Here is a 72,089-nt window from a genome sequence, read left to right as displayed (position 1 = left end):
GGCTAGGTCATTTTCATCTTAATAAAACTTAGCTTACTGTGATGTTGGTGTTTTTGTACATGACTATCTATACCAGAAATCTGTTATCACTTAAATATTCTGATTCCGCTGCAGATATTGTGGAAATATTAAATGCTTTAAAGTTAGTTCTCAACTTACGACCACAATTGAGCCCCAAATTTTTGTTGCTAAGTGAGACAGTTAAGTGAGTTTTGCCCCATGTTATGACTTTTCTTGCACAGTTGTTAAATGAATCAATGCAGTTGTTATGTTAATAACACCGTTGTAAATTGAATCTGGCATCCCTGTTGACTTTGCTTGTCAAAGGGTCACAACAGGTGATCACAAGACCCCGGGACATGACCATTATAAATATGAACCAATTTCGAAGCATCTGAATTTTGAACCTGTGACTGTGGGGATGCTACAATGATCACAGTAACTTTTTTCAGTGCCATTGTAACTTTGAATGATCACTAAACAAATGGTTGTAAGTTGAGGATTATCTGTAATAGCCTGTTGTAAGTTAGCCAAAAGTATTAACTTTGTGGTAGCATTCACATATACACACACACACACAATGTTTAGATCAGTATCATTAATCGTTGAATTCAGTAAAGGTTGAATTCTGAATAAAAATGCATAAGATATAGTTATATAACAAGTTCAACACACACACACACACACACACACACACACAAAAGTGAGCTCTTTTGAAAGGGATGAATCCAACTCCAGATTTTACAGTGATATATTGTAATATGCATGTTTTCTCAAAAGTGAGACCCATTAAGTTTTTTTTTAAAAAAACTTAAATTAAATTATACTAGCACAAAATATGATGTCCCCACTGACAGACCTTATCTTGATATAGACACAAAGCTGGAAAATGATTCTATCCAGATTATGTTAAGGGTTGGTAGACCCGCCAGCTTTGTTTCCCTCACCTCCTACTACATCTTCCACCATATCACCAATAGGCATAGTGGCCATCAGTTATTCTCCTTGCTGTACACTGGGATAGGAAAGAGCCTGAGGAGGCAGCAATGGCTGGATCGACATCTTTAGCAATCTGTCAAAACTCACTCTGGTTTTGCCTATTTGCTCTATAAGTGAATTCAAAATGAACCTGAGAATTGTCTGCTAGGCTCCTTTTGGACATGGGTTTAGCATTCTTATAGAATAGTACTATTCCAGAATATTTCTAAACCCATAATGGGCTGCCAGACTCCTAGACATGGTTTGGGAACTGCTCCAAAGAAAATTAAACCCATATTTAAAAGCAGCCTGAACTACAACTAACAGGTGTGGGGAAAGAAGCAGAGAGACAGCTCTCTCTTGCCACTATGCAGCTGCTCCACCACTACTGTCGGTCAGCTGTAATTCAAACTAATCCAGGACTGATCCGGGGAGACCCCAGTTTGGGAAAAAAATGGGTTAGCCTATTGCCTAGAACAAAATGGCCAGAGAAGACAGAATGCAAAGACTGAAGGGAGAATGGTGTGCCCGTACCAGCTTCAATTGCTGATACATGGTGAGTTTACTCCCTTTCTTGGGTCACCTTGGTCAGTAAAGTGCATCTGTCATAAGTCTTTTTAGGATATGAGGGAAAATAGTGCTTTAATTCCAGTACAGCTACAGATGAATTAAGGCCTCCTCAGGTATTTGTTGGGGATCAAACACAATGCAGTACTGTGAGGTCCCAGCACAATATACATACATACATACATACATACATACATACATACATACATACATACATACAGGTAAAGGTAAAGGTTCCCCCGCACATGCGTGCTAGTCGTTTCCAACTCTAGGGGCTGGTGCTCATCTCCGTTTCAAAGCCGAAGAGCCAGCGCTTGTCCGAGGACGTCTCCGTGGTCATGTGGCCGGCATGACTAGACGCCAAAGGCGCACGGAACGCTGTTACCTTCCCACCGTAGTGGTCCCTATTTTTCTACTTGCATTTTTACGTGCTTTACTTACATACATACATACATCTAAAAATCTTATTTTTGCTATTGCTTGATACAAGTCAGGAAACACTCTGTTCAGTAGGCTCACTAGCATGGAAATTTTTATTTATAATAATCTGGAATGAAAACTGATGAGTTTCAGTGCCTATTTCTAATGTACCAAAGAAAACTACCTTTGAAAAATCTGAAAAAAGCTGCAGATCCAGGGTTTCTCCCAAAAGTAACTTCAGAAGAACATTTTTCAATCTATTGTACCGCAAAGATGCCTGAACAACCTAATGAGAAGCTCCTTTTTAACCTTTTGACCTTGAAGAACATAAAAGGAGCTAGCCTTTTAGTATCATGACAATCTCTGCATGCTGGCGTTTCCAACAGATGGAAGTTTACTTTGGCCTTATAAAGCCATTTTACTCAGCTGGAAGCTCTTGTCGCATGACAGATGATCAAAAATAGACCCACTGCAGCTTGTGCTGTCAGTCATGTGAGATATGGCATAAAAGCGGGCGCCTGAACAGAGTGCATGCATATTGTAGGCTATGAAGTTCTAAAGGGGTAAAGTTTCATAATTCTCCCACCTGTTCACTTCTTGGCTTAATAGAAACAAATTACAAGAGCTTGAAGACATATATTCATCAAGATATTCTAGCAAGGAAGCAAGGTTAAAATCTATGATGATAATGCTTCTGTCAAAACAGAGCTATGACCTAACTATAATAAAGTGATTTGCATGTGTCTTTTAAAGATCATCTTTCTTAAGTCTGATAGAAATGAACCTTGGGAATTGATCTGTTTTTAAATGAGCATTATGATCAAATTACTATGTGTATAGTTTTATATCTATTTAAAACCATATAAAAACAAAGTTATTATTGACTTTAATACCACAGATTTCTTTACAGAACACTCAATATAAGAGACGAATAATTTTTGCTGTGTTTTTTAAAAAATTCTTAATGAATGATTGTCATTATTCTGTTCAATAATCTCTTATATGCATCCTAATGTGTCGCTGTTTCTCTATCCAGAACAGTAGGAAACCAATGGTGCATTTTGTTTAGTGTTAGAGTCTTGATGTTGAATTGTAGGCATTGAAGGGGGAGTGATTAGTTTCAAAGCAAAGTTGCATGGATTTTACTGTAAGTCCAAAAAAAATTACTTTCCAATGTAGTAGTATTATATAACTAAAAACATTTTTTTTTGCTTGGCAACTTCATACAAACATTGAAAATAATTTTTATTTTTATTTCAACGCAGCTGTATTTAATTTGGTTATAATAGGGTGATCAAGTGGATCTAATCTGTGCAATAGAGAGAAAGGAAACTTACAACATTGCATGAGAAACTGAAAGCTTTCATTCTGCATCTGAAGCTTTGTGTGTGTGCGTGTTCCCTGGATTTTATCAGAATTACATATTATGCAGGAGAAAAAGTTTGATTTCCTGATAAAGTTTTAGCTGCAAGTTAAATCTTTGGAGAAGATTCTGTTTATTCCAAAGGGAGTAATACACCGAATACATAAGATACAAAGGCTCCATCCATATGTGGTACATATAGGTGGAAAACTAAGCAACTTACAAAGCTGTAGCAACAAGGTTGTGAGCTGGGAAGCTCATCTTTCAGAGCTTATTTTAAGCCATGCGGACTTATTTAGAGATTTTTAGGCAAACCATTATTTTTCAGCTTCACCCTTCTATGCATAATAACCATGGTCTCCATCACCAGGCCTTTTGTAAGTAATCCTGAGATAATACATGAAGCTTTTGGGTGTTGAAAGCACCACAAAAGTATTGTTATCTATACATATGAGAGCTTTATTACAAATATCAACACTGGCTTGCTTGTGCTTCTAACAGTACCAAAAAAAAGGTAATGTTTAATGGTAAGGAGAATATTGAAATATGTATTTAATAACAGCAAGGTTGTTCCTCAAAATATGTTTCTCCTTTTTTTTATTAAATACTAGATCTACCTGAACATAATTCTACCCCAGCTCTCCCTATTTCCTTCCAAAGCTATGCCTTATATAGAAATAAGCAAGCTGGCACAGGATTCCGTGGCCTGATATGTCATAACAGGTTTGACTTTCATGGCCTTACAACTCTTCAGAAGTGTGATGCACATCTACCCAGAGGTCACTGTCATGTATTTTAATGGCATCTATGTAGCTTCCCCTCAATAGCCTTTTGTGACGGAGTGAATTGCACTATAGTTCGTTTGACAAGTGTGATTCTTGCTGTGTTTACCACACCTGTGAACTTCTATTTAAATTCCTTTGTCGCCTGTGTTTTTTTTTTAATAAGGATGACTGAAGTTGCAGAGGAATTAATGTGTGTATAGCAATTCAAGTAGGATTGCCACAATACAAAACATTTACTACCCTACATCAAATGCATTTGAATAATGTGGGTAATGCATTCAAATAAGCAGAGGTCCTGTGAAACCATCAGTACTGTGCCATGAGACTAAACATGTAGGTTACAAAAAAGTATATTCTAAGGAAAGAATTATATCAACTCTCAGTATATTACAATCCTTAGAGGGAAAAGTAGTCACTTCTCTGTGGCTATGCACCCAGACCCTAATCAGGATTCTTTAATCTTTCTTTTAACAAATGTACATTTTAAGATTATCAGTATTTTAAAATTAGTAGTGTGCCTTTTTAGCAATCCTGATCAGTGTTGTTAAGTCGGCACTAACTATACACTGCTATTTTTTTTTAAAAAACACACACAAACAAATATATTTTCATCAGTGTGTCTCCTTTTTAGCTTGTAACGTGATCACTGAAATTAGTTATTGTGGCAACCCTATGCATATAACAACAACTAAATTTGAGTTTGGTTTTTAGTTCTGAGCCGGGGAGTGAGGTTTCCCAGTGGTCTAACTTTATCTTCTGTTTTTCAACAGGATCCCTGCTCATTATGTATATCCACAGGCTTTTGTGCAACCTGGAGTGGTTATTCCACATGTCCAGCCTACAGCTGCTGCTTCCACTACACCTTACCTTGATTACACTGGAGCTGCATATGCTCAGTATTCTGCGGCCGCGGCGGCTGCAGCAGCTGCAGCCTATGACCAGTATCCCTATGCAGCTTCGCCAGCTGCTGCAGGATATGTCACTACTGGGGGATATGGCTATGCAGTCCAGCAACCAATCACTGCAGCGGCGCCTGGAACAGCTGCAGCTGCAGCAGCTGCTTTCGGCCAATACCAGCCACAGCAACTGCAAACAGATCGTATGCAATAGCAGATGGACCTGGCAAAAAAGCACTCTTTGTTATTATTCCTATCAATTTACCTTCAAGCCTTCCAGTAGAAATAATTAACTTTTAAGTAATCCAGCTTTAAAAACAAACGCTACAATGCAATAGAATAGTGTAAGAACAAATACCACTGTCTTTTTAAGCATTATGCCTCCCATAGAACGAATAATATTGTGGGATAGGTATTGTAAGAGTTTCTAAGTATCATCTTATCATGAATGCATAGCAGTAACCAAAAAAGGTGTTTTTTTTTAAAAAAAAATAAGGTGCATTTTACAGTATCCAGGGTAAAACGTTCAGGTGAGCAATATGTCACTATCAAGTGGAAGATTACTATTACTTAAATATTGAAAGTGCTGACTGTCATTACAACTTTTCAGTATGGCCTATTTTGTGTGAATGAGTAGAAAAATATTTTTTTTGACAATCTCATACTGGGCATCGAACAAACTAAGGAAGATGGCCCTTGGGAAGTGGGGGAAGGGTAGAGAGCATCAAAGCTATTTTCTGATCTGTCCTCTCTATGAATGGGACTATGGACCAAGTGGTGTGGAATTAAAGGGCGTAACAGCTGTACAGACAATCAATGACACAGCCGGTTCTGGAAAGAACACATCACTTGTTCTCATTTGATGGGGTTGTCACATTCTAATCCCTCTCCCCATCCTGTTTCACTTTTAGGAAATTTTGACTGCTGGAGTCAGCTATTCTGATTCTAAAACAGGATCAGCTCTCCTACAACAGCTTTCTCCTTTTATTTACTGTATCTATTCATGGCTTGTGAATAAAGGCAGGAAGAATATTTGCTGAATTTAAATATTTAAGAACTGTACTAGGGAATGTTTTTTGAAATGATTTGTACACAAATTAATTCCTATTTAAATATTTATTTGCAAAACATAGGTCTCTTTCCTGCGGCTACTTGTTGAGACTGCAATTCTTCAAAGGTTAATTCTATGTGAGCTATATTGTGCCTTAATTGTAATGCTATTTAAAGATATATTTATTTTGAAAGTTGTACGATGCTGCATTCTAAAGAAATCCACTTTAGATGTGAAACTGTAAAATATTGTATTCATCTCATAGTGTAAGTTATTTAGCAGGTTTAGCAGTAGAATATAAAATAATAATCTAAGCAATTAAAGATGCTGACATAGGTTTATTGTCTTCAATAAACATACCTTTGTAAGGGTATTTTAAAACTTTTGAAAAGGTTTTGATCTTTAAAATGCTAGTTTCATGATTTTCCCTGTGTTTCACTGACTGTATACCTGTTTTCATGGACGAAAGCCTTACTGTTTTTCAATAGCTTACTTATTCTGAAATATGTTAAAATACTACACATACCAATTGAGGAGTAAGACTAAGTTAAAAAAATTACTGCTGTGTATAATAGGAACTATATTTATATCATCGGTCATACACATCCATAATAACATCTGCCTATGGAAACCATGTAAATTGGCTGAACAATATGGGGGAAAAGCATGTAATTTGTCCAAGCCATGAGTTTCCTGTACAGAGACTTTGTGTTGCCCATATGACTGAGTTACAAATAGCTTCAGTACCATAACAGTAATCCAGAACTGAGTCTAAGTCTCACTGATCTTTATGGGGACTTTTTCTCAACCAGTTGTATTACCGGTAATGATTAAGTCTGAAGCCCCAATCTTAAAACTCAGTATGTGCAAATAACCTCCTATAAAGGAATACCTATCATGTCTTTAGAGTGGTTATTGGTATTTTCTGCTACGAAAAGGGGTCATTTTTCAGTTTCATCTCTATATAGATCAACTATTATTCCTTAGCTAGGAAATGCTGCTTTCATTTGTCCTGTGAAACTGCAATAACTTGTAATTTTTATTCTTGACCTAAAAAGAAATTTAATATTTTAGACTGTATTGGAATCTTTTTATACTTGAACAATTTCATAAAAGGGAAGACAGGATAGCATTTTTATGGATTTCTCCAATGTCACTGGATTTATTTTGAATACTAGCCAGTGTTATATAAGATATATAACATGACTACTGTGCATGTTATTTATTATGTATATTGCTTTATAATGTTTCAGATCTTTTAATCTATACACTTGTATTAAAATAATAAAAACGTCATTGAATCCAAACTTTTTACAGTTGTACACAAAATAAATTTCTTAATGCATCAAGACATCTTAAAATGCATTTCAGATTTCCCCTATTGAGTAAACAGCTGGTTCACGGTTTTAAAAAGGTTGATTGAGACAAATGAAATGTTACTTGCTTTGCCTTTATTTATGCAGTGCTGTCAAATTAAATTTTAAACAAGTGTTATTACATGCAGTGCATAATTAATTTGTGGAACATCAGCGTGCCATTCCTCTAAAAATTGGAATCAAGCCTATAAATCCATAAAAAACATTGTTCTCGTTCATAAAAAAATATAACTTTGTTTTGTTTTTTACATTTTCAAAAGGATCATCATTGAAACAATATGCACACTATTCTGAGTATCTTATTGGGGGCACATAAAAATGAGAAATTTTCTAAATCGGGGGTTCCCAACCACTGGTCTGTGACCCATTTGGAACCGGAAGTGGTGGGCAAGCACATGCGATGCTGCATTTGTGAAAGTGGCACGTGCCTGTGAAACCATCCCCTATCCCCCTGCATCCACCACATCCGCCAGTCCCCCAAACAGGAACAGTTAGAGACCACTGTTCTAAATAAATGGCCACAGATCTGTGTGAATCCATATGATCCCACATTCCAAGATTTTATTTATTTATTTATTTTTATTTATTATTGGGACTTATATGCCGCCCTATCTCCCGAAGGACTCAGGGCGGCTAACAACAATAACATACAATAAATACAGTACAGAAGTTAAGATAAAATTAAAATTAAAGGCCTCTGTACAATAAATTAAAATTAAAATAAATTAAAAATTAGAGTTAAAAATTAAAAACATAATTAAAATCCCTGTCAGTCCAGGTCAGCCTGGTGGAAAAGGAGTATTTTGAGGCCGCGGCGAAAGGACTGGAGATCTTGGGCCATCCGAAGCTCATGGGGGAGCTGGTTCCACAGGGCTGGCGCTCCCACAGAGAAGGCCCTCCCCCTGGGGGTCGCCAGCCGACATTGTCTAGCCGACGGTGCCCTGATGAGGCCTTCTCTGTGTGAGCGTACTGGGTGATGGGAATTCGTTCCCGGCAGCAGATTACCTCCCTTGTGCTACAGTATCAAAAGAGGTAAAATGAGGGGGTTGATGCTATGCATACCTAGGTGTAATTTTTTATTATGCAGAGTTTCATCACAAAATAAATCACCTCAGTGTAATTATGCATCATAGTTATTATCCATCCTTCACTGTTACTTGAAAGCTCTTGGTTTTTCAGAACTGAGACGGACCTTAGGAAACGGAAAGAGAAAACACTAAAAGTATTCTTAGAGTTGTTTGAAATATGTTTCATTTTTCTTTAATTATTTATTTAGGAATTTAAAATAATGTGTCAGTTCACTGATTATTACTGTATAATTATGGTGTGTTGTTATTTTATTTTCGTACTGCAAGCATACTGTAGTTGCTGTTTCTCTCAGAAAAGCTAAAAGTGATTTACAACTGAATAATTAAAAAAAACACCCTAACTTAAATAAAACCAATAATCCTTAAAATCAACATATTCCAAAATTAAAAATGTTCATGGGGGGGAGAAACCCCAGAGAAGATTGGAATTTCAAGCCACACCCTCTGATGATTTCATAATGTCAATTACCCAATCATTGTAGCTTAAAGGTAAAGGTAAAGGTTCCCCCGCACATGCGTGCTAGTCGTTTCCGACTCTAGGGGCCGGTGCTCATCTCCGTTTCATAGCCGAAGAGCCAGCGCTTGTCCGAGGACGTCTCCGTGGTCATGTGGCCGGCATGACTAGACGCCAAAGGCGCACGGAACGCTGTTACCTTCCCACCGTAGTGGTCCCTATTTTTCTACTTGCATTTTTACGTGCTTTCGAACTGCTAGGTGGGCAGAAGCTGGGACGAGTAACAGGCGCTCACTCTGTTACGCGGCACTCGGGATTCGACCCGCCAAACTGCCGACCTTCCAATCGACAAGTTCAGCATCCTAACCCACTGAGCCACCGCGTCCCTCATTGTAGCTTACAACAACCCAAAAAAAGGAGGGCAGTCCAGAATCTAAAGCCTGACCATGGCAAGTTGCTTTACCTCTTTTCAGACCTTTTCTAATTGTACTTATACTCATTGACAGTTCCTTACAAAAATAGAAAACAATGATTAAATGACATGAATTTAATCTTACACTTAAAGGATTTGTTGGATCAAACCAAGTTTCCCCAAGGTGCCAGAGAGTATATTACTAGCCTTGAATGATCTTAAAGCTAAGCAGGGTCAAACCTTGATAGTACTTGGATGGGAGACCAGCAAAAAATACTAGAGTAGAAGTAGAAACTGGGAAGTAAAAAACAAATATCCTGGAGGAAGGAAATAGGATTTCCATATTGCTGCCAAGAAACTATATGGACATGTCCTTAAAACTACCTAAAATGAATTGAAATTTCCCTTTATAAATGAACATCAGGTTGACAATTGCTTTTTATGTATAATTGTTAATAAAAACAAAACAGCATACCTTCTACATGAACTTGCAGTGTTGTGTAACTGTCAAGTGCTACATGCAGGATTCTATTAATAAGAAATGTCATGTGGAAAGCTGTCAGTCAGCCATATTCTAAGAAACAAAATACTATGACATAGCATCTTGTATTTTCAAATGAGATCATCTAATATATTTGACACAGATAAATTATAATGCAATTAGCTATCTGATCGAAGTAGACAAGTGTATATACACTTCAGGAATGTATTTTTGTAGATTTGAGGACTCGTGGAAAGTTTGTATTATTTAAATGCTATAAAATGTGTATTCTATCTGTAGGAAATGCAGGAAAACTCCTGCCTAGAAAGAATGCAGGGGTGACAAAAGTACACAGATTAGCACCTGACTATCTGAAAGACTCCCTACGTTAATAGGAACATGTTTGGGATCTAAGGTCAATAGAAGATACCTTCTTAAGTGATCAGCCAATTCCAGAAACTTATTTGTCAGGCATGTGGGGGACAGTAAATTCCTACATTGATCCCAAGCTTACAGATTCTACCCTTGAGAACACATGTTCTTTAAATATACCCAAACCATCCACTGAGCTATGGAAGCCTTATAGCAATGCAATGATATCACTAAGAGAGTGGTCCACAACTTCTAGACCATTTGGGGTGGATGTAGGAGTACTAGGATGAGCCTTAAGGGTGAGAACAGTAGCATTTCACATCCCAGAGGCCTATGCTCATCTTTGTTTTACCATTTTTACCTGAATCGAAAAACATCCCCAAAAAAGGCAATGACAAATTATTTCCTTATCATTGCCAAGCAAATTGCATGGTTTCAGGAATGGAATTCAGAAGTAGAAAAAGTCTTGGACATTATTTTGCAGGGCAATCTTTGGAAGGTCAAAAGACCACTTTTAATTTTTGTGATGGTTGTTACAGTGACTGGAGTGGTGATGCAAATTGGTTGAGCCAATCATCTCATACACACAGGTAGGAATACAGGTAGACCTTGACTTACAAGCAATCGCATAGTGACCGTTTGAAGAAAATGGTACAGAAAAAAGTTACTTACGACCACTTATGACTCTTGCAGCATCCCCATGGTCACATGAGCATAATTCAGGTACTTGACAACTGGAATGTATTTATGACAGCTGCAATGTCCCAGGATCATGTGATCACCATCTGTAACCTTGCCAAGGCAAGCAAAGTCAATGGGGGAAGCCAGAGTCGCTTAATGACTGCATAATACACCTAATAACTGCACTGGTTCACTTAACAACTGTGGCAAAAAGGTTGTAAAATGGGATGCAACTCATTTAACAATTGCCTTGCTTAGCAACAGAAATTTTGGGCTCAATTGTAGTCATAAGCTGAGGACCATCTGTATTACCTTTTTAGAAGAATAGAATAGAATAGAATAGTATAGAATAGAATAGAATAGAATAGAATAGAATAGAATAGAATAGAATAGAATAGAATAGAATAGAATAGAATAGAATAGAATAGAATAGAATAGAATAGAATAGAATTCTTTATTGGCCAAGTGTGATTGGACACCCAAGGAATTTGTCTCCAGTGCATAAGCTCTCAGTGCACATAGAAGCAACAAGTGATAATTCATGATCATAATCATCATATTACCTTTTATATATTTTTTTCCATGGAGAATATGCAGGTTTATTTATTTTTAAGTTTATTTAAAATTTTGTTTTGTTCATTTCCTGTAACTACATTTTATGGTTTTAATTAATTTGAAGTAAAGATGGGAATGAATTAGAATTAGAGGAAATTCTTTTGATTGAAAGGAAGAAAAGAGCATCTAATATTTTAAAGCAGTTTGACAATTTGGCACCCTCCAGATACTATTGGGGGCACACCCTCGATGTAGGAGATGACCAGTCTGAGTCTGAGAAAGGGGTCAAAAGCATCATCAGTCATGAGTCCCTTTGAGTTCACAAGAGATCTAAATCTAGCCCATCTTGAATTCCTTCTACTCTTATCTCCTGCTAATTTCCCTTAGCCTGTTAGTAGTTCATATTTTTGTACAGAGCTTAAACTTGCAATAAATCTTTATACCCATTTGAGCTGTCTGGCTCTCCTGATTTTCCTGGTGCTTGACACTTACCAATGAATACAGTGAGAAACTGCATTTCATTTTGAAGTTTCAGGGATTCCAGTGCTTATTGGATTTCTAGTTCCTTGGAAGGAAATTATTGAAATTATGCCTCTATAACATAATTCCTGTTCTCACCAATATTCTTGGTCAGCCTAAGCACCACAGAGTTTCTTCTACAGCCTGAGCCAACCTTTCTGCCTCCCCTTTCCAGTACCAGCTCCGACTGCTTAAAGAAGAGCAGATATTGGCCCTATCACTATCCCGGATATAATATTGCAAAAAAAATGAGTAATGTTCCATTCATTTGATTCTTTGGAGTTGTTTAGCCAATATTTCCTCAAGTCATTTTTTTTCCTGGGGCTCATATAAATTAGGACTATCAATTCTCCCTCTGTAAGTGTTCAAAGGGCATTGCTCAGATTGTCTATTCCAGGAGTCAGCAAATTACAACCCATGGACCAAATCCAGCCAAGCTAAATGGACAGATTGCCAGGTTGGAGCCTCAGCTGAGCTCCCAAGACAGGATTGGGCCAGGGCTGGGGATCCTGGGCCCAGCAGCAGTCTATCTACAACCTCCTTGCTGGAGAGTTGATGCTATCTAATGCCTGCCTTGCTGTTTGGCCTGCAGTCCTGCCAGCTGCACACCAAGAGGGCAGGATCTGGCCCCTTGCAAAAAGAGTTTTCCAACTTTTATTCTAAAGTACCGGTAATAGTGGAACCCATGAAAATCTTGAATTCTTAAAAAATAAATAAATACAGTAATTAAAATGAACTTTCGGATATGGTTCAGACTAGCTCCCCAAACCACAACGTCTTGCATTATAAGATATATTAAGATCAGAAAATTTACACCATGAACCCTCCCTCTCAGTGTTCCCCCCCCCACCTTTGCTCTCTAAGTCATCCATACCATGGTGAAGTGTTAATGCTTCACTCAGATTCGTTGCCAGTTTCCAATTCAGGTAGTTTCAAATTCCACCCTTCAACTCAATTAAGTGATTGCATTAAGATTTGGAGATATTTGGGAAGGGGGGGATTGGCGAGGAAAGGGCAGGAATATACTTTGCTCACACTTCAGCAAGTGTGTGATGCTGCAGAAATAACAAGTCAACCTACTTGTAAATATACATGAAGAAACAACTAGAAATACGCACACAAGATGTAGACTCCTAACTTGTCATCAAACAAGACATTTTTGAACATGCGCATATGTAGGAATGTATTTGCATCACAGTAGGGATATTCCTTAGGCTTTCAACTTTACTGTCTTTATTTGGGGGAAAGTACGGATCCTAGTCTAGCAGATCCTAGTCTAGCAGAGTAAGAGAGTTGGACGGGACCTTGGAGATCTTATAATCTAAACCCCTGCTCAAGCAGGAAACTCTATACCAGTTCACACAAATAGTTGTACAATCTCTTCTTTAAAATATCCATTTTTGGAGCACCCACAACTTCTGGAGGCAAGTTGTTCCACTGTTTAATTGTTCTAACTGTCTATGTTACTATTAGTAGACTATCATTCCTCTTTAGGATGAATTAGTACCAGTACAGTGGTGACAATACGGTCACCATCTGCAGCAATCTAACAGAATAGAATAGAATAAAAACTTTATTGTCACAATCCTGCATTTAGTGCCATTTCACAGTTGTTTGGAACGAAGACATTTTGTGCTCTGGTATTCCAGATTTAGATTCATCCTGTAACTCTCCCTCCCACAGTGGGAACTACTTTTATAGATGCAGCCTAGCTGTCAAATGCTCTTTTCTAAGGGAAGAAAAATTCCACCTGAGCTATAAACAGTGTTTGAAGCAAGGAAATTTTTTATTTATTTATTGAAAAACACTAACTACCGTAAGTATCTCTTCTGAGAAAGCAAGTGAAGGATATAATTATCCTAAATAATTAAGCAAGAGTAAAGTAGATGTGACACTGTGTGAACACAATTAACACTCAATGTTTTCTATTTTTAAGTCTCTCTTAGGGCATCCTCCCATTGCACATATTTATAAATATACATTATGTATCCTCTAGCAGACCTACCGGAGGTTTTATGCTGCTAATCTTAAATTATTTTAAAATGTGCTTTCATTAAAAAACATTAGCAAGTATTATATTCATTATTTTTTAACTTACTTCTAAGTTCCGGTCAATACGTGCTTCTAATCTGTCATTATAGTATGTGATTTTAACCCTTCCCTTTAAATCAGTGGTTCCCAACCTTTTCTATACCCCACACCCCTAGAACGCTTCTGATATATTCTTGCACCCCTTACAAAAGTTCAAAATAACAGCAATGGATTATGGATATACACTATAATTTTGAAAACCCAAGTTTTCGTACCCCCTGAAATATCGTCTCACACCCCCAGTTGGGAACCCCTGCTTTAAATGTTGGTGTTGACCTGTCATTCTTAAGAGTGCTGGATTCAGGAAAAAGGAACTGATTGGCGGAAAACACTGTGCAAGTTTCAAGGAAACGGTGAAGCACATCCCTTAGGGCAGGGGTCAGCAACCTGAAACAGTGAAAGAGCCACTCGGAACTGGTTCCCTCACAAAAGGAAAAACTGGGAGCCGCAAAAAATGTGTGCGCATGTGTGCACATGCATGCATGCGCACCCAGAACAGGATTTGACCGAAGAGTGGAACCAAGGCGAGATATGCACCTACCCTGCATATTTGAATTGATTGGTTGAACTTTTTAGTCCCACTTTTTTTTTTTTTTGGACTGCACATGGCAAAGGACTGGGAGCCGCAGGAGACAGCCGCATGCGGCTCTGGAGCCGCAGGTTGCGGACCTGTGCCTTAGGGTCACGGATAGCACTACAGAGCCTTCCCAATGCTGGCACCCTCCAGATGTGAAGGAAAATGCCCCCCAGTTTCTGTCCAGCATAGTTTCAACCTCACCCCCACATTCTTATTTATAACTTCACTTGGAAAGCCTGCTCCAAGGCCGTCTCCCAAAGAAAGCTTGGGCATAGCAGCTTAATTGCACAAGGCAGCAGATTTCTGCACGGCTGCCTCTTCTGCCGTGCCACTTTTAAATCTGGCACTGCCCGGGAATGAGGATGCGGCCAGCGGGTCCTCCGGGGGACCTCACGGAGCAGAAGCCGAGATTGGCAGGAAGGGCGGAAAACGTCTTCATGAAGCCGCAATAATTTTCCCCGGCACCTGCTCCGCCTTAACCAGTTCAGACACTCCGAACGAGGCCTTTCCCCGAGGCCTGGGCTTGGCCAAAGGGCTTCCTCGCCTCCCGTTCCTTTCAGCAAAGCCGGCGGGGCCGCTGGGAAACCTGTCACGCACGCCTACCCGGCTCGGTGCATTTCCACACCCCACCTCCCCGTGCTTCTTTTTTTTTTCCCGCCGCCGCCACCTTCTCTCTCTTCCCGCTCTCCCGCTGGACTTGTCTTTATTTGGCGCTGTCGGAAACTCCCCGGGCTGCAACCTTCTCTCCCCCTCCCCCACGCTTTGGGCTTCTGTTTTTTTGTGAGCGACACCGATTCCTACTGAGGAGCGGGAAGAGCCTACGGATTTTCGCGGTGTTAAGAGAGGAGAAAAGACGCGCCGCGGCTCCTCAGAACAGGTAACCCCAGAGCAGGCGGCGGCGGCGGCGGCGCCGAAGTGCGGGAATAGGCGACAAAGACCGACCCTTTTGGCCCCTAAAGCGATGGGCAGGGCAGGGAGTGGGGTGGGGTGGAAGGATGCGTTTTGGCCTGGCGGCAGATATAAGGAGAGGGGGGACGACACTTGGCCATGGGCCACAACTGTGTAGAGCAGGGGGTCTTCAAACTTGGCCCTTTTATGACTTGTGGACTTCAACTCCCAGAATTCCTCAGCCAGCTTTGCTGGCTGAGGAATTCTGGGAGTTGAAGTCCACAAGTCATAAAAGGGCCAAGTTTGAAGACCCCTGGTGTAGCGGGTTTCCTGACGAGGCGAGCGGGGCTGTGCGTTTGTGTGTGTGTGCGCGTGCGCGTGCGCCTGTGTCTGCGCGCGCCTCTCCATAGGATGCTGGAGACCGCGCTCCGTTTGGCCAGGACCGAGGCGGCTGTGTTAGCGGGCGCTTCTCTGGCTTCTGCGGTCTTAAGAAAAAGCAATCTGGGTCGCTCTATCCGCTGCCTTCCCTGCCTGTCTGCCTGCCCCCGCCCATTTGAGGCAGTGGCCTGCGCCAAGAGTGGGCAGGTCTTGGAGGTGTGTGGGCGGAGGTCCCCCTTCCCGGAATGGGATTTTTTTTGGGGGGGTGGGGGGGGTGGTATTGGGTGCCGACTCCGCCCTGGCCCGAATGCGGCGGAGTGTGGACATGCTGAACTCGCAGCCTCTACCTGCAGGGAAGGTACTTTTCACCTGGTGGGATTTCGTCTCCTTTGAATTGGCGGCGTTGCGAGAAGCCACCCCCCACCCCGGTTTAGGGAAGTAACCGTGTGTGGAAACAGACCACCCCCTTCTCTGGGCCGTCAGGAAAAGAAAAGAGGCCTAATTATTTTGTTACGATTAGTGCTTTCATGAACAATTTTTTTAAAAAATGCGTGTTTCCAGATGAGGCAGCCTGAGCTACATGTGTGTCGCTATATATATACATTTTGTATGACCACCATCTGCCTATTCCTGCTTCTGTAATATCTCTCTTCTTAAGAACATCATCATCCCAAAAGGATATATATATACATATATGAGCTAATATCTATATCTATATCTATATATGTGTGTGTGTGTGTATGTGTCAGATACTTGTTAACTATTTAGATTACCTTGCTAGGCCCCAAACATGGGGCAAATCTTTATTTCCTGTTTCAGCCTATCTTGAAGGCCATCGAACAGGCAGTAGTCACACCGGACAGCTCATATATTTATGTAAATTACTAACAAAGTCTCCCTTAATTCTTTGTTAGTAATTTACATATCTATATATATCTATATCTATCTATATAGATATATAGATATATATAGAGATATATATATCTATATAATAATGTGTATATACAATGTGTATATATATATATACAGTATATATATGGATCTTTGGTCATTCGGGTTTTTTCCCACGTAGAATTGAAGGTGTAGGAGCAACGTTTCGACGGAATCCCATCCGTTCCGTCGAAACGTTGCTCCTACACCTTCAATTCTACGCGGGGAAAAACCCGAATGACCAAAGATCCACATACAAACACCCGCGAAAACCTCAGAAAACATATATATATATATATATATATATATATATATATATATATATATATATATATATATATATATGTGTGTGTGTGTGTGTGTGTGTGTGTGTGTGTGTGTGTGTGTGTGTGTGTTTAGGTATTTGTCAAGGCTTTTTGAATGGACCTTGCTAATTAACTCTTTCATTCCTGTTTTGGCCCGGCTCAGGGCTTATCCACAGGAACTAGTCAACTTATGACAGCTCATTATTTGTGAGATAAAGGGTATGACTAACTGATGAGAACATAAAAGAGTTCGAAATGATCATCTTAGCCTCCCAAATTCTTTATTAGCAATTTGAATAATTTGCATATATATATATATATATATATATATATATATATATATATATATATATATATGTTTTCTGAGGTTTTCGCGTGTGTTCGTATGTGCATCTTTGGTTATTCGGGTTTTTCCCCGCGTAGAACTAAAGGTGTAGGGGCGACGTTTCGACGGAATCCCATCCGTCATCATCAGGCTGGTGGCTTCTGCTTCCTTCTCCCAGAAGAAGGAAGCAGAAGCCACCAGCCTGATGATGACGGATGGGATTCCGTCGAAACGTCGCCCCTACACCTTTAGTTCTACGCGGGGAAAAACCCGAATAACCAAAGATGCATATATATATATATATGTAGCGCATTCCAGAATGAAAAAGCAGACCTTTTTGTCCTTTGAGTATACAATATGTTATGTAAATCTAGGCTTGCAACTTGCAATGACAAATTATTTCCAAATAAGGATAAACTAGTTTGCAACTGGACTGTGGACTGCATTTACGAGCTAATATAATAAAACATTACCATTTTGTGCTTCAATAAATTTAACAGTGTGTCCAGAATCATTTCATTCCCAAATATAAATGTGGGATTGTGGCTTTATTAAGAAAAGCGCATAGATGTATATGTGAGGTCACCAGGAGTTGCATTTGCCTCAAGCACTGCTTCACCTCTCTTACTAGTACTTAGAATAGATTATTTTTCAATGAAATTATCTCTGTGGAGTTCTTAATGATCTCTGAGTTTGGTGGTTTGCTTGCAGATATTTCATTACCTAGTTAGTAACATCATAATCTGCATGGTTTTATTAAAAACCTAATTCTCTGTATATGAAAATCAAAGCCTTGGTGGAGCAGTGGGCTAATGCCTCCTTAAGTAACACCAGCTGCCTGCAATTAGTGCAGGTTCGCATCCCACCAGGCTCAAGGTTGACTCAGCCTTCCATCCTTCCGAGGTAGGTAAAATGAGGACCCAGATTGTTGGGGGCAGTTAAGCTGACTTTGTAATAATGCCGCTTGGGTGTGTGTGTGAAAGCCCTAATAAGCAGGCATATACATAGAATGAAGGCTATTGCTAAGCTTGTAAGCCGCCCTGAGTCTTTGGAGAAGGGCGGGATATAAATGGAATTAAAATAAATAAATAAATAAAGCCAAAAATCACCCATGTTTTGGAGACTACAAGGGTTGTTTCTTTTAATATTTCATATATTACACATACATATTAACATAGTCTTTGCCAATAAACTTGCCATTATTTTTATTTAAACTTATTAAGTATACTGTTGTTTTTAATATCTTTAGAATAAACATCAGCAAATAAAATAGTTCATAAAAATTCAGGAGACTAGAAAACAAAAAAAAAATTCTCATTACATAAAGAGTAGCGTGTTCCTATGTCTACTGAAAAATGAGCCAAAGTCATCACTGCATTTTGTGTTTCAGTCACTTCTTTCAAACCCACTTCAGGTCATCTATTCTGGGATAGGAATAAAACAAGCTTTCTTAAATAAAGAAATCTAATAAAATAAGCATTATGAATAATTGGGCATCGAACACAAGCACTAGAATCTAAAAAGCCAGGTGGAGAATGAAAGTTTATTTTGTTAAAATGAAATTATTTTAATAAGGACAACTAAAAACTGAAACTGGGATGATTCCTAGGGATTGAAAATGTTGTGGAAACATTTGTTCATAATTGGTAGTAGAAGGGATGTGCTAGTTCAAAATGGTAAAAGGTTAAGTTGTGAGATCATTTGAATCATTTTAATTTCTCCTTCACTAGACTGTTTTCTGTTTTTATTCAGCACAGTAACAATATAAGGAATGAGTCATTGTTCCCCATGACTCTAGAGTTGCCATTTCTGGACTAAGTGACCACTAGATGGCAGGAAATAGATATTGAAATATGTAACTCTTTGCTGACACCTACTGAGCAACTATATTTGTACAGACTGGATATGCCAACCATGACATGATTTCCCATTTGATGGATACTAAGTTCAGAATCCTAACTGAAATCATAAAAGTTTGGAAAAGAGAATGAAACTACATGAAAACTGGGTACAGATAGTGCTTGGTTAATGATCATTCATTCAGTTTGGTCACTCAGCAGTGAGACACAGATGAAGTGGGCACAGCAGCGCCTGCATTTTCTGCATTGCATGAGAAAAGTACATCTTCTTTCACTTGCCCTTACCACCATAGAGGGGCAATCCAGAGCATCCTGTCTTATTGCATTACTGTCTGGTTTGGAAGCATCATTGCATCAGACAGGAAGATGGTGCAGAGAGTGGTGAGGATGGCAGAAAAGATTATTGGTAATTCACTTCCTTCTATCCAGGACATAGCATATAAGCGATGCTTGAGCAAGGTCTGCAGGATTATCTGAGACACTACACATCCTCTTCACAAACTGTTTTCCTTGTTACCTTCTGGGAGGTGGCTTCGTGGTATCCGAAACAGAACATCCAGATTCAATCACAGTTTTGTTCCATATAGCATCAACCTTGTGAACTCTCAAGTTTCCACTTTCTGCTATGTGTTCAAAATGGACAGTGATTAATATTTATATGTATATATATATGTATGGGCATAAAGATCTCTCTCTCTCTCTCTCTCTCTCTCTCTCTCTCTCTGTGTGTGTGTGTGTGTATGCGTGTATGTGTATAGCATGAGTATATGTGTGTTATGTATGTGTATGGATAGATATATACCTTCTTTTGAGAGTAGGCCACAGAATTTCATTTTTAATGTGGGCCAGTGTGCTCACAGTAAAAAAATGACAATAAAGATTATCTTATCTTATCCTATTCTGTCCTGTCTTATCTTATCGTGTTATCTTCAGTGACCGTTCAAAGTTATGACAATGCTGAATGAGGAGACTTATACCTGATCCTTGAAATTGTGGCCATTGGAATGATCATGTGGTCAACCACATGACCACTCCAATGGCCACAACCAACATGCAACCAACATGCGATTAAAATGGTTAGAGTGTCCTGCAGTCACAGGCTCGCTATTTATGAACATCACAGCCGGCTTCTCACATGCATAGACAATGAAAATGGCAATCGTGTGACATGCTTCATGACCCATGCAGGATTTCCTTGTTGACTGGAAGGGCCAGAACTGCTGTCTTAAGTTTGTGCAGTCATGTGACATCACACTTTTCGACCACCTTGGCTAGTAATATTGTACCATGCTTTGCTAAGTACCCCTGGTATACTGTGAAACATAGAAAATGGTTTTTCTTTTTTTAATTTAAAATTCTGGCCATTGGCAAGTGGCTTACATAACTACATTTCTATATATACTAATACATTATTCTGTGCATAGAAGTAAGACTGAAACATTGTTTTGATTTTCATCATTATTTACTTCAAGCCAAGCAAGCTATAGCCAAACCAGATTTCCTGAAAATATTGAGAAAGTGTGAAGTGGGTAGCATTTAAATAAAATATTTTAATCTGCTTGTATGCAGGATGAAAAGGGCTATACTATGAATTGCAGAATTATTTGAAGCTAATTATCTTTAGATGTTTTAAATATACTTGTAGTTTTCATCAAGAAATTTGCCTCGTTGAAGTAACACAGAAATGTGAACAATGCATATTTTTAAACAATGTTTATCCTGGCTTTTTTCTGTTCATGATTTGAAATAATTATGTTAATTATGAGTTGGGATAAGTACTGGTAAAAAGTTTTTCTATTAACTTTCAAAATAGTCTTGCACATACATTTTTACGTTTATTTGAATTCTGAATGGAATAGAAGACATTATGGACTTGCCATTCATTCATTCATTCTTCTTTGACTCATTAAATTCTATTATCTATATATAGACCTCCCAGAGTTGTCGAGAGTCAGGTGGCATACAAATTTCATGAATGAATGAATGATATACTGAAATACATGCTGTTACTGGATATTAACAGCATTTGCTTCCTTCCAGTAATTGGATTTGTGGCACTAATTAACTGGATTGCAAGCACTTCAGAATATTTGATTAGTGCATGGCCAAAGAGATACTCTGTACTTTACATAACTATTGATAGAGGAGATACTTAAAATGTTACATTTTATTGGCTGCAAAAAGAAAATACCGTAAAACAAAAAAATAAGCATCTGTGTATGGTGATTCAAAAAAGTAGCACTAAATGTTATATGGATAATTAGAAACAATGTTGCCTTGGTAACTTTAAATCAGCCATTTTTTTCAAAATATTCTGGTTGTTATGGCATCAAAAGTTATTACATCCATATGTGAAAAAAACCTTTCCTCCTTCCTTCCTCCCTCATATGAATATGTGTATCCAACATTTGGTATTCTAAAGCAGGAATGTCCAAATCTTAATCTTAAGGCTTTTTAACAGGAAGAAACTCCTGTCCCACCAAAATTGTGAGATATATTACAAGCCTACCCCTATTTTGTTTCTTGTTACTGTTGATGATTAAATCAGTCTCAAGGAAAAATACTTTCTTAGTGAGTTGAATTTGCAGATGTCTTACGGACTTGAAAAGGTCTTATGGACTTTAGGCATTATTTTAAAAATATCCTTGGGTTTCTAGCGTTTGATGGAATTATAAGAGAAGGTTAAAGATGCTTATTGAGGAAAATGGATTTGCATAACAACTGCTGCATCCACTTAATGACCATTGTAAAGAATGGTGATTACTTACCTCGACTTACGACTGCAACAATTCATTACCATAATTCTAGTCTCAATTCCTGTTGTCAAGTCAGGATCTACCTATAATGTAAATAACATCTAATACATTTTATAGCTAAAAAGAACATTTTTGAGATGTTTCCAGCTTTCAGAGCATATTTGGGGACACTTCCTTCTAATTTCCATTGAAAACAAATTGTAAAAAGTGAAGTCACAAGAAAAGGAAATGCAGAAATTACAGATAGCGATAATTACCTTATTTACAGTAGTTATTAGCTAAATTGTTGGAAGATCACACAGACCTTCTCGCATTCATGAGGTGGTTAACACATTTAATGTGATTTTTAAAACAGTTTAATCGAGGTGAAAACTTAAGTTGTGGAGTTTAGCCAAGGCTGGATATTTTCTCCATATGTTCTACTTCTAAGATGCTAACAGACGTGCAATGTTAACTTAAAAAGAAAAAAGATGCAATTTGGCAACATTTATTCATTTCCATGTGCAGGGCTGTCTGTGGTGATGGTCATTGGTTTCAGAATAGTGGGCATGGCTTGGCGATTTAGCCCCACCCCTTTTTACATGTGTACAATGCATGAATACTCTTTTAAAAGAGACATTTTGATTGCCTCTTCATGCATGGCTTTTTGAAGCCAGTGATTGACACTGCAGATAGCCCTGAGTTTGGAAGAGGTATTCACAACCAAAAAATTAACTGAGTTTGGTTAAGGAACCAGACTAGAAAGCAAGAGACTGTGAGTTCAAGCCCTACCTTGGGCCCATCACTCACTCAACTTGCCTCGCAGGATTGTTTTCGTGGGGAAAATACGAGGAAGGTCTGTTTAATGTGTTCACCACCTTGAGTTATCCATAAAAATAATAAAATGGTGTGTGTGTATGTAAAAATATAATTTCGTGGTTCTCTAAAATCTACACTTCTCATGCCACAGCTAGTATTATGTGTATCTCTTAATTTTTTTCCAGAATGGCAGAGGTGGCTTTGATAGAAAGGTTGGAAAAAGCTGTAATTAGGCTTGAATCATTATCAGAATCACACAGAGCTGCTGGAACTGTCAATGGAATTAATGGAGGTATGATTTTATTGTTTCAGAAACTATTTTTTATTTGGTTGAAAAGTGAACACCTAAATGTCCTGTGGTGGTAACATTTGTTACGAAAGAAAGCTAAAAGATAATCACTTCCATCATGTTTTTAAATTATCTGTATGGAATATTAATCTTTCATTTTAATCAAAGTTTTATGTTCTGCAGAAAAGATGTGTAATTCATCTATTATCCACATTATTGATGTTTTAAATTTCTCTCCATATTTCAACATTACTGTTTTGATTGTTACAAATAATTTACTGTCCAGTAAAACAAAAATTAGCAGAAAAGTTCTGTGTTGCCAAATGAAAATACCTATTTTCCACTTTTTGACATTGGATTAAAAATGTACTTCGGTCACTAAAAGTAGTTTAAGGGTTATTTTTATTTTGGGGTTTGTTTGTTTTTTTGCATACTGTTTTCCATTGGGGTTTTTTCCATTGTATTTCTATAATCCATCTCAAGAAGCACGTCATATTGTCTGATAACTTAGAAAAAAACACAGTTAACAAACTACTGATCCAGTGAACATAATAATAATAATAATAATAATAATAATAATAATAATAATAATAATAATAAAAAGTTGGAAGGGAACTTGGAGGTCATCTAGTCCAACCCCTTGCTCAGGCAGGAAACCCAATACCATTTCAGACAAATAGCTGTCCAGTCTGTTCTTAAAAACTTCCCCATAGATTACAGTACAATACAATCAGCTCTTTTAGCTTTACAGTACTGTAATACTTTATAACAATTATACATGCTTTGGTGCCTCGATTTGTGGATCATAGACATTCAGAGTAAAGCTTTTCATAATGTCAGCAGTAAGGTGCTTTCCTCCCATCTCTGAGTTAGGTGAAAAGAATATCAGTGGAGAAAGTGCTGTCTGTGCTGATTACCTTGCCTTAGACTCAGAACCAGGGCTTTTTTTCTCATAGAACACTCAGAACGGAGTTCCGGCACCTTTTTTGGATGGAACCTTGTAGGGTAAGCAAGGCGGGTTGTATGATATGTGTGAGTTCCGGCACCTTTTTCTTTTACAAAAAAGCACTGCTCAGAACCAATTACTGTTGTTGTCCACGCTCAGTTCAGTGTGGGATAATTTCAGGGTATCAGTTGCTAGGTGACTTTTTTATAAAAAATCCCATTTATATCCCGCCCTTCTCCGAAGACTCAGGGCGGCTTACAATCTAAGAAGCACAAATCAATGTGCTTAGCATCCCTTTCCCTCTAATCTAGTGTCCTCAGTCTATAGGCATGAAAACCAAGCACCGATCACGTGTTGGGGCATTGTTGAGTGTTCAGGTGGTGTTGTTTTTTTTGTCACTTAGTGTGTATTAGATTTTTCATTGTGGATACTTTCTTCGACTTTGTTTTTGCTGAAAATAGAGGCTTCTGCTTCAAGGCCTTATAGCTTCCATACACAAGGCCAATTTGTGACATCGTTTTCTGCTAAGGTTAAGGAAGCAGGACTGTGCGTGGAGAATTTCCTCCACCTACTGCAATTCCTAACTGAGATTCCCTGCTGCTGAAATGGCCAATTCTCTTTATCAAGAGCTGGCAATCGCATTTTTTTAAAAAAAAATAATTAAAAAAAATATTTTTTTAAAAAAAATGTATGGTTTCAAGCTGTTATCCAAATCCTCCAGAAATTTTCTATTGTATTATTTCCACACTGGGGCTTTCAGTGGTTAGAAGGACAATGGAGGAAGAGGCCCTGAAAAATGCAGAAAGGGAATCTCACTGCTAGTGATGATCTGCAGGGCCTCCTCTTTGCTCTCATGATTACCGGTAATTCAGAGCAGCCTGAAAGGTCCGTGTTTTGCTTGCATTAGGAATCAGCACAGTCCTTCCAATTCCATTTCTCCCTAATGGTCAAAGGTTCTAGCCCAGGGGTGTCAAACTCAATTTCATTGAGGGCCGCATCAGCATTGCGGTTGCCCTCAGGGGGGTCGGGTGGGCGTGGCCAGGGTGGGCATGGCCTAATGGGTGGGCGTGGCTAGAGTGCGTATGGCCTACTGGGTGGGCATGGCCAGCTCTACATTGTTCGCATCAAGGGTGCCTATGGGGGCCTGGGCAGGAGTGGGACAGATCTGAGGGTCTCTGGCAGAAGGAGGGTCTCTGGGCCAGGGCCAAGGCAGTGGGGGCCGTTCCCTCATGTTTCCAGGATGGCTTCGGGGGCCACATGAAACCACTTCACAGGCCGGATCTGGCCCCCGGGCCTTGTGTTTGACATGTCTGTTCTAGCCTGACAATAGGAGACCTTAAGAAGCAATAGTTCATATTCCTGACACTTGCTTCTGGATCTCCATAATGTCCCAGCTTTGCTTTCTCTTCATCTCTGGGATGGGAACCTTCACAGCTTGAGGCTTATAGAGTTCACTTGAAGGAAGTCCTCCTTTGGTCCTTTGCTTCAAGATAGCAGTGCATTTTGTTGACAATTAGTCAGCTAAATCTAAAATGTTTTATTACTTTGCTTTAATTACTCTATTATTTAAAAAAATAGATAGGGATTAAATATATGGGCTCCAAAAAAGGAACCTTGTTTTAGGATTTAAAGATTGGAAGTAGCTCATCTTAAATCTATTTCAGAACAAGTAAAGTAAATGTTTACATTTTACAAAATTTCGTACAAAATTTTATTATTACTCTGTGTGGAGAAAGATGGCACAGGCCAGGGCCAAAATGTAAGAATAATTTAAATCTGGACATTGCTTCTGCAGCAATTGAGTTTACAAGATGCTTTCCTAGTTATATGAGGTTTTCATTTTAGATTATGAAATGAAGAGAACGTTTTAGCCAGTTCTTTCAGTTCAGCTTTCTTCCACAGAACTAGCACCATATGTTGAAGCTTTCGACAGACTCATGAATGAAAGTGTAGCTGAGTTTATAAAGAATAGCAAGATCCTTGATGGTGATATAAAGACTCATGTAAGTATTTATTTGTTTTAGTTTCTAATTATGAAGATTTAATTTTCACAAAAAGGTGGGTCTTCCATTGATTCCCTCTAGACTGCCAAAGGTCCAGTACTTGCTGAAATTTCAAAGGGTGAAGAAATAGCTTTCAAACCAAGTTCAAAAAGGAGATGAATCCAGAACTTCCTTATTCTAGCCAAAAATTGAGTTAAATGTATAGAAGTTAAATCCACTTTTCCCAACAGACAACTATAATATACTTTATGTAAATACCAAACAAAAGCTGGCCTGAGAATGTTATTCAATTATAAATGTTTTGAAAGAATATAAATGCGAAGACCACTTACAATATCCTCAGACTTAAGTTTGGTTTAGCTAAACTGATATTTATTCTCAATATTCAGTTCTAGATCATCTGCCTGGCTCTTCTTTCAATTATATTAAATTTGCTAATTGAAAACATTTCCTAAAATCAATGTTAACTCCTAATCATATTAAAATTATTACCAATATCTGGTAGAATCTAGTCTGATTTTGTAACATAACTAGACGCAGGGCTTTTTTTCTCATAGAACGCTCAGAACGGCGTTCCGGCACCTTTTTTTTTTGCAAAAAAAAAAAAAACTCCCTCTGAAAGCCTATTGCTAGGCAATCTTGGCCCTATTTATGACTCGTGGACTTCCAGAAATCTTGAGCCAGCCATGCTGAGGGGAAAGGGAGAGGTTTCCAAGCTGAGCCATGCTGGCTTAGGAATTCTGGGAGTTGAAGTCCTTGAGTCATAAAAGAGCCTGCACTAGAAGAGGACATTTAAATTATTTACAGGATTACTTCTTTAGGAACTAAACTTTTAGAATGTAAAACAGCTAATTCAAAAAAGCCAACAGGAAAGAACCTCACATTTTTCATCTGCTTCTGTCTTTCGGAAGGTAAAATTAGATAAAATAATCTATTTCCTATGTTAACATCTCTGCAATAGTATAACAAAGTTTTGGATGATGGAATTATTTTTTTTATCTAAGGATAACTAATGATAACAGCTCTTAAATCTGTTATTTTGTTTTATTTTTGCACAAAAAATTGTATAATTTGCATTTGCATTCATTTACAAATAGAATATGTTGTTAAAATGTATTGGTGTTGAAATAATTAGTGCACACATATACCTAAAACTAGATTATTGCATTTGGCAATTGTACTAAAAAAATAATCTCATTGTAACCAATATAATTCATTTAATTTGAAATCAAGTGAAAAATTGATTTAAAAAGAAATTAATGGCAATTCTTTTATAAGAAGTTGCCTCAAAGAAAATGAGTTTGACATGCCTGCTGTAGATAGTTGAATGCTCCAAAATAAATTCTAGACCAGGCTTGTACATGCAGCCTACCAAGCACCCTTGGACAGAGCACAGACTTTTTTAAAAAAAGTAATAAAATCACCACCACTGCCCTGAAAGTCATGTTGCCTAGTGCCTCCATGGCTTACCATGACCACGAACTCCAACACTGTAGATGCTCCTCTAGTCACCAAATTATTGATTAGCCCAGCAGCATTCCTTTGCAGACCACAAAGATTTTTAATTTATCAGTGTGGGCCTTTCCCTTCTACAAGTTGCACAGACCTCTTCTAAATTTTCCTCTTGTCTTTCTGAGTTAACTCCTTGGTCTGTCATTGAACAAGAATTGACTTTGTAGGGAAGCATATTATCATTTGATGTATATTTAACATATGTTCTACCTTTATTTACTGATTATATAATATTTGTAGCAAATCCACATGGCGAGGTTTGGGGCAACTTACAATATTTTTAAAATCATAAGATTAAAACATAAAAGCAGGGCTTTTTTTCTGCATCGCCTGGCCCGCACCGCCTTTGCTGCTCACACCATGCAGCCCCGCTGTATAGAGCGGGCCTCGCTGCTCCCACAGCACCAGCTGTGCTGGCTCTGGCCCCAGGGGGCAGCCCGCCACCAACACCCCTAGCACCCGTGACCGCAGCAGTGCCGCCCCCAGCCTCCTGCGCCCGCCAAGATGAGAGTTGTGGCACCTTTTTTTAGGAAAAAAAGAAGCACTGACTAGACCACGGGTCGGCAACCTGCAGCTCCAGAGCTGCATGCGGCTCTTTAAGCCATCTCCTGCGGCTCCCAGTCCCCCTCCACCATTCTGGAAAAAAAAGTGGGAGTAAAAAAGTCCCATTGAGAGAATGAGGAGGCAGAGGTTTGGAGAGCTGGTGCCTTTCAGGGCCGAAAGAAACGTGAACGAAGGCAGCAGCTCTCCAAATGGGGGGCAGAGATTTGGAGAGCACGCAGCTTTCCAAACCGCCACCGTCCCGTTTGCAGAGCTTCCGCCTTTGTCCATGTTTGACGGTGGCGGCCGATCTCCAAACAGGCGGTGTCGGTTTGGAGAGCTGCGCGTGCAGCTCTCCAAACCGCCAACGTCCCATTTGCAGAGCTTCTGCCTTCGTCCGTGTTTGATGTAGGTGGCAGATCTCCAAACGGGTGGCGATGGTTTGGAGAGCTGCGCACGCAGCTCTCCAAACCTCCACTGTCCCGTTTGCAGAGCTTCCGCCTTCATCAAACATGATCTCCAAACAGGTGGCGGCAATTTGGAGGCCCCGGGGGGAGGGGCAGGGTGCTCGGGTGGCTCTGGCGGCGCCCAGGCTGAAGACGGCACCGCAACCCACCGCTCGTCGCCAGGGAGACCCGCCGCCACTGCCACGCATGTGCCTCCCGAGGCTGCAAGCTTCGCACAGGAAACTCGGTGTCCGGGGAAGCGGCAGCAAAAGAGCCGCCTCCCTTTCCCCCCAGCAGACTTCAGTTGGGGTTTTGTGCTCTTGACGTTGGCGAGGACTTTTCAGGCTAGCTAGCAGAAGAGAAGCCGGGCCCTTCCTCCTCGGGCGCCATGAGCGGGTGCGGGAAGTGCTGCAAACACAGCCTCGTGAAATTTGCCCGCACCCTCTTCAAACTCGTCATGGGCAGGCTTAGCAAAGGTAAAGGCGAGGAGTAAAGGCGATGCGGGAACGGCAGGCGGCGGCAGCAGAGGGAGGGAGGGAGGGAAAGGAGCAAGAAGACCAGCTGACGCCGTTCGCCAGTTGTTGGGTTTAGGGAGTGGAAGGGCGTTTGCTGCGCTTGTGGTGTTTGTTGGGTCACTTCTGGGCGATCACGGGGGCCCTGGACGATGTGGGGTTTTGCAGCAAAGCCTGGTAGGAAAAGGCTTCATCGGGGCACCCTTTCCTGCTTGGGGGGCTTCCGAAGCTACGAATCGCCCTTTCCAGTTTGCAGCAGTAGTGGCAGCAGCTGGAAGGCGGTGTGAAAACCAGTCCGCGAACCTCTTGTTTCCTGGGGGGGGGGAAGAGTTGGAGCCTGTTGTTTTGCGCATGCACGCGCATACACACCCTTCTTTGCGGCTCCCAGTTTTTTCTTTTGTGAGGGAACCAGTTCCAAGTGGCTCTTTCACTGTTTCAGGTTGCCGGCCCTTGGACTACTAGACGATATCATATATTAGTGCGATAACATTAGGAATTGTCCTGCATAGTCTATTTATGTCATTACCTTTCTTTAGCTCTGCAATACATTTTCTTAAAAGTTTTCTGACTTAGGCTGCACTGCGAAAAAGAGACCATGGTGGATCTCAGTGGACTTGATCCAACACCTGTGCTTTGCCTTAGCAGGTCAAAGAAGGAATGCTTTTCTTCTACATATCTTGTAGGCCACATGTCCCGTGCATTATGTGTACAGCTGCTTCTTCTTTCATACCAGGAGTTGAAAAGCAAGTTGTATTTGGTTTCAGAAAACACCTGTTGTCCAGAAAACTGTCCGATACACAGGAAACAGTATATTATATCTTGGAATATGTTTAGGGTATTTTTAAACATAATCTTATGCATAATTACTAGAGGAGAAACCCAAAGAATTAAATGGAACTTTCAAAGTTAAACATATGTAAGGTCACATTAACATGGACATAAATATCTACGTCCAACCTTGTGAATTTAATTTATCCCATGTGATCTATTTAATTATACTCTGTTCTCAGTTGAACTCGGAATTTAAGTGATATTGATATTTAACTGATATAATATATTTTGGTTGTTTATTTATATGTAGTTTTTAAAATTCTGTCTAGAAATAGTAAATGTTGAGAGTCAATTTGTAAACTTCAAGCATAGGAGAGCAAGACATAAAGTGTTTTAATTAACTCTATGCTGAACTCTATGCTGAAAGGAAAACCAACTTTTTGGAATAAAAAAATCATACTATTTCACATGGAACTCTTTTGGGACCAAAGGAATTGACAGGGCTAGTGACAACCCACAGATACTGTATATATGCTTAAGCATATGCTCACTTTCAACCTACATGTAAAATACTCATTAGCTGGGGGAGCAAGTTTTTTTTATTCTTAAATGATTCCCTCCACCGTGAATAAGTTTTTTTTTAAATTTTGATTTAACTGGTTGAATTCAGCCATTGAGCTCTGGCTTAGCACAGACATGAAAAACTACAGCCTATGGTTGCATATAGCACATGCTAGCAATTTTATTTCAGCCATAGATCTCTCAACAAGGGTAGTCGCCCAAAATTTGGCTATGGGGATATTTGGGATTTTCTTTAAGAGGTGAAATGGGTGCCAACCATCTCATCTTTTACAAATTTCCAAGACATCTCAAAATTTCCAAGGCTCCCTCAAAAATCAAGGTTACTTGAGGTTTGGTCCGTGTCTGTTTTTGAAGCATAGTACAGTTTTCATTATGCATGGAAAACCTGTTGCAGCTGTTAGGTTACCAAAAGGTTGTTTCTTCATTTCCTTGTCAAACAAAACCAGAAGGATATAATGCTTCTTTTATTTAAATATTTTGTTCGTATCTGACCTCAAAGCTGTAATAAATAAATTTGAATTTTGATCGTTTCCCTACTTACTCAGTCTTCTTAAAGGTTTTATGTGCCGTGCAAAAAGCAGCCAAGGTCTGCATAAATTTGTACCTCACTTTATATATTGAAAAGGAAAAAAACCCCAAATGGGTGATTGTTTTTTAATCATATTTGCTGATAGCAAAAAATATTATTCTATATTACTTGATTAGAAGGTAATTGTTCTGAAAGACCTCAGTTCAGTTAATAATTTTGGGAGTTAGTTTTATAATAAACGCTACAAAGCTGAAAGCATTATTTATTATAGCTGGCTTAGGTGAATAACTTGCAGCCATTAGCTAAATGTATACAGTAGCTCCCAAAAGGTCAAGGCTTCATTCTGAACCACTTCTTGAACTGGTGATCTGATAGATCGGTATCAAGTTTGGCTAAAGGAGGAATGATAGCCACAGTTGTCAAGGGAACACTTGCAATAATAAGTGCAAGCGGAACAAGCGACAATTTCTCTGTTCGACGTGCTCACGTGTGAAAACAAATGAAAGGTTGGCTATTGCAGTGCAGGTAGTGCTCGATTTACAACAATTCGTTTGCAAGTCGGTTGGTGACTTAACAACGGCACTGAAAAAAAGGGATTTATGGCCATTTTTCACACTTAGGACTATCGCAGCATCCCCATGATCATGTGATTTACATTCGGATGCTTGACAACTGCTTCATATTTGTGACGGTTGCGGGGTCCTGGGATCATGTGATCCTCTTTTGCAACCTTCTAACAAGCAAAGTCAAAGGGAAAGCCAGGTTCAGTTAACAACCGGGTTACTAACTTAACAACTGCAGGGGTTCACTTAACAAATGTGGCAAGGAAACTCATAAAAAGGGGGCAAAACTCACTTAACAAATTTCTCACTTAGCAAGATAAATTTTGGGCTCAATTGAATAACAGGTCTGACATTATTATTAGAGACAATGAGAGGCTACTCTAGGTAGCAGATTCTGAAAAGGAGAGAGAGCTCCAGGGCTCTATATGGTGCTGACACAGGACTCACACCTCATGTTATCATGGATTGTTCAGCAAGGGATAGATAGAATAGGCTGAGCCCAAACCAACAAACTGTGTTAGGGTTTAGCATGATATATAAAGCAAATTATATATAGGAAGCTAGTCATGTCTCGTATCCCCAAGCCATGAAGCTGCAATGGAGAAGGCTGTCCTGTCACTGTTGAGTAATGAAAAATTCAGCCATCTGTTCAGCTCAGAAAACAAGGAGGCTGAGCAGGTGTACACACGTGCAGGCATCATATTGCCTCTCCTCTCAGGCAACAACATGTCTTGGGGTGATGATTTCTTTTTGTTTTGCTTTATCCCATCCCTCTGATTCTTTAGAGAGATGCGAGTCAGTCTAGATTGGGATGAATAGGCATGCTCAGTATGCTGTCGTTCTAACCAAGAACAATTTTGTCTTGTCTGGGTTTCGTTTCAGTTGATTACCCTTCATTCAGTGAATCGGGATGTATGCTGGTTCAGTCCCCTTTGACACAGAGTTGCCCAGTGTTTTTCTAAAGCCAATGCAGAGCCATTTATACAGAGGTTCATTGAAAGGATTTACACTTTGAGCTTTTTTCACAATGCTATTGTGATACAATTGTTCGTGTTTATTTTGGAATGAAGAGATTCTATAGCTCCTTTTAATGTGCTTGTCAACAATTTGAATTGGTACTGAATGATATGAAGCTTGAAGTGATGATGACATACAAGAAGACAATCGAGGAAAACAAATTACAAATACCCGGTAAATTACATAGCATGGGTAAAATGGTTTCCTTTTGTTGCCCTGTAAATAATTTATTGGAAAATCTAAGATTTAATATTGTTAGACAGGACAAACATTTCTCTATCCTCTACATACAATTTATAATTTGCGAAATTATAAACAAGAATAATTTTCCCTTTTCTTCTTTTCTCTTAAATTAAAAATTCACATTTTTAACTTAAATTTTATTGACTCTCTTAAATGAGATTAAAAAAAAGAAACACATCTGTTAGTTTTACCTAGCGATGTCTCTTTTCTGTAAGCTTATATATATTTACATCATTGCAAATAAAACATTAAAAATTGTGCTTATATATACAGGTAGTCCTCAACTTAAAACAGTTTGTTTTTGTGACTCTTCAAAGTTACAACAGCACTGAAAAACGTGACTTAGGACCGTTTTTCACATTTACAATCATTGCAGCATCCCCAGGTTTACATGAACAAAATTCAGATGCCTGGCAACTGGTTCATATTTATGACCGTTGCAGTGTCCCAAAATCATTTTGCACCTTCTGACAAGCAAAGTCAATGAGGAAGCCAGATTCACTCAACAATTGTGTCACTAACTTATCAATTGCAGTGATTCACTAAACAACTGTGGCAAGAATGGTCGTAAAATGGGGCAAAACTCACTTAACAAATGTCTCACTTAACAACAGAAATATTGGGGTCAGTTGTGGTCATAAGCCGAGGTTTGTTTGTATTAAGCTTACCCACAAATTGCACCACAAGAAAACAGATCACATGTGAAAAGAAATAGATGAAAGCAAAAATGGTTTCTGCCAGGAATGCGTAGAAAATGGACGAACTTGATTCAGATTAAACTGTTACCTTTACTTCTATATTACGAAGTGGTGCTGCTCTGCTAGCCGTTACTACAAACCACGCTGTAGCTTGGTTAGAGTACATGGGTTTAGCTTTATTCGGATAGCTTTGTTTAAGGGATCAAAACAGTCTCAGGTAGAGAAAGTGCACTTAAAAGTGTTGGTTTTTAATATTTTTAATTCATAGCTTATTCCCTTGTTTATCCTTTTTCCATAGGCAGAAATGGTTCATGCAGCTTTCCAAGCTCAAAGGGCATTTCTTTGGTTGACCTCACGTTATCAAGAGCCCCAAGAGGTAAGAAATGTTGTGGTCCCCTGAAATGTTAAAGTTTTGTTGGCGGATTTCTAAAAATGGGAAGTTGGCATGTTGTAAAGCAAAACAAAATCAGGCTTTTGGTTCATTTTATTTTTAAAAAAAAGTCTGGGTGCCTAAACTTATTTAAAAAATAAAAATGACTGGCTCTTGTAACGCAGTGGTTTGGTTGGATGTATGCCTAGAATAAAAGACCATACCCTAGAGAGTGGCAGATGAATTTCTGCCAGCGGATATAGGAGTCCTATAAATAAAGTTACTTTTCCCAATCTTGGTTAAATATCTGGAAATATCTCAAAATTTGTTTTAATTCTCTAGTTAATAGTTCTGATAAAGTTGTGAAGTAAGAAACTTTCATTAAATGACCACTTAATTGTATATAAAACTGAACATCTTAGGCATCAGTGAATTGAGAAGAATTGGATCATTCAGTCAGAAAATAAGGCTGTTTATTACACATACATATATGAAAAACAAAACAGGAACTAGTTGCTTTTATAATGAAAAAGTTTATAGCAAGAACAATGATTGGCTAGAGTGTAATCAGTGACCATAATCCATTAGACTTTATGGACATCCTTTTAATATCATGACTGTCCACTTATGCTCCAACCACTAATGCAGAAGAGGACGTTGATAGGTTTTGTGATCAAGTTCAATTTGAAATTAACAGAACATGCAAACAAGATGTGTTGTTTGTGATTGGAGACTGGAAATTTTAAGGAGGAAAATGGAGTTGGATTGTAAGATTTAGGAAACCAAAATGAAGCAGGAGAGCAACATTAATTTCTGCCAGTACAATGATTTATTCATAGATAACACTGACTTCAAATCATCAAAACAACACCTCTGTACATGGACCGCAACAGAGTAGTGCATAGAAATTAAATTGATTATAGTACTGCTAAAAAGTGGAATTGGTATAATGAAATACTGTACAGTAGAGATGCAACATCCAAGATACGGTAGAAAATACACTATACTTAACATTAATCTATTCTATAGCATTAGAAAATGAAGTTACATTAGCACTCTAGCCCTTACCAAGTCAGAAGGCTATAGGAATTAATAGAACACCTTCACATAAAATGGCAAACAACAGAAACAGAATAATTAAAGTGTGTAATTAAGCTATACCAGCAAATCTGCAGAAAACCAGATCGGAAGAGGCCTATCTACATTCCAGTATGAAAAAGGAGATTTAACAGCATGTACAAGCTTCCAAACTACAATACAATATTCTTAATTTCACGTGCTGGCAAAATAATGCTTAGGATCATCCAACACAGATTAGAATCCAACACAGATTAGAATCCTGCACGGGAAAAGAGATGCCAGATGTTCAAGCTAGCTTTAGAAAAATTCAAAAAATGCAAGACATTATCACTGATACATGCTGGATAATTGAGAAAGCCAAAGAATGCCCAAAAGAAATCACTGTCTGCTTCATTGATTATAGAAACGCCTTCAATTATGCAGTCATATCAAGTTAGGGAATCTATCTAGAAAAATAAGAATCCTAGAACCCCTCATTTTCCTATGCAAAACCTATATATAGCTCTGAAAGGAAGAACAGAGTGACTTCAAGTTGGCCACTGAGTGTGAGAAGGCTGTATGCTTTCCCCTTATTTATTCAGTTCATATGCTGAATATATTGTATATTAAGGAAAGATGAATTTTAAAAAAGATAAGGGTAGTTTTAAAATTGGAGGAATAAAATTGAATAACCTGTGCTATGCTGATGACACCGTGGTGGTGCAGTGGTTAGAATGCAGTATTGCAGGCTAATTCTGCTGACTGCCAGCAGTTCGGCAGTTCGATTATCAACGGGCTCAAGGCTGACTCAGCCTTCCATCCTTCCGAGGTTGGTAAAATGAGGACCCGCACTGTGAAGCGGTATATAAATCTAAGTGCTATTGCTGTTGCTAGTGTGATAGCTGACAGTGCAAAGCATCTGCAAGCTCTGATGATAAAAATAAAAAGTGCACTGAAAAAAAATGGGCTAACATTATATATAAAGAAGACAAAACTAATAACAGCAGATACAACAATCATCCATAGACTAGCACTTAGTAGAACAGTTATGAAGGCCCTAGGACAGAGGTAGGCAACCTTGGCTCTTTTATGACTCGTGGACTTCAACTCCCAGAATTCCTGAGCCAGAGTCCTAAAAGAGCCAAGGTTGCCTAACCCTGCCCTAGGAATATATTCCGGTCTCATGATGTGTCTGTACCTACAAAGATCAGAATAATGCAAGCAATGGCATTCTATGTGACACCCTATGGGAGCGTAAGTTGGACTTTGAAAAAGCAGGTTAGGAAGACATTTTTGAACCTTGGTGTTGGACAAGACTCCTGGGAATAACTTAGTCAACCAAGAAAACAAAGAAATGACTCATTGAACAAATCAACCTTGAGTTTTTGCTCACGGCGCAAATAACCAGGTTCAAATTATCTACGCAGTAAGGATTGACACCAGCTTCATGGCACATTATCAAACAATTCGGTATCCTCAAGAATTTTGGATCTCCTGCAATTCCTTGTGGCCCCCAGTTCACCTATTATTAATTTAGAACCTCTAGCCACATTGAATAATACAGTATATAGGATATGGTGAATCCTCCTAAGTAAAAGAAAAACAATTTTTGCTGTTATTATGATAAGCTGAAATATATATCATAGTGTAAAATTAACACAGCTGTATATGTGTATGTGAAACACAGCTGTCAGGCAAAATAAATATTCTGTAACGTTCAGCTGCTTCAGTAGCATTTTTTACTGCAAGTGGTATGATAGTTTCATCTTGTCAAAAGCAAAAAATATGTGTTGTAGATTTAGAAATAGCGGATTATAGTATAAAGAAAAGTTGATATGAACATAACAGAAAATACTTCGTTAATGTGACAGTATCTGTTCCTGTTTGTACTTTAAGCTGAAGTCACAAATTTAAGCAAAATCCAGACAGGTAGAATGAGCATTAATTTTCATCAGAATTCCCAGGGCAGAGAAAAGCATATTAAGATGACAGCAACTCCTGAAAAAGCAAGCAATTGTGCCATTGAGCTTTCCAGGCAGTTTGTGAAGCGGTGGATGAATAAACTGTTGGTGATCATGTCTCCACAGCTTTGCAAATATTCAAAAGCAATGTTATAGAAGGGGGCATTTGCACAATTTATCCTAAAGTAATAACAGAAAACAAAGCCATTAGTATTCTGAAGCATGTAGGATTCTTTAGTTCAAATGTAGCATCCATGTCGGCAAGTCACAAAGAAATGTTTGTTCATTGTGATTTTTCTGAGATATGTTTTTGCTAGCAGTGCTTACATTTTATTCCGTCTTGAAGCCCGTCATTTCCCTGCATATGCAAAAATAGCAAGAGCTAACAAGATAATTCCAGCTGGCATGTCAATCCTATAACAACTACAATAAATTACTTAGCAGAGTGAATGCTTTGTTCCTTTTTATGGTCATGTTCTATATTTGTATGTGAAGTGGAAATGGTCACATGAGAAAACCATCATCTGATACTACAGTTTACGTATACTAGCTGGCTAGTAGCTACTGCCTGCAAAATTACTCTTCAGAAACCTGCGATTTAAACTTTTTTACTTATTTGGAATTTATTTCAAATGCTTCAATGTTAAAAACAAAAATTATCCTTTAAGTAAACAAGAAGTGGAAAGTTATTTTAAAAACATTTTGGAATGAGAATAAACTAAAACTAAAGTAATTATGTATAAAGAATTCCCACTAAAATAGTTTCCCTCACTTTATGTGATTTCTGTTTATGCGATTTTCTATTACGCAATTGATCATTTCCATTCAAGAAATCACTATGCAGGGAAAATAGCCCTATTATGTGATTTATGCCAGTGTAGTCCATTTGTTATTGAGAGCCAATTTGATGTAGTGTTTAAGGCATGGCTAGAAATCAGGAGACAATGAATTCTATTTCCATGATAGCACAGAGCCAACTGGGTCATCTTGAGCCAGTTACTCTCTCGCAGCCACAGGAAAGAGGCAATGGCAAACTTCTTCTGAAATCTTGCCAAGAAAATAAGTGCAGGGACTAATCCAGGCAGTCACCAAGAGTCGAAACTGACTTGAAGGCACAAAATAAAAAAGTTAATTTGCACCAATGGTCTAGAAACATACCAAGACTTCCCAAAACTGCCTGCTTTTTCCTAGCCAAACCCTTTTCTATCTTCCCTTATGCATTTATTATTGGGTTGTGCTGCTGTTCTAGTGATGCATGTTTAGTTCCATAGTAATAGCAATAGTAATAGCACTTAGACTTATATACCACTTCACAGTGCTTTTACAGCCCTCTCAGTATATTGCCCCCAACAATCTGGATCCTCATTTTACCAACCTTAGAAGGATGGAAGGCTGAGTCAACCTTGAGTAAGAATCGAACTGCTGGAAGTTGGCAGAATTAGCCTGCAATACTGCATTCTAACCACTGTGCCACCACGGCTCTTCATACCAACTGTACTATGGGATCAATACAGCTGTCAAATATGTTGCCAAACATTCCTATTCAAAAGGACCTCTCCAGCACTAGAAATAAAGAAGAAAATATTAATCTCTGCTGAAGCTGGTTGAGGATCTTCACCCAGGGATAAGCTTTTAAACCTGAGTGAATCTGCTCTGCACAAAAATTGAATGCTAATAAAATTTCAGAGTGCTATGATGCGTTCCACCATGCACGTTAGAAAAACTACTTTGCAAAAGATTGAGAAAATGGTTTCACTGTACATAAAATATGAGACAAGGGGAAAAAAGTGTTTGTGTAATGCAGTGCTTAAAAATAAGGCTCTGAAAATTATATCAAGGTAGATAGATACAGAATTAGCCATCCAGAAATGTAAGATCTGACCTGTGTAATTTATGATAATTCCTATTAAACATACAGTATTATAGCTATGTTATTTTTTTACTTGAGTTTTTTGTAATTTCCTGTATGGGTCTAGATAATTTTTTATAGCTTTGGCAATGAGATAATTTTTGAATCATAGACATTTAATATTACTTAAAATGACTGTCTTTCCTTATTAAATATGCATAATTATTTTCCTAAAAAGGATAAATTTCTACAAGCCCATAATACTAATCCTCAACATTGGGTTTTCTGGGTCTTTGATGTCTTCTGGACTACTCTTAATGCTAGGTATTAAGGGCAGAGCTTTAGAAAAGAAATATTTATGAATCCTCTTGGTAAAATGAGGAAGGCTTCCATATGTATAACGACTGAAACATATTTTACCTCACAAGACAATTCTTCCTGTAAGAAATAAATTTTGAAAAGATCTCAGTTTCAATAATGACAAGAAAACTGGTTTGTGAATGCATGTGTATGCATAAGTGTGTGTGCACGCACACACACATATGAAAAGAAACATTTCTGTTCTGATACTGATTTCTTCATTTTATTAATACTGCAGTGTGAAGTTGCCATTCTTCTAAAACCAATATCGGAAAAAATTCAGGAAATTCAGATGTTCAGAGAGAGAAATCGTGGAAGCAATATGTTTAATCATCTGTCTGCTGTCAGCGAAAGTATTCCAGCTCTTGGATGGATAACAATTGTAAGTTCTGAGTTTTAGAAGTGGACAAAACCAATTTTCTCACCCTTATCTATCATGCAACCTTGGACTGGTTTGACTCGTTTCAGACCTCATTGCTTGCAGATGGTACTATCATATCACCACCTCACTTTTAAAGATTTCCTCTCCATCCTCAGTCACAGCAGCCCACTTTATTGAATCCCTCAATATGTGGGGTTGATGGAAACATTTAGCTAAGCAGGGTTGGGTCTGTTTACTACACGGCTGGGAGATCACCAGGGATGTAGTCTAAACTGTGAAGGCATGAAAGCATTCCTAAACAAGGCAGTGGCAAATATTCCATATTGCTTCCATATAGTTGCCAAGGAAACTGCAAGCATAGTCCTGAAAAGTCACCAGGTATCATGGAATGGCCTTAATTTTCTTAGAGAACAAGGTCAGCAGAATAGACTTCCACAAACCTTACTTGTATCTATGTTGCTTTGAAATAACGATCGGTTAAAATAGGAAGGAGGTTGTTCCCCCATGATTACATTTACCTTTTCTTTCTCAAAAAGGATTCTTGTGGTTTTACACAATGCTCCTGTGTTCTCTTTTAGTCTGCTAAGCCAGGACCTTATGTAAAGGAGATGAATGATGCTGCTACGTTTTATACTAATAGGGTGTTAAAAGACTACAAGCATAGGTAAGTTAATACTCCACCACCATCACCTTCATCACCCAATTTAACTACTTTGCTTGGCCAGTATATCTGAGGTGATTACCATCAGTGGTAATTCTCTTCTTGACTTGAAGGTCAGAAGGGATCCTAAAGAACATGAACATATAGCTGTTATTATGTTACAGTGATTTGCGTCACGTTGATTGGGTGAAATCATTCCTCAATATTTGGACAGAGCTTCAAGCATATATAAAAGAATACCATACTACCGGGCTCATCTGGAGTAAAACTGTGAGTGCTTTATTTCTTACCTTCCACTATGAAAAAAGAGAATACATTGTACAGTAGTGTTCCCAAATTAGTGTTGGAGGGGGGTTAAAATTATTCTTGAACTAAGAGGAAAAAAACATATCATTTTGGTTCCCAGCAATGGTATATTTCCAGGACAAAGAACTTTATGAAATAAAAGAGATAGGAGAGGGTTTTAAATGTTCCATCTCTTAGCATCTTTGATTCCATAATTGATTGTTCCAAAGAAAATTAGGAAAATTATATACAGGTAGTCCTCCGATTATGATGGCAGTGGGACCAGGAACTTCATGTGACCACATCACTTAGCGAAGGCAATTACGTCAGTCCTGCTTGCCATTGTTAAACAAAGAACAGGCTAAAACATATGAAGAACAGTTGGAAGAACTGAAAAGAAGGACCAGGGGTGACATGATAGCGGTTTTCTAATATTTGAGGGGCTGTCACAGAGAGGCGGGTGACAACCTATTTTCCAAAGCACCCAAAGGCCAGACAAGGAACAAGGGTGGAAACTGATCAAGGAGAGGTTCAACCTAGAAATAAGGAGAAATTTTCTGACCATGAGAACAATCAACCAATGGAACAGCTTGCCTTCAGACGTTGTGGGTGCTCCCTCACTGGAGGCTCTCAAGAAGAGACTGGACAGCCACTTGTCAGAAATGGAATAGGGTCCCTGCTTGAGCAAATCTGTATTCTGATCACATCTGACTTCCTGCCAGCTTCCTTATTGACTTTGTTCTCTAGCAGGGATCATTGGAAATTGCAATCATGTGACAGTGGCTCACTGTGCTGTCATAATTGTGAGCTGGGTACCAAACACCTTGATTACAGTCATGTGACTGCAATGACCAGAAGTCCGAGGAACCATTGTAAGTGCCCTTGTTCAGCACTGTTGTAACTTTGAACAGTTGCTGAATGAGTGGTTGTAGCCCAAAGACTATCTGTATACTTGAATCTACATTTTAAATATTTAATGACCACAAAGATACACATGTCCCAACCAACCCAACAACATTGGTTGATACTTTTATTCAATTGGTTCATGCATTCTTTTGCAGTTTTACCTAATTTGGTTTTTAAAATTACTTAATTTGCCTTTTCTATGTATTTTAATGCACAGAGTTCCGCTTATGGCTTCTGTAAAATCATAATTCCCCAGACATGTTACAGGTTCTCAAGAGTTGACCTTGCCTTAAAGCTAGCAATTCATTAGATTAAATCTGAGCAGATGTTTTAACAATATATCTTTATAAACAGCTTTAAAAAAAACTATTTAGCGCAAATGTTTACAATGTCTGTCTCCTAGGTTTATGTCAGCTGCCTCCTTGGCGGACAGCTGTTCTCTTTTGTATTGTCCATTATTTCAAATGTTTAGGCAATGTATGACAATGCATTGCGCCAACTAATATATGACAATACTTGTGCCAAAATATTTATTGGAAGTTGCTACATATCATTTTCACATTAACTGTCAGGGAAACAGTTATGTCAAATGGATGAATATCAGATGTTAAATGGAAGTTCTAGTAATAATCTAATCTTAAGTGTTTCATGAATGACAGCGGGAACTAAAAAGCTTGTCTCTGGAATTCACTTGGAACTTGTAAATGGAGAAGTGATAAGAGTGTGGGACTTCTTAATTTTGTTCTTCTCCCACTAAAGATCATGTTTAAAAACTAGGGCAGAAGTACAATTTGCAGATAACTGATTAATAACACTCACACAATGACTGAACGACTATGCTATTATGCTATAATGAAGGATGTTTGGTTTTGGCTAAGCCATTGCATTTTTAATTACAGCTTCTAGCTTTAGCATGTTTCACAGATGGTTGTGAGCAATGAAGTATTTGTCAATTTTCATACATAGCCCATAACATAATAGCCAATTTCATTGGGTCATTAATACTAAACTGGCAAATGTGCTATATTGCTTAACATGTTTTCTAGACAAGATGGGAGGCACACAGATGAATTAAACAAACAAATAACCATAAAGGTCACTAGGTAATTTGTTATGCCTTTTGCAATAAGCCATGACTTTCTTTGATTTGTGGTTTTTGAACAAGACAGAGTGGCCTGATATACATATAATGCAAAACCGTAATCTATGCTTAATAAATCTCATGGCTGTGTTCATGTATCGTTTTTAGTCAAAACCTTCCAGTGTTATTGCTTAGCACAGCCCTTGAGGAGTGTGGTGGCACACGTGGTTAGAACACTGGATTGACAAACAGCAAGCTTGAGTTTTAGACCTGAGGGCTGCTGTCTAACAGGGTGAGTTCCTGCCATTTGTTCCAGCTCCTGCCCGCTTTATAGTTTGAAAGCGTGCAAACGTGAGTAGATAAATAGGTACCACTTCAGTGGGCACAATAGGGACATGAAATGAGCCCCCAAATAGGTGCCCCCGGGGCAATGGCCAGGTCACCAGCTAATACTTTCAACCCAGAAGCACCTTGGTGCTTGAATGTGAAGCACAGTATTTTTTGTTCTCTTGGAGTTTCCTCTGACAGCAGTTTCCTATCCTTTGGAGGTGGGAAACATGAAAATGATATTATAACGTCTAAAATAGGCAGATCAGAGTCCAAAAATAAAGAAATACACAAAACGTTTGAGCCTTTGTGAACGATGTGTATCTTCCCTACCCCCCAGTATTTTTACAAATCCTAGCCCTTTCTTGGGCAGATATTTGTATGTATTTCTCAAGTATATTAGTTGTGCCTGCCTTAAACCAGATTAATTTGTAGGTGTTTATTCCAAGATTTCTGAGTTTGTCTTTAATGTACTTGTTCTCAAATATATATATCTTCTCAACTAGTATATGACACCATCTGAAAAAAGGTAATGTTTATGTTTTAACTGAACATCCATTTCCCAAAGCAACTAGTTACTAAAATTCTGAAAGAATAAAATCGCATATAATTACAGTCATATATTGTTTTGTGTACACACACACACATAAAAAAGAAAATGTGAAGCTCAGATCATATAACAACCTACTAGAACAGGTGGACCGTGGCACAGAGGCATAGATCTTTTGTTAAGGTGTTTCTTCTGTAAATGTATAGTAGTGTTGTCTTTATAAAGCACAAATTTTCCACCACCTGTTTTCAAGCATCCTTGCTGCAATGGAAGTCTAGTTACCAGGTGAAATAGCCGATGAGTAAAGGTAGTCCTTAAGTTACGACCACAGTTGAGCCCAAAATTTCTGTTTTAAGTGAGACATTTGTTAAGTGAATTTTGCCCCGTTTTATGACCTTTCTTGCCACAGTTGTTAAGTGAATCACTAGTTGTTAAGTTAGTGACACGGAACTTGTTAGAAAGTCACAAAAGGGGATCACGTGACTCCCGGATACTGCAACTGTCATAAATATGACTCAACTGCCAGGCATTTGATCGTATGATCATGGGGATGCTGCAACGGTTGTAAGTGTGAAAAAATGGTCATAACTCAACTTTTTTTAGTGTTGTTGTAACTTTGAACAGTCACTAAATGAACTATTAAAAATCAAGGACTACCTGTAAGGCTTTTATAGAGAAACATCGCATCTTTTTCGTCTATCAGCTGGACTGTTCCATTTGGTTATTTTTACAATATTGGAGTAAAATTGCATTTTACAGAAACTTCATCTCTTTACTTAAAAAAAAAATTAGGGTCCAGTAGCCTCAGCAGCATCAAGTTTGCCTGCTCTAGTGAACAAACAAGGCCTCCCTCCACCACCACCACCTCCGCCACCAGGACCTCCTCCTGCCATCGATACACAATATGCAAAAGATGATACAACTGCTGCTCGTTCGGCCTTATTTGCTCAGTTGAACCAGGGAGAAACAATTACCAAAGGTACGACGCCCACCGTAACTTAAGCCTCTCTTCAAACCATTCCTCCCAACATTTTCTTATAAAAGTTAAAAGCACTTGCTTTCTATGTATGCAAACACCTTTATGCTAAAAATGCTTAACTTGGAAATCTGACACTGCAGACATTTCTGGTGAAGATATGGTGAGCTGAACATCGCTGAAGGGGGGGGGATGGCATTTATGATGGAGATGGGCAGCCAGATGCTGGATCATAGCCGGCAAAACCTTCCAGAGAAATTTGAGGTTGTGAGATTGCCCATATGTACTCCAGACAGCTCCTTCTTGTGAGTAGACCGCAGGAACCCAGGTTTTAGCGTTTGGCTTATGCGAGCAGCTGGGAATCAAGGGATTCCATCTAAGCTCACAATCTGATGTAGCCTGTGTGGACACAATGCTCAACCACACCTCATTTCTTAATCACTTTTTGATTATTATTTTTTTACCGCTTACCAGATATTAAGAACTTTTGGAACAGTGATGTTTTATTGCATCCATTGAGTGAGTCTCCTTCTCCTTAGTAAAAGAAGTTTTAAGTATGAGTTTAAGAAAAATTATTTTTTGGAATAAGCAGCAAAAAGGTGTTCAGAGTATTGATTTTGGAAAGTTACAAACAGACTAAGGTTCCAGCCGGATTTGAAATGGACTTTGAAATTAATTATAAGAATCCTTCCCATGGGAAAATGCTTTTGTTTTGAATTCTTTTTTTAAAAAAAATGATAGGATGGAATTAGAAGGTTGAACACTAGAGGAAATAGAAGGAACTAAAGATTATAACTAAAGGATAAGAACAATTAAATTTGACACTGGAATAAAATATTTTTAACATTTTTTAACATTCGACATATTCTTGAACAAAGGACCAGAAATTAATGTTGAGAGTTTTGCTCATTAAGCAAGGTGCATATGTGATTGCCTCATTTAACAACCACAATCCCTGGTCTCCATGTAGCAGTCATTAAGCAAATGTGTGGGTTGGTTTGTGGAGCACAGGTGGTTAGTGGGGCATGGAATGCCAAAATCAAAGTTCTAATCACCCCTTTGCTGTTTATTTCAAAAGAAAAAAAAATTAAAATCCAAACTGTATTTGGTTTTGTACTGTATTTTATTTAATACAGTTGAATTGTGTTGTATTTTTTAAAAAAAATCACTAAGGGTTGGAGGAAACTCACTTGTTTTCAAAATTCTTGAATCAAGCATACCTAATAGCTGAAAAGCAGTTAATAAACAATTTCTGAAAGTGATTAGAAAAAGGAAGCATGTGAACTCAGTACCCTTAAAGGCACTGCTGCTCCCTTGTCTCCCAGAGTTTAAGCCTGCTGGAGACTGCTGCCTTGCAACCTGCTCATAAAGGAACAAGTGTTTGGGGCACTTGTGGGCAATCTCAAGTCCTTTCCTTGTCCAGAGAGGAATTATGAATAGCTGATCTACTCACTGGTTCTTTATTCTGCCGGTTTTTTATTCTTCACTTTTAATTGAGCCTTCTCTAGTTCACCATTTTTCCCTTAGAAGTCTACATTCATGTTTTATTTCTGGGACATATTGCAAGCCCATTTTGAATTTATTGTCCTATTTTAATTACTACAACCACATTTATAGTTGTTTGGACATGGGTTCAGTTGTACATCACATACTGCCAATACTTGGGATTTACTGAGATGTAAATGCTCACATTTGTGCTTGAGAACAGTCAGATCAATAAGAGTATTAATTGGGACCTGCCCAGAGTTGATTAAAAGATGGGCAGCTATATAATTTTTAAAAAATAAATAAATTGGCAGCAGTGTAGAGGACAGTCAGGTCAGTAAGAGCACTGAAAAATAAATATCTCAGGTTGGGACAAAGAAGCTATGGTCCTCCAGTTGTTAGCATCTTCCAACAGCTTTGGGCAATAACATGAAGGGTGCTGGGAGATGAAAACATCTGGAGAGCCGGTCTCATGATTCTGGTTTAGACAGACATATGCTTTGCCTTCATATCAGCGAAACATATTGCTATCAACTAGAAACTAACATTTAAAGGCTGAGAGTACGTCTTGCATCATGAATTATCCCAGGAGACTGTTGCTTAAGGTTACTCCTTACTTTCTGAGAAACCTTAAGCTCTGCCATATTTTTAAATTTGACAATAAAACCAAATGAATTTTCTACAAATGTATTCAAATATATGCTAATTTGTCCCATGCAGTACATGAATAATACTTTGCTTATCATATATTCACAAAGCAAAGCTTATAAGTAAAAAAAAAACTTTAAAAATTATACTACTGCTTATGATTTTTTGTAGGGCTTCGACATGTCTCTGATGACCAGAAGACCCATAAAAATCCCGGTCTGCGTGCTCAAGGAGTACCGATTCAATCTCCTACCAAAACCTATACTTTTGAGTCTCCCAAAACACCTCCTCAAAAGAGTTACTCTCCTGTGTTAGAACTTGAAGGCAAGAAATGGAGAGTGGTAAGTTCAACTCACTTTTAGGTAACCTGGAAATTATCTTACAATTGATTGTAAGTGACTTGTCCATTGAATTGTTCCCCAGGCATTGTGTGCTTGATTTTTTGTAATAGGATTAACAGTTTTATGTCCTAAGAATTTTAAATAAGCAACTGAAACATATATTGGATTCAGCAGGTGGCAACATCTAACTAGCCTTGTTTGGGCTGAGAAGCTAAGCAGGGCTAGGACTGGTTAATACTCAGTGGCGTAGCGTGGGGGGTGCAGGGGGGGCCGGCCGCACCGGGCGCAACATCTGGGGGGGCGCGCTCGCACTGAGCTGCTCAGGGAGCCCCAAGGGCTGCACAGAGTTGGCTTGGCTCCGCTCTCGAGCTGCTCTTTCTTGCAAAGCGAAATGAGTCCGGCAGGTGAGATGGGCGGCCACATAAACTGAATAAAATAAATAGAAGCGGCCAACTCTCTGCCCAGGCTCAGGCCAACCGCAAGCGCCCCGCAGGCGCCCTGGCAGGTTTGGCCGAGCGAAGATGGACCCGCTGGCCGGCCGGCCTAGCTTCGTGCGCATGCGTGGCTTTATTTAGCGGGGCTCACGTGCGAGCTTGAATGCAGCGGCTCTTGCAGGTCGGAGCCCCTCCCAGCCGCCCTCGAGAGGGACCCGGAAGCATCCCGCATGCGCGCGACTCTTCTTGGAAAGTCTACGCCGCTGCGGGGTGCGTCTTTTCAGCAGTGCCGTGACATCACCGCCCGCCCGCCCCTCTATTTCCGCTTCCGGTTGCCTTGCCCCGGGTGCTGACAACCCACGCTACGCCACTGTTAATACTTGGATGAGCAATCACCAAGAAATAGCAGGGCCGTAATTTAGATTGGAAAATGTGCCAATCATATAGTAAATCTACTTTATATTTATTGTGAGACTTTGATTAAATTGTTACCAGGTAAGAAATAAGACATTTCCATATTTAAACAGATTGCATTCTGGGTGAACGAGAATGAGATTATTCGTTTTACATTTGCTAATAAAGGAAAAACAATGAATAGTTACAACTCATTCTATTCTTCCTTATCAATCCTTTAATAATAATAATAATATAGTTATGGCCGGAGATCCTAGTCTTTACTATGATGAAGGCTGAGACCTTCATCAGCTTCCCTCAGGATAAGCCTACAGAATTGATCTCATCTGGTGTGAGAGAGAGCCCTGTAAATACTGGTACTCAAATCTTCTTGGCTTTTATGGGTTACCAAAACATGGGCGTGATGCTGTATTTCTCAACTACTGTAATTTCCAAATTCTCTTGAAGAGCAGGATCCTATTTCTTATCCTAAGAAATTTACAAAAAGGAGAAGAAAAGAATGATGCTGGATTTAGGAAATTCAGCCCAAAATTCAATGTTTGCTTGTATCATAAGGGAAAAAGTGATGACATTAACTAAATTTCATTTCCAATATAAGTTGTTTCCTCACCTAAGGCCAAATGTTCAAGATAGAATGCTCTTGACAAACACTATAATTTAGTTATTTTGCTCTCAGGGACTGCTAAGGGTTAAGATTGGTCATTAAAGTGATAGCAACCGTAGGGTGGAAACATATTACTAAACTGAGATTTTGCTACCGAATTTTAACTGTGTCCTGGAAGTATTGTGAGATCTGTAGTATGCATCTTGCAGGAAGGATATGAAGCAAATAGGTAATAGATTCATTCTTCTATGCTCTATTGTACATAAAGATATTTAACTTGTATTGTACTGATTTCCATTTTGAACCATATTTCTTTTTTAATACGTGTTATGTATTGCTGTTATATTTTTTTCATTCCACCTCTTTATATGTACAGTAACTCAAGGCAGTAAACATTCCTAATACTCCTGCCTTCTTTTTCCCCACAATCCTGTGATGTGGGTTGGGCTGATAGAGAACATCTGGCCCAAAGTCACCCAGCGACTTTCATATCAATGGTGGGACTAGAATTCACAGTCTCCTGGTTTCTAGACCAGCACCCTAACAACTATACCAAAATGTCTCAAACATAAATAGTGTTATGTCCTAACAATATTTACTGCTAAATTGGGAAATTAATAAAACAATTGTAGAATATAATTGCACGTTATGTTTTCTCTTCTACATCACCTGCCTTTAGTCTCTTTAAACAGTAGAGATTGAGAGGAAAGTGCAAATACTACTTTCTCTTTAGCGGTAACAGCTAATATAAGATCAATTAAACTTTTTTTTTTAAATAATGCAGGAGTACCAGGTGGACAAGAATGACCTCTTAATTTCAGATACTGAACTCAAGCAAGTAGCTTACATCTTCAAATGCAGTAAATCTACGTTACAGATAAAAGGAAAAGTTAATTCCATTACTATTGGTAAGTTTACTTCTAGGACAAGACTAAAGTTGAAATATTGTCCATATTTATCTTGAGCAAATCTTATGGTGCACAGCAGACCTTAATTCCAAATAAAGATGTTTAGGAATGCACCACCCATTACAGTCTTCTAGGCAAGCATTCGTTTATTCTTCCAAATAAACAAGCATAGTGTAACACTGTTCAATTCTGCAAGGGGTTTATAGCCGAATATAAGGTTTTAATATAGTTTTGTTGATATCTATAGGGATAACCATATAAATAAAGCTATTCACAGATATTTGCAAGAGGTGGCAAATAAATGCCTTCTCATATGAAAACAATATACCGTAACTGTAAAAACTCTCTATATGACCCTTTTCTTTTTTTTTCTAGACAACTGTAAAAAGTTTGGCCTTGTATTTGACAATGTTGTTGGTATTGTTGAAGTAATAAATTCCAAGGACATTCAGATACAGGTAAACCCATCCTCATATAACACTAGTATGGGAAAACAAATCCAAAACAGAAAAAAGGACTATTCAGTTTTAAGATCTATCTCCCCATCTTTATGAAATTGGTATTTTGAGTGGTAGAGATAAATTAAGGAAACTGGATAAAGGGTAAGAGCCCCCCACTTTAGCTGAGCTTGGACTGCAATCAATCACTGCCTTATTAAAAACATTGCTTTTAGTTAGTTGTATCCCATAGTTCAAAGAATTTCTCTCATGTTACAGAATGTCCTGTTTTTTCTCTTCTGAGGCAGATTAAAATAATTACACACAGGCCAGTATGAGCTTTAGAATTAGGGAATAGCCTCTTGGGGAGATAAAAAATTATTTAGTTTTGATTTCTGATTTTACGATCTTAGGTACTTGGGAAAGTGCCAACCATTTCAGTGAACAAAACTGAAGGCTGTCATATATACCTCAGTGAGGAATCATTAGATTGTGAGATTGTGAGTGCTAAGTCATCTGAAATGAACATCCTGATACCATTGGATGGCGATTATGTAAGTACCACATTTTGGTCTGATACAAAACACTGAAGCATACACTGAATCCTTTAGTGTATCACTGATATTTATTTTGTCTTGAAAAAGCTTTTTGGAACACTTAGTCCTTAGAAATTTGGTTTGTATGACCACAAATACCTTCAAAAAGCTTTTGTGTTGTTGTTGTTATTAGATTTATCTTTTATTAATTTTATAAATAACTCAAAATGGCAAACATACTTAATACTTCCTCCTCCTCCTATTTTCCCAGTCATTCAGTCAGCTTTCACGCCTAACGCAGAACTCACGAGTCTTCTGGTTTCTAGGCTGATACCTTGACCACAAGATCAAAATCTTTTCACTAGACCAAATTTGCTTGCTAGTTTACTGTGGATGTGTTAATGTTTATATTTATGATGGATATTTTATTATTTTACACCGCTATATATACCATGGACATTTTCAGTGCTCTCAGCAGTCATGAATCAAAATGAAATTGGCAGCATGCATATTTGGTAAATAAATAAAATGAAGCATTTCCCTAAAAGTCTTTAATATGGGATTTAACTCTTCTAATCCTGTTAAGCTTGTATGACAAAGTGATTTATATATGATATGCTTAACAGAGAAAGCAGTTAACATATACTAACGTTGGCTAAGTGTTTGGGTCAAGGAATGTAGACAAATTATTTAGCTCCACAGGATCTTGGATTTGTTGGCCGACAAAATAACTGATTCAGTCAGTGCTGCTTACTAAACAACTATTGGACGTGATGGTTAATTCATTCCTCAGCCTTGTATGACAGAAACTAAGGTCAAGAAAGTCCAATAACTCTTACTGTAGTTATTTTGGTTTTCATCCCTATATATTCACAAGGGAGGGGTGGGAAAGAGACATAAATTGGGGTGGGTGGTTATTCATTATGCTATGGCAGAATTATTTCTTTGTTATTTTTCACTCTTCTAAAAGGAGGAAGAAGGAAAACTGCTAGCTTCCCTGATTGTTTTGCAACTGCTGGAAGACCCTAACAGGGCTTCTAGAGAACCAAATAGGAGTTTTTCAGTTATGTCTTGATGGTTATTTGCCTCTTTCAAAATCAATGTGTACTGTATTAGTTGCTAGAAAGCAATTATTACAGGAGGGCTGTTGCCCTCTAGTGAATGTCCTGAATCCGTCAGGTTGGATGTTGTGTGTCATAGTTTTTTTTCCCTTACGTTCTTGCTGTGAAATTAGATAAAGCAGTACCTGCACATGCTGGATACATAAGTGACCCACTTCTTTTTCAACTGCTGTATTGAGCAATATACATAGAACTTATCCTAGCAACCTTTTTTAAATCAGTGTACCCTGTTTTATGCATTTGCACATTGAAACAACTGATGATGTTTACGATTGCACGGTGCAGAAATATGTACCCAGAGCAAAGTATATATGGAATTCCCAAATTAACTGTCATGTCGTATGAATGCAGAGAACTTAAGGGGATGGAAACATCTGCAGAAAGGTTAAAACATTGCATAATGTAGATGACAAAAGACAAAGAAATGATAAACCTGAGCAGTTCTGGGCCATGGTGCTCAACCTCATTCATATGCAGTAGCATACAGAAGTGAAATTCTTACAAAATCAAGAGGTAACCATTAGAAAGTGGTACATAAAGTGTGAAGAAACTATACAATTTTTGACCCAGTATCTCTGGAGCTAATGTATTTAGCAATATATTCTGTGTATTATTACATGATCGATCACAGCATAATAATAATTAATAATAATAATAATAATAATAATAATAATAATAATAATAAACCTTTATTGTCAAAGTACAACATGTGTAAATTGAGATTAGCTGAGCCTCCCCCAGTGCTCTCTACCCCCAACACACAGTGACAACAAACCCTCCATCCCACCACACCATGTGAACCAACTACACCACACACCGGCCTCCCAAGTCAATTCTGCATAAGATTATGTCCCATTTAAAAGCCTAACAGCCCATGGATAAAAGCTATTTTTCAGCCTGTTGGTACAGCTGGCTATATTCCTATATCTCCTACCGGATGGTAGGAGAGTAAAGAGATACCGTCCAGGGTGTGAGTCATCCCTGAGAATCTTCCTCACTCTTCCAAGGCAACGAGCCCTGGCGATGTCATCCAGTGGTGTCAGGGAACAGCCCACAATGTCTTGTGCTGTGCTCACTACCCTCTGTAATACTTACCTGTCTGCAGCTGTCAGACCAGCATACCAAACCACAATACCATACGAGAGGACGCTCTCTATAGTAGACCGGTAAAAGAGGGTCATTAGCTGTTGTTCTACCCTGTTCTTCCGCAAGACCCTAAGAAATTAATGAAGTAATCACCTCAATGTAAAACACTTTTGGGGGCAGCTCTCTGTTGGAAGTCCCATCTTGTGGATCAGCTTATTCCTGGAAATGAGAACAGCTCTCTCCCCTTTAATATACTAGAAATTAGGAAAAAAAATACCTGGTTGTTCTGCAGAGCCCTTTAGAACTGAGGAGTTGAAAATTGTGGGTATGCTGATTTTAGGATGCATATTAAAATGTTGAAATTGAATTTGTATTGTTGCTATTGTTGTTACATAATGTGACAGCAATCTTGTATTATGGGATGTGTAAGCTACCTGTATTTGCTAGATTGAAGTAGCATAAAACTAGCAGTATAAATAACTACTTTCTGCAGGTGTGTACCCTGTGTTGAAGAGCTGTGTAGGTCATATAATCTTATCTAGGGCAGGGGTAGGCAACCTTGGCTCTTTTATGACTCGTGGACTTCCAACTCCCAGAATTGCTGAGCCAGCCATGCTGGCTCAGGAATTCTGGGAGTTGAAGTCCACGAGTCATAAAAGAGCAAAGGTTGCCTACCCCTGATCTAGGCCTCTTAAACTAGCTTGCTGCCACAGATATGGTACACCCCTTCTATCTGAGATTATCGTCCTCTTCTACCAAGTGCTCAGCTTTGGGAGGGACACACATGGAGCAGCGAGGGAGGAAGGTGACGCCTGCCTAGCCAGCCAGATCAGCCGAATCAACCCTGGCGATCAATGGGGTGACAGATGTTGCAGCCAGATCGCCCTAATAGCCAATATGGTAAAAGAAGTTTTCCATCCTGATATTGTCCATCTTGCCTCCTTACAGAAAGAATTTCCTGTTCCTGAACAGTTTAAGACATCATGGGATGGATCCAAGTTGGTTACTGACCCTACAGAAATTGTGGGCTAGTTTCCATAGGCTGACCATGTGCTCCAAAGAAATTCTGCCAGAAGGAAGTAGCACCATGAAGAACAAAAAAGTAGCACTAGTTTGCACCATGGGTGTCTCTGCAGGGGTTATCTGGGGCAAATGATTACACATGCACGATGATATTACCATGCAAATACTACAGACTACCTGCTTGTGTCAGAAGATAGGATGCAAGTATATTATTGAAGCATTTGCATGATGTCACTATGCGTGTGATTTCTTGACATTACTGCAGTTTGCTGTTGATTGCAATAGTTTATATTGCAGTTAATAGATTTTTAAGAAGCTATTCTGTGGCCTAAAATCAGTTGCTTTACATACAGTATTTTTTTCACACGGAGGTAATTGTTGGAGGAAAAGATATATACAATGAAATGCATAATTATATTTCAAGAAAACATGGCAATCTGCAATGATTACACATGCTTGGAAATCATTTTATTCAATCTGTACACTTTTTGTAAGTAACCTGACATTTTCTAAAATATCTACAATTTGCCTTTATTTGCAAATAATATACTCACGGTATCATATGAATGTATAAAGATGTTAGCATTAAGCCAATGGCTGTTTCATACAGTAAGCCAAATTAATCATCATGCATATTTTGTAATATTTCAGTGCATTCCTTTTAATGATGGGGGGGGGGCAAAAAAACCAATACGTTAAAATATTTTACTTCATGGAATTGAGATCATGTACTATATATAGCTGGATCTCAAGAAATCTGCAGTTTTGAATGCTTTTAGAAGTACCAACTCTATGGAGAATATTTGCTAATGGAAAAGAAAGCAAGCCAGATGTTTTAATTATATTCCAGTTATATGCTTCCATTATCTATCTCCTATTTTTTTTAGTATTCTGGAGGCTGACAGTGGAGCACCTGCTAGGGCTCTATCACATGCAGTACTATGGAGTAGTTCACACTGATCTCCACTTTAAAATAAATACCCAAACTCTAGTGACATCAAATGTTCCAATTCTCTGTTCTTGGCTATTTATTATTATTATGGCTGGTCACAAAGTCAGCCAGTTGTTTCAGTTAGATTTAGCATTTTTATACACCTTTAGAATCCTTCCCAAGGACCTAGGATAAACAGATACTGTTTGATAATGTTAGAGGTATCATCGCAGGAGGTAACTGTTTCAAGTAAAGCTGCCTTTTTATAATTGACTGATAGTAATTTTGTCAATGCTGATGGTGTTCAAGAGGTGTTCCAGATGTTTGGGGATTGCACCCAAGGAGTCTTATTACTATTGGTACTGTTTTTGCTTTCTTTTGCCAGTAGTTTTATTTATTATTTGTAACCACTGCTTAAAAAGCTATTGACCTGTTTACTGAACTTTTAACTTTGATCACCTATATTTCAGCTTACCTCGGGGTCCCATCTCCAGAAACTGTTAGGGTTTTCTTTCAAAATTTTAGGATTGTTATTCCAAAATGTAATATTAATCTTTGCTGAATTTCATGTGACTATCTCCTGCCATGAGACCTTTCAATAAATAGTAACAAATTTATAAAACAACCTGTGAAAGCAAGGGATTCTGCAGTAAATAAATAAATATAAATTCAAATTCAGCAGCTTCTAATTTAAAAAAAAAGTATTAGAGATTTAATTTTGTTCAAAGAAGTAGGTGGAGTTGTACATCTGTTTTTATTTCTATTTGTAAAATTTGCATGCAAATCTTTGAAAAGTCTTTTTTCCCATAACTTCTGAACTCAAACTGAAGAAATTGTATTTTAGGGATATATGGAAAAGCTAGCAGAAGTGGCAAATAGTTTGATGTGCTAGTCTACAAACATTTTAAAGTTTTTTTAGTCCACTATTTTATTTATTTATTTATTCCTGCTCTAGTCCTGCTATATTGCCTCATCATGGTATTTCTGGAGGTTGTGAATGAAGAACACAAGCATTGTATGCCAAATATATATATATAATCCTACCATGTTCCAGAACACTAAGGTTGTCCCAGCTGCCCAGCTAAAGCAAGCAAATACCTGTATTGGGCAGCAGTGATATAGGAAGATTCTAGAGGTGGATGATGACTTTAGTGACAATGGCAAAAGCATTTCATACTGTGTAAGAGAAAGTACAGTAAATCAATTGTTATTTAACCAAGAAAGCCATACAAATAGATAATATACAGCTAGTCCTCAACACAGAACCATTTGTTCAGCAACCATAAGAAGTTATGACAGCACTGAACAAATGGTTACAACCAGTCTTCAGAGTTTGGGCTGTCCCAGCACCCACCTAATCATGTGATTGTGATTGGACAATTGGCAAGTAGTTTGCACTTATAACCAGTTGTAGTGTCCTATGACCACCACTTGCAACCTTTCTTGCCAGCTTCCCCTAAAAGTCAGTGAAGAAGCCAGAAGGGAAGATCCTACGTTGCTGGGCTAAGTCTCGCATGCACAGCTTCCCAGCCACTCTGTGCTCATGCCATGCTGGCTATTCATATACCCCTGCACATCCACGGTGTGGATCACCACACACCATTATTGAATCTCTTTGACCCACACCACACCGCTGTTGACCCTTCTTGCCTATGTCTCTTATGCTCCCAACCCAACCTGCACTTCTGCACCACCCTCGTTTACACACACACACTCCCCCACACCCCTACTGCTCCATTCTCCACTCGGCTGCAACTGCTTACCTGCCTGTGGGCTGGGTACTTGCAACTTCCTGCCAGCTTCCCCACTTGGTTGTGGGATGCTGGCAGAAAGTTGCCTTGCCTAACCACTGAGAGATTCAGTTAATGACAACCACGACTGCAGGGATTGCCAACGCTAAATGAAGTGGTTGCATTTTATGATGGAAATTCCAGTCTCAATTGTTTTGTTTTTTAATTCCATTTATATCCCGCCCTTCTCTGAAGACTCAGGGCAGCTTACAAGCTTAGCAGTAGCCTTCATTCTATGTATATGCCTGCTTATTAGGGCTTTCACACACACCCCAAGCGGCATTATTACAAAGTCGCAACTCATGGAGTACCAATAAAGTGATGGATGATACAATGCTGGTGATCAGCTAAAGTTGAAAACCCTCAATATGCTACTGAAGAAAAGCCGAGGATCTTTCAGAGTATCAATGGTAATTAAGAGTAAAACCACCAGAACATCTGATTGCTGATGGTGCTATGCAGGGGGGAAAATGGAAAATCGCAAGGATAGAATTTCTGTATGGGAAAGTGCAACACAGTGAAAGATGAAATGAAACTACTCCATTTTTGACATCTTAGGCAATAGGGAATCGGAATATACTAGGACTGTCCATTGTTAGCAGATCATACCATGTATTTACTACTCAGGACACAAGAAACAAGGAATAGTATTCTTTTTATATTCAGGAAGGATACAGCAAAGACAATACTTTAAAAGTACAACCAATGACCAATTAGTATCAATTAGATTGGAACAGGAACAGTCTCTTACTACAATTATCCAAGTTTTGATTAAAGAAAAAACAATGTCTACATTTTTGGTTGACTGGAAAACCTTTATAGATTTTTACATAAAATGGGGAAAATATACTTAGGATTTTGGGTTTCAATGATTAGAAAAAACCTGGATAATAGAAAAAGGGTGAACTATGTTTTTATAATCATAGATTAAACAATTAATTTGTAATCATACTTGGATTTGCTGCAAAAGAAATCTGAAGTTTCCTTTTTTTCTTCTTTCTGCACTTTTTATCTTTTCCTTTTTTCTATTTTTTTCCCTTTTATTGGTTTGTATTAGTTTGACCAAAGACATTTGTGAGTAGCTTAATAGATATCACTTCAGTGGGAAAGTAACAGCGTTCCGTGCGCCCTTGGCGTACAGGCCTGCTGGCCACATGAACTCAAAAAATGTCTTTGATCAAGGCAGGCTCCCTCAGCCAAGAAGTAAATGTGAGCACCGTACCCTAGAGTTGGACACAACTGGGTAGGGCACCGTTTACCTTTTTTATATATATGGATATCATCAGATGAAATATACAGAACTGAACTGGACAACAAAGTGGAGGTGATGTTGAAACAGCATACATATCCAAGACAATTTAAATTTTTGCACCAAACCAATTTGTGTAAGGGTTTTCCAATTGCTCTTGAAATCACAAAGTATAGCATAAATACACCCACATCCTTGAAAGGGAAATAAAAAAGCAAATATACCTGCCTTTTATTCCTCAATAAGTACTGATTTATGAGCCTGTTTATACACCACCTTATGTGAAAACTAAATTTGGAATAAAGTCTAAGCAAAGCCACTGACATTAGGTAGCCAGCAGATGGCAGAAAGATACTGAAATGAAAATAAACCACCTCTGGTTAAGAGAAGAATGCTATCCAGAAAACTGTACTAGTTCTGTATTAAAATATATGCTAAATTACAAAAGGGTTACTTGCTAAACTGACATGTCTATCCCCTGAAAATTCATTTGAACTTTAAATTTCAAATAGTTAACAAGAAACAAGCTAATTCTTTGATTGTTAACTGTGTACGACTCTCAGTTACCTATGTGAGATGGACAGCCTAATTGTTAGAAACAAAGCCGGTGACAGAGAGAAGTTCTGTGTGTGCACGGGCACGTGCATTAAAAAGGATTTTCAATTGGTTTTTTTTGCTGTCCCACAACTACTTTTCCTGGTGCTCTCTGAGATGTAAAACATAAGGCAGCCTGAAACCTCACCAGTTCATTAGATAATCCAGGGTGGTTTCAGCTCTAAAACGCAATTTCTGAGGCTCACGCAACCGCTGCCCAGAAGCTGCTGCCTGGAATCCTGTTTGGCTCTCAGTTCCTGCTTCTCTGCCAGCTTTTATAGCTGACATCCTTATTTTGCAAGGGGGGGGGGCTCTCCAAACTACAGGTAGTCCTTGATTGATGACCACAATTGACCCCCACATTTCTGTTGTTAAGTGAGATGTTTGTTAGGTGAGTTTTAACACATTTTACAACCTTTTTTGCCACAGCTGTTAAGTAAATCACTGCAGTTGTGAAGTCAGTAACCCGGTTGTTAAGTGAATCTGACTTTCCCAGGGCTTTTTTTCTCATAGAACGCTCAGAACGGAGTTCCGGCACCTTTTTTGGATGGAGCCTTGTAGGGTAGGCATGGTGGGTTGTATGACATGTGTGAGTTCCGGCACCTTTTTCTTTTACAAAAAAAGCACTGGACTTTACTTGTCAGGTCACAAAAGGTGTCCACATGACCTTTGGACACAGCAGCAGTCATAAATATGAACCAGTCCTCAAGTATCTGAATTTTGATCACGTGATTGCAGGGATGCTGCAAAGGTCGTAAGTTAACTGTGGAAAGAGCAGTCTTAAGTCACATTTTTTTCAGAGCTATTGTAACTGATCGGTCACTAAACAAACTGTAGTACGTCGAGGACTAACTGTAGTCAATCTACAAGACTTCAACTCCCAGAATTCCCCAGCCAGCATGTTTTTTTGAAGACCCCTAATTCATCAGCAACGATGCCAACTCTAGTCCAGGTTCTACGCACGTCGAAACCGACCGAACGCAACGTTACGTAAAAGGCCCGCCCAAGAATTGTTTCCCGCTCATCCGAGCGAGGATTTCGTCACGGCGGCGGTCGAGTGTAACACAACCCGCCCTCCACCCACCCCGCCCGCCCGCCGTCTGGGTCGACAACGCCTCTTGCTATCAGTCACACCCGACTGAGAATCTTGAGCAAATAAACCGCTCGTAAACACCTCACCACCACCGCCCTTCTCCTTCAGATAGCGCAGGGGTAGGCAACCTTGGCTCTTTTATGACTCGTGGACTTCAACTCCCAGAATTCCTGAGCCAGCGCAGCTGGCTCAGGAATTCTGGGAGTTGAAGTCCACGAGTCATAAAAGAGCCAAGGTTGCCTACTCCTGAGATAGCGGCTGGGGAGGGGAGAGGAGGGGGCTTGTCCCGGAAAGACACCGGCCAAGATGGCTCAGGCTCTTCGCCTGCCCACGCCGCCAGTGACGTTCGCGTTGGCGGGGAGGAGAGAGCCCGTGCCAGCCGCCCGTCTCTCCTCCGCCTCGGAGCGAGAGAGCCAAGGCAATTTGCTGACGGGCTTGCGCTTGCGCTTGCGCAGTGCAGAAGGCAAGGTCTGCCACAAGCACGGGCGGGGGAGGCTTTCGGGACGGGCCATGGCAGAGGCGCCGAAGGGTGGTGATGATGATGGCGGCGGCGGGAGCGGCTCCCGGGCCCAAGAAGAAGAGGCGATCAGCGCGGGGGAATACTCCAGGCGCGTGCATCAATGGCTCTGGGACTCGTACTGCGCTTATCTCAGCTGGCAGAGCGGCCTGGCCGCGCTCATGGCCGGAGCCGCCAACGCAGCGGCTTCGGCCCCGCCGCCCGGCGCCTATTTCTACAGCAGCGGCGGCAGCAGCAGCAGCAGCCCCTGCTACCACCTCCTGGCCACCTCCGCTGCCCCCGAGGCCGGCTCCGCTCCGGCCCGCACGACCCCGGCTTGGCCACTGCCCGCAGTTCGACACGGGCCCCCGGCCCAGCGCCCCGCTCCTCCCACCGTTTCTGCCCCCGCCGGCGGTTCCCGACGGGAGCCGGGCCGACCTGCAGGTGAGTCGTTCTTCCAAAGCAGGGGTCGGCAACCTCGGCTCTTTTATGACTCGTGGACTTCAACTCCCAGAATTCCTGAGCCAGCTATGCTGGCTCAGGAATTCTGGGAGTTGAAGTCCACGAGTCATAAAAGAGCCGAGGTTGCCGACCCCTGTTCCAAAGGAAGAAAGGAAGTGGGGGGGGGTGGGAGTGTCGGAGAAGACTCGGCCGAAGGCGTTGAACGCTTTGGAGAGGATAGAGAGAGGATGGTGCGAAGGTGAGCAGTTCGATGCCCGAGAGATGTTTGGAGCTCATTTCCCTTCACCCTGGTCAGTGTTGGCTAGTGAGCGTGTGAAGACCCATCGGGGAAACACCAGTGACTTCTTAACCTCTCTGGTCAGGGCTGAAGTGGAAGTCTGTGGAAGGCGGAGAGGTGTGTTTACTTACTGCATAATGGGGCGACTCTTTTATGAAAAAGTTTGTGGTGTCATCGAGACTCATTTTACTTTTTGTATGATAAAAGCTTTTGCAGATGAGGATCCACTTGGAATGGAATGGAATAGAATAGAATAGAATAGAATAGAATAGAAGGGAACTTGGAGGTCTTCTAGTCCAGCCCCCTGCTCAAGCAGAAGAACCTATACTACAGGTCTGCAACCCGCGGCTCCGGAGCCGCATGCGGCTCTTTCAGCTGTCTCCTGTGGCTCCCGGTCTTCTGCCATGTGCAGTCAAAAAAAAAAAATTGGGACTAAAAAGTTCAACCAATCAATTCAAATATGCAGGGTAGGTGCATATCTCGCCTTGGCTCCACTCTTCAGTCAAACCCTGTTCTGCGCATGCGTGCATGTAAGCGCATGCACACATTTTTTGCGGCTCCCAGTTTTTCCTTTTGTGAGGGAACCGGTTCCGAGTGGCTCTTTCACTGTTTCAGGTTGCTGACCCCTGACCTATACCATCTCAGACAGTTGAATGTCTAGTCCAAGGGTAGGCAACCTCAGCTCTTTTATGACTCATGGACTTCAACTCCCAGAATTCCTGAGTCAGCATAGCTGTTTCAGGAATTCTGGGAGTTGAAGTCCATGAGTCATAAAAGAGCCGAGGTCACCTACCCCTGGTCTAGTGACTCTAGTCTCTTCTTGAAAATCTCCAGTGATGGAGCGCCCACGATTTCCCGGGGGTAAGCTGTTCCACTGGTTGATTGTCCTCACTGTCAGGAAGTTCCTCCTTAATTCCAGGTTGCTTCTCTCTTTGATCAGTTACCAACTGTTGTTTCTCATCCTTCCATCTGGTGCTTTGGTGAACAATCTGGCCCCCTCTAACTTGTGGCAGCCGTTTAGATCAGGGGTGTCAAACTGTGAGCCCGCAGGCCAGATGCATCATAGTGAAACCACGCCCACCCAATTGCCGGCAATGGAAAAAAAGTCACGATACATCACAACACATGAAGTTGCGAGTTTGACACCCCTGCCTTAGATACTGAAACACTGCTATCATGTCTCTCCTATTTCTTCTTTTCTTTAGACTAGCCAAGCTCAAGTCCCGTAGCCGTGTACGTAACTATGTACAGTAGCTGAGATGTCATAATTTTGGAATGCATAAACCCAGATTGGCATGGAGACAATGTGAACCCATTGAGGTTGGGTGGAAAGAATAATGAAGAATGTATTAGGTCTACAGATGCTACAAGCCCCATTATCATAATGCAGCAGCATTGCTCTTGCCATGTAAGAGATTATGCATAAATCCTGCAGACATAAGGCCGGGTTAAACAGGAAGCAGTCATCCTCTTATTTTAGCCTCTTGCTAAAATCAAATGGCTCTTTTTGTTTGTTTTCTATGGATGTAATGGAAAGGAGGATTTTTTTTAAAAAAAATAGGATTGCTCTTAAACATCTCTCCCTTTTCAGAGGTTGGAAGAGCAGGTTAGTCGCCAATTCACTCTCTTTGACCTTTGATTAACAAAAAGGGCACACCTAAATCATTTCATTCAGCCTTGGTTGGTCGGGTTAAAATTAGTAGAGCCATTCTATAAGTATGTGGTAAACGTGCTTGTGAAGAATGACAGATGAATATAATAAATGAATTATACTCTGTATTGCAGTATGAGTGCGCCCTAAATACAGAACATGAAATACAATACTGCATATGTGCCTATAACTGTACTGATACACTTGCTCCTGCCCTCAGAGCAGCCCCAGCTTTCCATGTCTTGCAGAATTTTCTCAGGAGAAGCTTTTGGTCATGCCCTCTTTCATAAAACAGGGAGGATGCTTGCCACAATGCGCTGTTTTTCAGTTGTTGCTCTGCCCTTGTAGACTTACTCTTTCCTTCATTTCCCATTTCTTCCAACATTCCAGAAACGAATAAAAATAGAACTATTCCAGAGATCGTTTGGTTGAAATGTTTGTTATTGTTAACTTTAATGTATGTCATTATGATCGTTTACAGTGGTTTATTGGCTAGTATTTTTAGTTTGGGTATGACTTGTTTTATTTTTCATCATTTATCCTTGTGGCCTTTTATTAATTTACCATATTTGTGTTTATTGCGGATGCCTGAAATATTACAGAGGTTTTTGTTGTAGATTGTTGTAGTGAGAGTCTGTACTGTATTGATTCAGTGATGTACAAATAGAATAAATAAATGAAATAAAATTACTACTTAAAAGAGACAAAGAATCTTACATGGTAAGAAATTCGCAATGGGAATAGCACAATCTTTGAAAATTGGGTTGAGAACTCTTTTGGGATGGAGCTCTGTTCTTGGAAGGTACATCCGATGAGTTTTGAAAGATTTCTATCCTACTGCTTCAGCCTCTTATTCAGCAGTCTATCTATTCATGACTTGTTTTCCCCACCTAATATCGTTTTTGGTGATCATGAAAGGTTGCAGTGGGAATACCACAATGAAGAAGTCTCCTTCCATCGGTCCAATTATGTGAAACTGGATGCATCGCTCAATTTTGAATTTTTAAAAAATAGCAGAGAAATGAGCAGACTACTTTTTCCTATATCTGTCTCTATCCTGATCTATGACTGTAATGAACAATTAGGTATAATATTAACCTTACCAATTGGACAATGGAGAAGAGCTCTTGGTTTGCTGCTGAGAATGGTGGCGAGGAACTGATACTTACTGAAGTACTTTAATGGGTGGAGCACAGCGGCTTTGTGTGTGGTTCTGCATGCCTGGTAACAGTGTTAGCATTGCTTAACAGTATTAGTAGCAATACCATTGAGATTTGAGTTTTTCATATCTGTGTCTCTGAAATGAGAGATTCCACATTGGTTTCTCTTATCAGTCTCTGGAACAATGGCTTCTTGGTGTAAGGTACGCTGCTACTCTTTTAAAGAGCACGGCTATGGATGAAGTCATCAGTTAACACCAAGAGTCTTCTGGTTCTCTATTTACAGTGATCCAACCCTGGCAAATCCTGGCACACGCCCAACCCACTACACAAGGTCGTCATTAGGGGGAAAATAGGAGGAGAAGGAAGGCATGTTGGATAAGTTTGCTGCCTGGAGTTATTTGTTAAAATAATAAAGGGGGGGGGAATAAAAATTAAAGGAGCCAGATTGACCACGGAGTTAGTAAAGAAAGGTTTATGATGTCTTATGAGAAAGTGCTTGGTATTTTAGGGGGGGGGGCGTAAGTCTGAACATCTTGTCTGACAACAGCATGACACACCAGAATATGGGTAGAGTCCAACCCTTTGTGAAGTCCTTGTGAACATTGCAGCTACCTTTGGAAGGGCAGAATTATATCAAAAGATCTCATAATGATCTGTAGTAAAATGTGTAACCTAATACAAAGCTTTTTCCCCCGATCCTCTTAAGCATGAGTTTATTATATTATCACTTGAAATGTAAATTAGTATGTAAAATTATCTGTGTGTATTAATTATCTGACCTTATATTACAGAGTTTGTTCTATGATATTTAATGCAAAATAAATTATCTGTTTTTGTTCAGGTCGTGAATACATAATCCCATCTTTGGCTCATCGATTTATAGCAGAGATGGTGGATTTCTTTATTCTTTTCTTTATCAAGGCATCAATAGTTTTGAGTATTATGCACTTAAGTGGAATAAAGTAAGTTGCACAGTACATAATGTGTTTAATCGGTTTCATTATATCTGCTGCTTACTATCTTTTTTTATTAAAGAATTTTACAAAAACAAAATTTTACAATATATCCCCAAATCCCTCCCACCCCAAACCCACCCACTTCCCCCCCACTTCCCAGAGCTAAATACAGGATTATAGTTACAATAATCATATTCTAAATAAAAATTATGCATAATATACAGTTAACCAAATTCATAATGCGCTTTAACTCCCTTTTAACATAACTACAAACAATGTACCAATAACAATATCCCACTAAAATCTACTCATAAGCTAAATGGTACTTTTTAGTCCCATATTTGTTTTGAATATAATTTATCCATCACCTCCATACTGAAATATATCTTTCCTGTGAATGATCCTTCAGATAAGCAGAAATCTTAGACATTTCTGCAAGATTCGAAACTTTAAACACCCATTCTTCTACAGTGGGCAAACTATCCTTCTTCCAATATTGTCCCACCAGTAACCGTGCTGCTGTTATCATGTTCAACATCAAGTTAGTTTCTTTAACATCACAATCTACAACAATGCCCAATAAAAACAATTGCGGGAAAACTTTATCTTTCTCTTAAAAATCTTTTGAATGTTCCACCAAATTTTAATCCAAAAAGCTTTTATATTTCTACAAGTCCACCACATGTGAAAATAGGTAGCTTCTAAACTACCACACCTCCAACATTTAGACTGTAAATTAGGATACATGTTGGACAGCTAGCTGCTTACTATCTTATATATTTAATTCTCAGTACAGTAAACTATTCCATTTCAAAGTGCAGGCATGGATCATAACAAATGAGTAGATATTTTCTTCTTTAAAAAAATTAAAGTAAAGGGTATTGTCACGGCAGCTTTAACTATTTGTCTCCTGTGTTCAAACAGGTTGGAATAAAAATTTAAAGTTTTTTAAAATATATTGTATCCATGTTCCTTATCTGTTCTTCTGTTTTGGCCGTCTAGATGTTTTGTTGGGATGGCAATTGCCATGGGTCCATTGATAAACTTCCCCGCTTCTGTACTTTCTCCAAATTTAAATTTTTTTTTTAATTTATTGAGATTTCTATACCGCCCTTCTCCCTAAGGGACTCAGGGCGGTTCACAGGGCATATATAAATAACAATACAAAAATTAAAAAAACAAATCAATGCCCAAGTTAAAACAAGAATGATAAAACAAGCCTATAAAAACCCATATACCCCCATCAGGCCAGACCCGCTAGTTCAAATAAATGGGTCTTCAACCCGCGACGGAAGGATCGGAGGTCTGATGCCGTCCGGAGCTCAACCGGCAGTTGGTTCCATAATGCCGGAGCACCCACAGAGAAGGCCCTCCCCCTGGGGGCCACCAGTCGAAAATACCACAGAAAACATGGAATCCTCTATCTCCTATTTAAGCTGCAAAGGCAAATTAGCAGAACTGTTGTTAATTTCACCCAATCTAAAAAAGACACAGAAAGGCCTAGAGCCCCTTAAAAAGAGAGGTCTTCAGATCATCAGTAAACCTATTAAAAGGAAAAAAAGATCCAGCCAGCATTTCACCAGTTCACCTTAGAGAGGGGAAGAGCCCATAGATCACAGGTGGGAAACTCGATCACGTCACGGAGCTGGGGTGGGCGTGGCCTACGCCTGACGCATCCGGCCTGCGAGTTTGACACCCCTGCCATAGATTTATTTTTCCACTGTGGAAAGGTCCCCTCAGAAGGGAGCAGGCAACCCAGCAGCTCAGGACAAAATAGCCCTGAAGAACTGGTGACAAGAGGGGAAAAGATTTCTGCCACGGCGCACCTTAGACATTTGCCAGCAGGCAAATGAAACAAAGCCGCCACGTTAAGCCGCCACTTCTGCCGGCTAAAATCAGAAAACATTATCTCTAATGCAAATTAAGAAAATATAGGCAAAAGTAAGGAGAAACTTCCTGACTGTTAGAACAGTTAAGCAGTGGAACAACCTGCCTCCAGAAGTGGTGAATGCTCCAACACTGGAAGTTTTTAAGAAGAGACTGGACAGCCATTTGCCTGAAATGGTATAGGGTTTCCTGCCTGAGCAGGGGGTTGGACTAGATGACCTCCAAGGTCCCTTCCAACTACTACTACTACTTCTTCTTCTTCTTCTTCTTCTTCTTCTTATTATTATTATTATTATTATTATTATTATTATTATTATTATTATTATTATTATTATTATTATTATCATTATTATTATTATTATTAATTATTATTATTATACATGTGCTGAGGATGGGTTGAGGAGAGTGTCATATGTTCCTCTCCTCAAGAAACAATTTGTGAGCCATTGTCATGCCAAAGCAAGCAAAATGTATAGAAGAGCCCTCAGATGCCACCTTCTTTGGCAATATGCTTTGCTATTAGTCTTCCAAATTTAAAATACTTATCTTTTGTACCCTGAATTGTACCCTGAAACAAAAAAGTCCACTAAATAAAAATATTTCCATTTACAGTGATATTACCTCTAAGCTATACGTAGAATAGTATTGCTTATTCATAGTATCACTTATTGTATTATACTTTTGATGCAGGGATATCTCAAAGTTTGCTATGCACTACATTATAGAAGAAATCGACGATGAAACTTCCATGGAAGACTTGCAAAAGATGATGATAGTGGCGCTTATCTACAGATTGCTGGTCTGCATCTATGAGGTATACAAGTTTTACTTGAAAAAACAATAGAACATCTATTTTGGAGACTATTTTCTTCAAACTAATTTACGGTAATCAGTGATCCATATGTTTTATGAACTTAATTTTAATTTACTTTTTAGTTAGGTTAGTGAGTTTATATTAACCTCATAAATATTCAGAATATTTATAAGACCTATTGATATCCAATACTGCCCACTGTAAAGAACTAAAATTTCCGTATGACCAAGGATCAGAAACTGCACAAAGCTGTGTAGATAAGAGCAAATTTTATTCACAATGACAGAAAACAGTATCCCTCCCATTATACAGGTATTCCTTAAGCACCATTTGTTCAGCGACCACTCAAGAGTTATGAGGGCACTAAATGAAGGGACTTACAACTGGTACTCAAGTTCAGACCATTGCAATGGCCTCACAATCACATGAACAAAACTCAGGTGCCTTGTACTTGTGACCAGGTGCAGCGCCCCACAGTCATATGACCACCACTTGCAACTTTTCCTGCCCTCTTCCCACAAGCAATGAGGAAGTGTGCAAGGAAGGTCACAAATCTCCTCCCACCTTTCTCTGCTTGCACACACCACGCCCACTTTCCCCCTTCACTGTGCAAACATTCGCACCCTCTTTTTTCTGCCTTCCTGTGTTAACAGACATGCACGCGCACATTCCATACCCTCTTTCCCCATCCTCCCTGCAATCATATGCACCACATGCCCTCTTTCTACGGCCTGTGTGCGATTGCACAAATTTATGCACTCCATGGCCTCTTTCCGTGGCCTTTCTGCTACTACAAACCCCACCACAGCCTCTTTCCCAGCCTCTCTGCGCTTCCATGTACCTCACCCAGTTTCCTTGGCCTCCCTGCAAACAAATGCACCCTGCGCCCTCTTTCCTAGGCTGCTTCATGCTTGCACACATGCCTGCACCTCAGCCTCCCTGCAATCGCTTTTGTCCCACACCCATATTCCCTGTGGCTTTTCTGAGCTCATGCTGTGCCCAAGCACCACCTCCCCAAATCTCTGCTTGCCCTGGCCTGGCCTCCTGGGGCCCTCACGTACCCCTGAAGCAACCCTGATCCTTACCTGAGTCTTCCTCTGCTTCCCATTTGACGACACACATCTTGAATTACGGTGACGTTGGGGACCGCCTGGATTGCCATGTGATGGTGGTAATGTTGCACTTTACGATTGCATGGCAATCTCATTCCCAACTGCAGTCATAACTTGAGAACAACCTAGTCCTCTCTGACATTATTTCAAATGTGTATCATATGTGGTTGATCTGGCCTCAAGACAGCTTCATTAGTGATCTATCACACGTGGTAAAAGATGTAATTTTAGTTATGAGAAATGTTTATTTCAGATTATTTGTATTTGGGGAGCTGGTGGTGCAACACCTGGGAAATTTCTGCTAGGCCTTCGAGTTGTGACATGTGATACATCAGTACTTATAGCACCAAGTCGTGTATTGGTGATTCCATCTTCTAATGTGAGCATAACAACGTAAGTTTTATTTTTGTCACTGCAATATTATACCTACCGGTATATGAATCCTTAGATGTTTTCAGTAATGTTGTATAATCTACACACTGTAAAAATTATTAGATTTACGTAATTTTTATTCCCTAAAGGGACGTGGTCGCTCAGTGGGTTAGGACGCTGAGCTTGTCGATCAGATGGTCGGCAGTTTGGCGGGTCGAATCCCGAGTGCCGCGTAGCAAAGTGAGCGCCTGTTACTCGTCCCAGCTTCTGCCAACCTTGCAGTTTGAAAGCAAGTAGAAAAATAGGGACCACTACAGTGGGAAGGTAACAGCGTTCCGTGCGCCTTTGGCGTCTAGTCATGCCGGCCACATGACCACGGAGATGTCCTTGGACAAACGCTGGCTCTTCAGCTTTGAAACGGAGATGAGCACCGGCCCCTAGAGTTGGAAATGACTAGCACACATGTGCAGGGGAATCTTTACCTTTACCTTTAATTTTTATTCCCTACTTCAGCTTTACATGTAAGGATATTTTACAACCTGACTAAACTCAATGCAGACTTGGAGGTGTTTTTTTTTTAAAGTGAACCAAACTAACAATGCATTGCTGGCAAAAAATTGTATGTAATAAATCTATCTTCAGCCATTTGTGAATTATATAAATAGCTGAATAAATTGGGAACATTAGTTATAGCTCTTCATACGTATTAATCTGAATTATTTGCCCACTGTTGGGGGACATCATATAATGAAGAATAAGTCATGTTTATCTCCCTCAACACATGTTTATATTATTTCATTATATCACATTTCAGCTTCAGCTTTGCTAAGTTGATTCCCAATCATAAGTTATATTTTCAGTAATTCAATTCTACTCCAAGGTTTGCCTAAACAATCAGACTGTTTGTGATTAAGTAATTCAACAGCATGAACATAATTATATAAATCATCTGGAATGCTATATCACAACTTAAGCTATATCATTAACAATCAGTACAAAAATGTTGCTTGACATACTGTCTATGGTATTTGTAAGGAAAGGTTCCATCCAGAAAATTAAGTCTACAGATATATCATTTTAAGAAGATGTATCTTCTTTCATAATGGCAGGAGAATGGTGTTCATTAAGCAAACACTAGAAATTAATGTGTCTGTGCAAAAGTAAAAAATATGATCGCAGAAATGTTGGTTAATTCAAAGTAGAAATGATTCATTAGAAGAGTAGGAATAGAAAAAAAGCATGTTTACCGATGTATTTGTCAATATTTTGAGGATTTTTGTTTTTAACATGTACCTCTCTGTCTACACTCCCCATTTCAGACAACAAATTCTAGAGATTTGTCTGTTTTTTCCTTACAGGTCTACAATACGAGCTTTGATCAAGAATTTCTCTATTGCTTCCTTCTTTCCCGCATTCATTACTCTGTTATTCTTTCAACATAACAGAACAGCATATGATATTGTAGCAGGGACTATTGTAGTAAAGAGGCATAGTCTCAGATGATACTCAAGGACACCTTTATTCCACTGTTCAAATATACTGGAGCCACTCTGCTGGATTGCTGAATCTCACTCAAGAACAGTGCCAATTACAACATTGAGTTTGCTTTCTTCCAGAGGTGCAATATATCTCGGGGACCGGTGCTGAACAGATTTAAGAATATTTGAACAGAGCCAGAACACTCAAAACCTTCAAAAGTCATTGGCGGTTTCAAAGGAATAGTATTTCTCTTATGAGAGGAATGCTAATTCTGTATCAAAAGATAAGATTTATTTTTATGAACAATTGAACCATTGTCATTATTGGAGCAACCAAAGCAATTACAGTGTTTTTGAGATAAATTTACAGAGAACTGTATGCTTCTTGTTTTGGTGGATTTGTAAGTGTTTGCTACTCAAATAGAAGCCTTATCATTAATTGCTCTCACAACCATTGTATTTTAAATACTGAAGAGATTTCTGTACATGTGTTAAATGTCTTGCATGATGTGAGTATCTTGAACAAAACACAGATTCAACATACCAGATATTATGAAGGCAAGTAAAACTAGTATTAATTAACAGGTAAATATTGAGAGCTTTGGCAGTACTGCTGTAGACAACTAAGACAAGTTCAATATAATCCATGCTTTGGATGGTTTATAAATTATTACTCTTTTCCCATCTTTTCCATAAACTTACTTAAACCTTGGGAGTTTTCTATAAAAGCATAGAAAATTTAAAGCTGTATTTTATTGTGTAAAACACTTATTTCAGATGTATTTAACAACAGCCAAACTAAACTTTGAATAAACCAGAGAAAATGTATGCATAACCTTTTGCACCATTTTATAAGAAAATGAGGTTTCTTATTTTAAAATAAATCACGATTGCTAAAGCAATACAAATAGTGTAAAAATGTAAATTGATACTCTTATTTTATTTGCCTGTGTGCCTGGGTCACTTAAATTATACTTACTAAATAAAGCCTATTTATTTTGCATGATTTATTTTTATACATTTATACAAAACAGCTATATTATCAGTTTATTACCTCTGACACATTGATTTAATAGTGATATTCTTTGTTAGTTTTCTGTTCATTGAGGATTGAATAAAGTTATAGGAGAAAAAAGACTACTAAATAGTCCTTGACTTAGAACCATTCATTTAGTGATTGTTCAAAGTTACAATGGCACTAAAAAATCTTATGACTTTTTTTTCACGCTTACAAACATTGCAGCATCCTCAGGGTCAAAATTTGGATGCTTTGCAACTGGCATGCATTTATGATAGTTGCAGTGTCCTAGGGTCATGTGATTACCTTTTGTGACATTGATAAAACAGTCAGTGGGGAAGAGAGATCCACTTAACAACTGTGTTACTAACTTAACAACTGCTGTGATTCCCTGAACTGTTGCAAGAAAGGTCGTAAAATGAAACAAAACTCACTTAACTTTTTTTAGCCACGGAAATGTTGGGTCCCAATTGTCATAAGTTGAGGACTACCTGTAATGCATAAGGAACAATGAGACAAAGTGGCTTTTTAAAAGTGGCTTTTTTACGGTTGTCTTTGGAAAGGAGCGCTTTTACTCTGCATTGAATTTTCCAAGTTCTAATTGAATAAAGTTCAAATGTCAGCAGAAAAATCTGTAGTACAGATTCTTGTATATACGTCTAGAAAATTTCAAATGCCTGAAAATGATAACCTGACAAAGGAAATTTTTTTTCAGGTTTATATATATATATATATATATATCGCCATACATAAATACATACATGTAAGTTTGGGTGCTGCTCGTCCATTTCCCCTTTCACTGTATCCACCCTCCTCCTCTCTCTTTCCTCTTCTCTACTTTCTTTCTCCCTTTCTCCTTTCTTTCTTACTTCCCTCTTCTTCCTCTCCCCTCCTCTTTCCCTCACCACTCCCCTCCCGGTTCTCCCCACTTCTCTTTCCCTCCAACCTTCCTGAAAGTGATAACCTGACAAAGGAAGATTTTTTTTCAGTTATTGTTACAAAACATCAGCAACTTTTTAATTGTTAAGCAAATAATGAATGGAGACTAATTAATCTGTGGCAGTTAGTAGAAACAATTTGCATGTTTTTGTTAAGAAAAATTCTGACTTATTCTGAATTTAAACAAATGGCTGAGGAGTTTATTTGGTCATGAAATGGATTTTTGCTCTGAAATTTTTGCTCTAAAAAATTAAATTAAATTACAAGAGCCTTGGTGGAGCAGTGGGCTAATGCCTCCTTAAGTAACACCAGCTGCCTGCAATTAGTGCAGGTTCGCATCCCACCAGGCTCAAGGTTGACTCAGCCTTCCATCCTTCCGAGGTAGGTAAAATGAGGACCCAGATTGTTGGGGGCAATTAAGCTGACTTTGTAATAATGCCGCTTGGG

General features: G+C 39.1%; 3 protein-coding genes across 6 annotated transcripts in view; all 3 read left to right on the top strand.

Moving 5' to 3' along the window:
* RBM24 (RNA binding motif protein 24) overlaps positions 1-7,411 on the top strand; it is a 22,776-nt gene extending 15,365 nt beyond the window's left edge. The window contains exon 5 of the mRNA XM_083360701.1: positions 4,884-7,411. Within this exon, the coding sequence (XP_083216827.1) occupies positions 4,884-5,223 (340 nt within the window). The 3' untranslated portion in view covers positions 5,224-7,411. The remainder of the gene's footprint in view (positions 1-4,883) is intronic.
* Positions 7,412-15,343: 7,932 nt separating this feature from the next.
* On the top strand, positions 15,344-55,127 carry CAP2 (cyclase associated actin cytoskeleton regulatory protein 2). 3 transcript variants are annotated; one of them, XM_083360666.1, is made up of 13 exons: positions 15,344-15,543; positions 23,091-23,197; positions 26,043-26,143; positions 33,855-33,932; positions 39,394-39,537; positions 40,116-40,201; positions 40,363-40,468; positions 44,140-44,326; positions 46,628-46,797; positions 49,034-49,157; positions 49,533-49,615; positions 50,008-50,148; positions 53,286-55,127. In XM_083360666.1, the coding sequence occupies exons 2-13, from the start codon at positions 23,092-23,094 to the stop codon at positions 53,367-53,369; spliced, it is 1,410 nt and encodes a 469-aa protein (XP_083216792.1). In that variant the 5' UTR covers positions 15,344-15,543; position 23,091; the 3' UTR covers positions 53,370-55,127. The 3 variants fall into 3 exon arrangements, with proteins under 3 accessions (XP_083216792.1, XP_083216794.1, XP_083216793.1); XM_083360668.1 differs by lacking the exon at positions 15,344-15,543 and adding an exon at positions 16,133-16,148; XM_083360667.1 differs by lacking the exon at positions 15,344-15,543 and adding an exon at positions 16,207-16,290.
* A 4,271-nt stretch (positions 55,128-59,398) lies between these two features.
* On the top strand, positions 59,399-70,691 carry FAM8A1 (family with sequence similarity 8 member A1). 2 transcript variants are annotated; one of them, XM_083360699.1, is made up of 5 exons: positions 59,399-59,957; positions 63,908-64,028; positions 66,600-66,723; positions 68,089-68,228; positions 69,566-70,691. In XM_083360699.1, exons 1-5 carry the CDS (start codon positions 59,528-59,530, stop codon positions 69,708-69,710), a joined length of 960 nt encoding a protein of 319 aa, XP_083216825.1. In that variant the 5' UTR covers positions 59,399-59,527; the 3' UTR covers positions 69,711-70,691. The 2 variants fall into 2 exon arrangements, with proteins under 2 accessions (XP_083216825.1, XP_083216826.1); XM_083360700.1 differs by lacking the exon at positions 69,566-70,691 and adding an exon at positions 68,357-68,402 and having other exon boundaries at positions 68,089-68,214.
* Positions 70,692-72,089: the final 1,398 nt, after the last annotated feature.

This window comes from Vipera ursinii (assembly GCF_947247035.1).
Source record: "Vipera ursinii genome assembly, chromosome: 3".
Lineage (NCBI taxonomy): Eukaryota > Metazoa > Chordata > Lepidosauria > Squamata > Viperidae > Vipera > Vipera ursinii.
The sequence above is the reverse complement of the archived record's forward strand: the minus strand, read 5'-3'. Positions and strand labels throughout refer to the sequence as shown.

Coding starts and splice junctions, on each gene's coding strand:
- CAP2 (XM_083360666.1), top strand. CDS start 23,092: ATGGCAGAGGTGGCTTTGATAGAAAGGTTGGAAAAAGCTGTAATTAGG. Junction 23,198..26,042: donor TGTCAATGGAATTAATGGAG/GTATGATTTTAT, acceptor TTTCTTCCACAG/AACTAGCACCATATGTTGAA. Junction 49,158..49,532: donor AGTTAATTCCATTACTATTG/GTAAGTTTACTT, acceptor TTTTTTTTCTAG/ACAACTGTAAAAAGTTTGGC.
- FAM8A1 (XM_083360699.1), top strand. CDS start 59,528: ATGGCAGAGGCGCCGAAGGGTGGTGATGATGATGGCGGCGGCGGGAGC. Junction 66,724..68,088: donor TGCTGGTCTGCATCTATGAG/GTATACAAGTTT, acceptor TGTTTATTTCAG/ATTATTTGTATTTGGGGAGC. Junction 68,229..69,565: donor TCTAATGTGAGCATAACAAC/GTAAGTTTTATT, acceptor TTTTCCTTACAG/GTCTACAATACGAGCTTTGA.